Source organism: Eleutherodactylus coqui, chromosome 2, assembly GCF_035609145.1.
Source record: "Eleutherodactylus coqui strain aEleCoq1 chromosome 2, aEleCoq1.hap1, whole genome shotgun sequence".
Taxonomy (NCBI): Eukaryota; Metazoa; Chordata; class Amphibia; order Anura; family Eleutherodactylidae; genus Eleutherodactylus; species Eleutherodactylus coqui.
The window spans coordinates 29,201,470-29,273,558 of record NC_089838.1 but is presented as its reverse complement, the minus strand read 5'-3'; the positions used below and the strand labels follow the sequence as shown (position 1 = coordinate 29,273,558).

Genomic DNA, 72,089 nt, shown 5'->3' with positions numbered 1-72,089 from the left:
TACATCTAGTCTATGACTACATGGCGCCTGTGACTGTAACAATTTGCTTGGCCAATGGTGACGCGTCGCCCTTGACTTATTGTTTATTGTGCCAATAATAATAAATGAATATTGATAAATATACATCTTGTTGTGTTCTATTTCATACATTAGGTGATAGATTTAGACTCAATGTCTATGGGCGGGTTTGATTTGTGGAAGCCTCAGGGTTAAACAGCTAGGACTGGAGATAACTCCAATGCCCGCTATGGCAGCGGGAATCCAGTCATCTATTATAGCCTGCTCCCAGTGCCAATAGTGTGGGCATCTCACCACAATGTAACTGTATGTCTTGGTGGGGGAGGGGGTTGAAGTCTAATGGCCCATTTAGACACAACCTTTATCGCTCAAAATTTGCTGAAAATCCATCTTTTGAGCGATAACCGTTGCGTCTAAAAGCCTGCCCATCGTGCGCTGTTCGTTCATCGCTCATTTCTAGTTTTCTAGAAATGAGCGATGAACTCTTATCAGCGGCGCAGATAAGATTCTCTCAGCTGGTAGCCCGCTGGCAGTTCTGAGCTGGACACCAGCTTAAAGCGCAAAGAGCAATGCAGCTGTTTGCATATACAAAACAGCTGTATTATTCTTGTAGGGTCACGGCGGGACGTTGCTCTGCTTTGTATACCTCTAAGTAGCTACTTAGAGTGATGCAAATATGATTGCTCAAAACTGTCACTCAAACTGTCGATTTTGAGTGATTATCTTTCAGTGTAATAGACCCTAAGTAATAATAACAAGGAGCTGCTACTACATTACTGAGGGCAGTGTCTGAATACGGGCTGCTGCATTCTGCAGCTCCCTACATTTAGCAAGGAAACAATAAAGGCTCCTTCACACAGGCATGCCTCAGCATAACTCATGTGTTTTATGAATTAGTCTTTTTCTCGCTCGTGTCATTGGGGTACACAGCAAGGACCATGGGATATAGCTTCTGCCGCTAGGAGGCGACACTAAGCACAAAAAAGTTAGCTCCGCCCTCTGGCTATATCCCTCCTGCCGACAGCAGGCTAATTAGTTTTTAGCTTAGTGTCTCGTAGGAGGACGGTCGTGCCCGTTAGGGCTAGTTTTAAGGGCCAGGGTTAGACGGAGAGGCAGGACGCTCCCCATCAAACCCGAACAGAGAGGAGGGCGAACAACCTCGGGTTTGTCCAGGTTGCTTCTTGCCCGGCCCGCCTCAGAAAAAAAGGTGGCACATCCGGATCATATATATCTGCATGTGGCCCGCCAGCGAGAGCCCCCCCATGTTTGGTGCAGAGGTCCGCATCCCCTTCCCATGGGCAGGCGATGTTATAGGGGTAGGCTGCTGGAACTGGGGAGCCGCTTTTTCTTCCAGCAGGGACGCAGGATGTGAGTATGCGCTTGCGACCCCCTCCTCCCTCCCCCCTTCCTGGCTCTCCCAATATGTCGCTTTTTGCACGCGTACCTTGTGGGCTGCAGCGAAGCGCGGGGATAGGCGCAGGCGGACAGGCTCCTTTTCGTCGGGAGTAGTATACGCTATGTATGGCTGCGGCAGCGGAGGGCATTATTCGCTGGGGCATTCCTGCATTCTGCTCCCCTTGAGCTCGCAGGCGGGGTGGGGGAGGGCAGGTGAGTTCACCATGGAGGTATGGGCTCACCTGATATTCAGGGCGCTGGTTCCAGGCACAAGCCGGCGGGGGGCGTGGCCTCGTGGGCATGGCACCTCAGGCGGCGGTAGCAACAACTTTCAGTATGCCATGGTCTTCCGGCTCCCGGCAGGGGCTCCCAGCAGGAGTTCCTGTGATGTGGGGGCTCAATGGAGGGGGCTGCACTGCCGGAATCGGAGGGGCGTGGCTTCGCGGCAATACCTCCGTGGATGATGTGGCCACGCCCACTGCCCACATTGACTCCATGCAGGGGGCGTGGCCTCATCGGCAATGCACACCACCCTGCCCCCTCCCCCTTCCTCCCTCAGCACAGGTGAAGGGGGATGACATCAGAGAAGCAGCCTATTGGGGACAGCGCACCAGGACTTAAAAACCGCCCTGCTGCTCCACTCCTTGCTGCCCTTTTCTGCTCAGCTTATCCGCTGTACAGCTCAAGCTCCAGGAAAGAAAGCCATTCAGCACCTGCAGTCTCCCAACCCAGCGGCTCCCCGGACCTCTTCGGACCTCGGCAAGGACCTGGGTAAGCTCTGCCTGGCGGCTAGCCCCCCTCTTTCACTGCGTATCCCTCCTGCCGGCGGTTGGCATAGCAGAGGATAGCTCGCAGTTTTCTTTGCCCAGTGAAATCCCAGCATCATGTCCGACCCCAGAGCCCTTGAGGCTGGACCAGGGACAGCAAGAGTAACTCACTTTGCTTGCTCACGCTGTAACCTAAAGTTCGCATGCGGACAGGCTGAGCCCTTTTGTAGAGATTGTTCCCCTGCGAAACAGGCGGCTGTGCAGGGCACCCATCACCCCCGTTCAGCCCCCAGCTATGGCCGAGCCGGAGTGGGCCCGCTCCTTGTCACTGGGGGTGTCTGACCTCTCTCGGGCATCTGGCGCAATTTTGGAAAAATTAGCGCAGGACACCTCCGGTTCACGTGAGGAGCGCGGCCGTAGACGAAAACTGGTCAGGCCTTCGGACTCCCGGCGGCCCTCGCGGTCACCATCCTCCTCGTCGCTTTTGCGCTCTTCTGGTACTAGGTCGCGGCGCTTGTTGGCACAAGAGGATGGTTCGGACGAGGAATGGTCTGAATCCTCCTCAGACTCTGTCGTGGAGGAGGATCAGGTCCCAAAATTTTCGGCAATGGTGGAGAGCTTAGTGGTTGCGGTGTGTGACACTTTTCAGTTCACTGAACAGGAACCACAGGCATCTGGGATATCGTTTTCTTTCAGGCAGCCTAGACGCTCTCCGAAAAACCTTTCCTCCTCATGAGGACTTTGACAAGGTCCTATCTAAGGAATGGAAGGCACCGAATAAGCGTCTTTCCAAGATGGGTTACTTGGACGGGAAATACCCCTTCCCGCAGGACTTAGTGGAGAAGTGGTCGGTCCCACCGCTAGTGGATCCACCCATTTCGCGCCTGGCTAAGCATACCGTGCTACCCACGGCAGAGTCCTCCTCCCTCAGGGATCCCAAGGATCGAGGAGTCGAGGCCTTGGCAAAGACCATTTTTGAGGCGGCAGGGTCAGCTTTTAGGCCTGTGTTTGCCTCGTCCTGGGTCAGTAAGGCTGTTACTGACTGGGCAAAGCGGTTACGGGAAGGAATCCTCGAAGGGGCGGCGACCGAGGATCTGGTGGGCATTACGCACAAGATTGAACAAGCAGGCATGTTTCTCTGTGAGGCCTGTATGGATACAGCCAGGCTGGCGGCCCGAGCCTCCGCGGCATCGGTGGCGACTCGCCGGACCCTATGGTTAAAATCGTGGGATGCGGATGCTTCCTCCAAGGGGTCGTTAATCAGTATGCCCTTTGTAGGATCTCGTCTTTTCAGCGCCAAGCTAGACGAGCTCATCTCAGAGGCTACGGGTGGAAAGAGATCACTTTTGCCACAGAACCGTCCAAAGCGGTCACCTCCGCAGCACAGACGTTTTCGTTCCTATCGCCGAACGAGTCCTCATAGGGTGGAGAGAGAGGGTCCACAGGAGCGGGAACAAAGGAAGGTTCCTTCCTTTAAACCAAGCTCCTCTTGGCGGGGGCCCCTGCCCACAAAGGGTACCAAAGGCAAGCCCCCCGCATGAGGGACTGCCCCCACCTGTTTCGGACAAGGTGGGGGTATGGCTTCTCCAATTCAGCCAGGTCTGGTCGTCTCAGGTCACAGACACCTGGGTACAGGAGGTCGTGTCCAGGGGCTATGCGATGGAGTTCCACTCACAACCGCACAACCGTTTCTTTCGGTCCAGAACCCCAAAAAAGGACTGCTCCATCCGTCCGGTTCTGGACCTAAAGAAAGCTGAAGAAGTTCGTAGCGGTCCGTCATTTTCGCATGGAGTTGGTACGAGCGGTCATCGCATCCTTGGAGGCAGGGGAGTTCCTGTCCTCGATAGACATCCAGGATGCATATTTACATATCCCCATTTGTCAGGCGCACCAGCACTTCCTCCGGTTTGCGGCACGGGGTCGAGTGACCCTCCCGGAAGCAAAACGTCAGCTGCTTCAGAAGCAGGTGCGGTCCCTTCTATCGCGGTGACCAGTGGCGATCTGCCATGCGATGAAGGTTCTGGGACTGATGGTATCGTCTTTCGAGGCAATTCCTTTTGCCATGTTCCACTCCCGCCTCTTGCAGTGGGCGATACTCTCAAGGTGGGACAGGTTAGGGCGATCCCTCGAGGGGAAGATAAGGTTTCCACCAGGAGTTCAGCTGTCACTCCAGTGGTGGTTGGACTCGTCACGCATCTAGCAGGGCAGGTCGTTCCTGCCCCTGCAGTGGGAGGTGCTGGCTACAGTCGCCAGCATGACGGGCTGGGGGTGCACCAATTCCTCTCTTTCCTCGGATGCTCAGGAGGATCAGGAAGGAAGGGCTACCAATGATTCTCATAGCCCAGATTGGCCGCGAAGAACGTGGAACGCTGAGCTCATGGACATGGTAGCAGACGCGCCCTGGCGATTACCCCTACGAAAGGATCTACTCTCTCAGGGTCCCCTCTACCACCAAAGTTTGGCTGCACTGCGTTTGACAGCGTGGCAGTTGAGACCACGGGCTTCTCAGACCCGGTTATCCAGACAATGATTAGGGCTAGGAAGCCGTCGTCATTGAAAGTATGTCACCGGGTGTAGAGAACATTCTTTCGCTGGTGCGAACAGAAAGGGACGCACCCGATGCTTTTTTAGTTGGCCCGTCTCCTGTCATTTCTCCAAGATGGGTTGGACTTGGGCCTGAGCCTCAGCTCCCTTAAGGGACAGGTCTCGGCTTTGTCAGTTTAGTTTCAGCGACCTTTGGCTTCAAGGTCGGCAGTGCGCACCTTTTTACAGGGAGTTGCTCATACAGCACCCCCTTTCCGGTCTCTGGTGCCACCTTGGGACCTTAACCTGGTTCTGGACGCCTTGCAGGCCCATCCATTTGAACCATTAGCGGAAGTACTGTGGCGCTTGCTGTCCTGGAAGGTCGCTTTCCTGGTGGCGGTTACCTCCCTTCGTAGGGTTTCGGAGATTGCGGCGCTGTCGGCAAAACCACCCTTTACTTTTTTTTCACCAGGATAAGGTGGTGTTGCAACCGGTGCGGTCTTTTCTCCCAAAGGTGGTGTCTACCTTCCACATTAATGAGGACATTGTACTTCCATCATTTTGTCCAAGGGCGGTTCACCCTAGGGAACGGGCTCTGCACACCTTAGACCTAGTCCGTGTCCTGAGGACATATTTGGACCAGACTGCGTCTTTCCGGCGCTCGGATTCCCTATTTGTGATACCGGAGGGTCCGAGACGTGGCCTTGCGGCATCAAAGGTGACAATTGCTCACTGGATCCGTTCGGCAGTGGTGGAGGCCTACCGGGCTAAGGGTGAGACACCGCCGTTCCAGGTTAAGGCACATTCCACTAGAACGGTGGGGGCTTCATGGGCGGTCAATCACGGGGCCTCAGTGTTACAAGTGTGTAGGGCGGCTTCCTGGGCATCCCTGCACACCTTTTCTAAATTTTATCAAATACATACGTTCGCGTCAGCCGACGCTTCGCTGGGTCGAAAGGTTTTACAGATGGCTGTAAACTGACCGCATGCGCTTATGATTTATTTGTACCCACCCTCGGGGACGGCTGTGGGACGTCCCACGGTCTTTGCTGTGTACCCCAATGACACGAGCGAGAAAAGAGGATTTTTTACTCACCGTAAAATCTCTTTCTCGTCTCGTCATTGGGGGACACAGCACCCACCCCTCTTTCTTTCTATGACACGGTTGGTGGTCCTGGTCGGACTCCGGATTCTGTAAGTCGCACATGGTGCTGCGTGTTTTTCATTGCAGTGAAATTTTTTGTTAACGTGTCATATGACTAACTATTGTTGTCTGTCTGCTCCTGCATGGCTATTCCAACTGCTGGCATGACAAACTGATTAGCCTGCTGTCGGCAGGAGGGATATAGACAGAGGGCGGAGCTAACTTTTTTGTGCTTAGTGTCGCCTCCTAGTGGCAGAAGCTATATCCCACGGTCTTTGCTGTGTCCCCCAATGACGAGACGAGAAAGATTTTACGGTGAGTAAAAAATCCTCTTTCTGTGAACGTATCAACACATTTTACTGCACTTTTTGTGCTCGCAGAGCATGCTCATTTGCACTCAACAGGCGAATACGCCCCAATTTAAATGGCTTGGGTTCTAGATGTGTTCTTATTTTCACTGAATTGCGCAGCGTATTGTACTTAACATTGCGTATTGTACAGACATTTGTGCACCCGCAACCCCCACAGACTTCTATGGAGACCTTTCGTGCGCAGGAAAATAGGAATGTTATATTTTTTTGCTCCCATGCGAAAAGCACGTGCAAAATTGAGAACTTTGTACAAACCTATAGACGTCTATGGGCGCTATTCCCTGCATATTGTGAGTAAATTTTGTGCATGCAAATACGCCCATGTGAGGGAGCCTGAGGGCTTATTCAGACTAGCAGATGCATTTATATGTTTGCCCGTACACATATAAAAAAACACGCTGAAGTGATGGCAAGCAACGATCAGAAGAAATGCTCGGAATGACAATTACATGCCTAATTAGGGCGAGCTGTCTTCTCGCAGGGTAGCTCCCTTCCTCTCCCTTTTTTTGAGCTGCCATAGAAGTCTATGGCAGCTTGCTGCGTAACACGGCCAAAGATAGGGCAAGACCTACCTATTCACGCTCCGTATAAAATATATGGCCAGGAAAGAGGGCAGGTCCTACTTTTTCTAACGCAAATGATGGCATTGAAATCCAGAGCCTTGGTCTCGTTATACACGCAACGGTTTACATGCGGAAATGCCTGTGTAAATACGGTCGTCTGAAGGAGGCATTAGTGAAGCGTTTGTACTATCAGGAGATAAGAGTTGTGGGGCTGCTGCTTGGCCACTTATCCCAATTACAATAAATATGTATTATAGGCCCAACTGCGATGGGATTTTCTATATAAACCACTGTTAGAATTCCCATATATTCAGATGAAGAAGCCCTGCGCACTACAGCAACACATATCTTATTACACGGGTTGGAGTGGTTTTACCTGGACGGTAGAGACATGGCCCGGCACCACTGAGAGGTGTGAGGCTACAGTCCCATGCTGCGGTAAGCATATGTCCAACACCGGACCACCAACAGCGGGCAATGACTGCAGGAGTTTTACTGCCTTTTACTGGCAAAATCTTCTGTCTATTTGCCATCGCAGGTGGGCCGGGGTTTGGAAGCAAGTAGTAAACGCAGCATGGGACCCTACTATAAAGGTGAGTTCACACATAGCGGAATGCCTAAGGGATGTGAGCCGAGATCCTGCTGCAAGGTGCAGTCCAATATAAGACAATGGGGTTTCCAGAAGCCCTATTCACTTACAGTGAGATCCCCGTTCTCTTAGGCCGCACGCACACGGACAATATTTCTATCCGGTTTTTGGACTAAAAAAAAAAAGGTCGAAAATGGGACATAAATGGCAACTATTCATTTGAATGCAGCAAGAAGAGGATCCAACATCCATAAAATCACACATTAACATCCCAACAGGAAGGACAAACAATGGAGCAACAATGTGACGCGTTTCAGCAGCTCTTAGTCCTGCCATAATATGGCGCAGCTGCTCAGCTTACAGAGAAACATACAAGCAACAAAGTAATCAAGCAGAATAAAGGGAGATGGAATACTTAGTAATTAACCCTTAGTAGTGCAAAATAAGGTCAGATCTCTTGTTTAAACTAAAGGGGGCGCTAGTTTTAAACAGAAAAATCCACTATGTTTCTCTATTAAGTAATCTGTGATGTTGGTCACCTCCAGTAATGGGGCGACTGACCCGTTTAATACCTACAGCGCGCAGAGAGGAAAAATTGCCAGCATGTATGTTGAAAAAGTGTGCAGAAACTGCAGAACCATTCCTGGATGCCATATTGGAAATATCAGACATATGACTACTGTTGGGGTCACTATTACTACTGAGGTCACTGTGGGGGTCAGCATTACTACTGAGAGCACTGTGGGGGTCACTATTATTACTGAGGCCACTGTGGGGGTCACTATTACTACTGAGGGCTACAGTAGGGGTTACTATTACTACTGAGGGCTACTGTGGGGGGCACTATTACTACTGATGGCTACTGTAGGGGTCACTATTACTACTGAGGGCTACTGTGGGAGTCACTATTACTACTGAGGCTACTGTGCAGGACACTATCACTACTGAGGCTACTGTGCAGGACACTAGTACTACTGAGGGCCAATGTGGGGGTCATGTATTTGCAGCTGATTTCATACTATGCGGCGTCTGCCTCCTTCATAGGCTTCCCGCTGTCAGCACTCCCTGGCTTCCGATTCCCAGTGGCCAGGTCAGTTGCATTCCACCATCCAATGGAAGCCATCCAGATGAAAACCACACACAAAAATGGAGCATGCTGTGATTTTTCTGCCGCGAGCGGAAATCGCAGTTGATTTATGCTCGTGTGCAGGAAGCAGTGGTTATCGGCAGTATTTGCTGCGGAATCCAGGGGGCAGTCGCCGGCCCTGGATTCCGCAAATTTAATCCACCCATGTGCAGGAGCCCTATTTTTGTTTTATTTCTTTAAGAGAAAGTGATTCTGGGTAATGATGTCATTTTGAACACTCATGCTACAATTGTAGAATTGTTTCTGGACCACTTTTAGGAAAGTATATATGTCAGCGCCTCTTACTATAAAGATGGGATAGAAATAGTGAGTATTACTCTGGACCATTTTGCCGCCTGGCTCGCACACTTTCTCTCCAGCGACATCCCAACCCTCATCTTGGAGACTTCAACATCCCCACTAATGACCCTATCTCCCCATCTGCCTCTCAGCTTCTATCTCTCACCTCCTCCCTTGGTCTCTCTCAACTCACAGCCTCTCCCACTCACAAGGATGGCAATATTCTGGATCTGGCCTTCTTCCGTCTCTGCTCTGCTTCCAACTTCACTAACTCCCCTCTCCCACTCTTGGACCATAACCTTCTCTCTTTCTCTGTCAAGCTCCCTAACGTTTCTCCAGATCCTCCTACCTCCCGTATATACAGGAACCTTCAGGCTGTTCACGCCAAAAAGTTTGCTGAGTCGCTAAAGTCTTCTCTGTCCTCTATCTCTCTCCTCTCCTGCCCCAACCTGACTGTCGCACATTACACCACCACTCTCAAACATGCATTGGATGAAGCGGCGAACCCCATAACCCAAGCCATCCGATATAGACCGCGGCAACCCTGGCTCACGCCTCAAACGCGATTTATCCGGCGGTGCTCTAGGTGTGCTGAATGGCTGTGGGGAAAGTCTCAAAAGCCCACAGACTTTCTTCACTTTAAATTCATGCTCAGAACATACAACCTTGCCCACTACGCCAAACAAGTCTACTTCACCTCTCTCGTTTTCTCACTATCCTATAACCCTAAAAGACTCTTTGACACTTTCCACTGCCTTCTTAGCCCAAAACTGCAGCCCCCTGTGACAGATCTCAGTGCAGAAGAGCTGGCTACTTACTTCAAAAAGAAAATTGATGACATCCAGAAGGAAATAACCTCCCAATCCCAGACTAGCCTGGACCCTAGTCTTGTCAGTACGGCATCTAGCTCCTGTTCACTCTCTGTACTTAGACCAACGACAGAGGAAGAAGTCTCCAGACTGCTCTCCTCCGCTCGACCCACTACCTGCGCTAGCGATCCTTTTCCCTCACACCTCCTGCGTTCCCTCTCCCCGGTGGTCATCTCCCACCTCACCACTATATTCAATCTTTCTCTGACCTCTGGAATTTTCCCCTCCTCATTCAAACACGCTATCATTTCCCGGCTGCTAAAGAAACCAACTCTTGACTTGACTGATGCTGCCAACTATCGACCCATCTCAAACCTCCCCTTCATCTCCAAACTACTAGAACGCCTGGTGTACTCTCACCTTATAAGCTATCTCTCAGAAAACTTTCTTCTTGCCCCTCTACAGTCTGGCTTCCGCCCACTACACTCGACAGAAACAGCCCTGACTAAAGTGGCAAACGACCTCCTGACTGACAAATAGAGGGTCGACTACTCCCTACTGATCCTCCTCGACCTCTCTGCAGCATTCGATACTGTTGACCACAAACTTCTCCTCACTATGCTTTGTTCCATTGGACTAAAGGACACTGCCCTCTCCTGGTTCTCCTCCTGCCTATCTGACTGCTCCTTTAGTGTCTGCTTTACTGGCTCTACCTCCCCTCCTCTTCCTCTTGCTGTTGGGGTCCTCCAGGGCTCGGTCCTCAGCCCCCTCCTCTTCTCCATCTACACAGCCCCCATTGGACAGACCATCAAGAGATTTCGCTTCCAGTACCACCTCTATGCTGATGATACCCAGCTGTACACCTCCTGCCGGGATGTCACAGCAAAATTCCTCGAGAATGCCACCAACTGTCTGTCTGCTGTGTCCAATACTATGTCCTCTCTCTACCTTAAACAGATCCTCTCAAAAACTGACCAACTTGTGTTTCCTCCCTCTACTAACCGACCTCATCCTGATATCTCCATCTCCGTGTGTGGCACCACCATAACTCCCAGACAGCATGCCCGCTGCCTTGGGGTCATATTTGACTCAGATTTCTCCTTCACCCCCTACATCCAATCTCTGCCCTGAACATGTCATCTGCACCTTAAGAACATCGTTAGAATACGCCCTTTTCTCACCGTGAACACACTAAAAATGCTCACTGTTGCCCTTATCCACTCCCGGCTCAATTATTGCAACTCTCTGCTAATAAGCCTCCCCTGCTCCAAACTGTACCCTCTCCAATCCATCCTGAATGCGGCAGCCAGGCTCATCTTCCTGTCCTGCCGCTACTCGGACGCCTCTGCCCTGTGCCGGTCACTGCACTGGCTGCCCGTCAAATACAGAATACAATTTAAATGCGCTTCCCTCATCCACAAAGAGCTCCGCCCTACATTGCTTCCCTCATCTCAATCCACCAGCCAGCCCGGGCTCTCCGCTCTGCTAATGAAATCAGACCGAGTGCCCCTTTAATTCGAACCTCTCATTCCCGCCTCCAAGACTTCTCAAGAGCAGCACCAGTCCTCTCGAACGTGCTACCAAAAAATATCCGGGCAATCATTGACAAACTAAACTTCAGGCATGCTCTAAAAACGCACCTCTTCAGGGAGGCATACCATACCCCCTAACCCAAACCCCTCAGTACTCCACCTGATAACATGCTTCCTGACCCACAGACTGCAATCCCTGCTAGCTGTAATCAACCGCCACCTGCAGTCACACAGATTCAGCCACTATACGGCCTGACCATTGTCTGTGTGTATAGCATCCCTCACTCTCCACCTCGCCATACTGTGCACATCTCCAGCCCCTTTACCTTCTGTATCACCCCATTATCTGTAGTATGTAAGCTCATTGGAGCAGGACCCTCACCCCTACTGTTTCCATTAATTGATTACTTCATGTAACCGTTGTCTTGTGTTATTTCCCCCGTATTGTAAGTGCTGTGGAATATGTTGGCGCTATATAAATAAAGATTATTATTATTATATAGCTCTACGAATAAATATATGGATGCCATAAATCTTCAGTGAAAAAAAATCACGTGTTTTTTTTCTTTTGTGTGGAAATAAGATTTCATTTTAGTTTTGTCTTTACATGTTAAATAAACACTTGGCTTCTTTCTCTTCACTGAACACTCTCGCTCTTGAGGTGACCTTGTTAGCTATATTTGTGACTTTATGGAAAGCCACTGGGTAACACTGACCTGGAAAAGGACTTGGGGATTTTAGTTAACAACAAACTTAACTAGAGCAACCAGTGTCAGGTAGCTGCTGCCAAGGCAAATAGGATCATGGGATGTATTAAATGAGGTCTAGCGGCGCATGGCTAGTGTGTAGCAATTACTGAAATATCCAAACCCCATTTAGAAAATAAGAGGTTTGCTACCTGTTGCCTTTCTGTGCTGGGTTCTAGGTTCAAATCCCATCACTGCTAACATCTGCATGTACTTTGTTCAAGGGCAACATCTGGATGGAGCTTCACAGATGTGAACCTACAACTGAAAAGCAGCACTAACTACTGAGCCACAACACTCATCAGTTCAGCTCCAGAAAAGGAGAAGAATAGAACATAAAATCCTATCCAGATGTTGCCCTTGGATAGATCTGAACCTAGAATCACAGCCCTGCAAGGCAACATCTCAATGTTTTTTTTTTCCTCTTTGTGTTTAATCTTCCTGTTCTTCTCCTGATTGGGTCGTGATGACCCAATTCAATATTTCAAATCTGGGCACTCACGACGAGCAACACTAATTATGAGAAGACCAAGCTAAAGACTTAAAGAGGAAAATAATGACCAGAAGAGAAGCCTGAAGAGGTCATGAACAAGTTTGGCCCATCTCAGGGGCAAAGTTGGTGTATTACTATAACCCCCGGGCATCTGAACCTGGCCGGTGTGGGGGGCCCACTGACCCTGCTGGGGACTACTAAGGGGTGGGATTGATTTGGTCTTAATTCTTTGACATCAATTGTATCCATGTCTTTAGGACACATGTACAATTGACTATGACAATTAGGGGCTGGCTAGCAAGTTTTAAGCATACAACAATGACCCACAAGAAGCAGCTCATCTGTAGGCTATTTTCACACGGGTGAGTGTAATTTCCTCATGAATTTGAGGCTTATTTGTGTAAAAAATGCCTCGCCTCCCTTCAGGGAAGTAGTGATCCTCCTGCGAGGTTGTCAGCCGCGCTGCAGGATTAGCAACTGTTTCCCATTGTCTTCAATGGGAAACATTGCATTGCCTGAACCTCACACGCCCTGTGATGCTTTTCGCAGCTTTGTGCAAGCATGTAGTGAAGATGCCGTAGGGCTCCATCAGCCGTTGAAATTGTAGGAGTGGAGGCAGGGTGGCCCTAGACATCTGCAGGGGGCAGCTACACCTTGCCCCCAGCCTGCCCCTACTGACAGCAGTACTGCCTGGCGCCTTTCTTTGTCACACAGTGGACATGATGATATGTCACACAGGGGACATGATGTCACACAGGGGCCAGTAGCATTCTGCACAATCTTGGCAAAAACAGTCCAAGACAGAGGATGCCATAGGACCATGATGGGGGTGAGCAAGTTTATTTCATCTTATTGCCAATGCCCAGCTGGGCCTATAAATGACCTGGTGGGCACAATAGGGCCTTCTTAATGACTGAAGCTTATAAATTACTTAGAGGTCAGAGTGAGGTCTATAGTTGCTAAGGGGGCCCACTTTGACTTTGTTCCCCAGAGGGCCCATGCACATGAGGAGTCAGTCCTGACCAAGGATCTGGTTTACTCCTTCCTTGGGCATTCATGTTGCCAAACCAGTGGAGAGTATGGTGCAAATCCATCCATTTTTTAATGTTTGGGGATGGGAGAGAAGTGGGATTGTGGACTGCAGAGAGTTATGTGGGTGCAGGAGGAAGATTGGGGAGTGGAAAGGTTTTAGCCATGGTCACCCTGTGAAGGCCGGTGGAAAGTACTTTTCTGAAGTATCTAAATAAGCAAGAAACACAAACATGACGCCAAGTGTTGCATGAATGTACAAAAGTTTATTCAGTGTTATGGTCTCTCAAATGTGATTATCTGATGGGTATGGGGTGGGGAAGGGGTTTGAGGAGAGGGCTATGGGAAGGGGAAGAGGGGAAGGGGAAGAGGGGGAGGGGAAGAGGGATTGGGGAGGGAAGGGGAAGGGTATCAGCCATTGTCGTCTGATATTCTGGGGCTGAAGCAGGCGAATAGTCCTCTCAAGGCTCTAAATAAAAAAGAAAACAAGTGTGAGACTTTCTTGAGAGAATACAAGTCTTGTGGGCGATGATGTATATAAGGCTTCAACTCTAGGTATACAATAAACCAATGTGAGGGTTTAGGGTATGCTTGCCCCCATTATCCTTCCCTACTTTTGAAAAGTTCACTCACCCCTTCTGGTCATTATATGTTCATATACCCGCAGAACATATAACTACCGTATACAGTAGTATACACTGAGCACAATACAGCTACCCAATGACTAATGGATCACCATTACCTCTAATCTGTAGACAAATGTAGGGAGAGAACAAAGCTATAAAGCTTTGTTCCCATCAGTGCCAGTTGGTGTTTGGAGCCCCTGGCACAGATCACGCATGAAACCTGGACAAAATAATGCTGCATGCAGGACTTAATGCTGGGTGGGATGACACCAACTGAACAGACCCCATTATAGTCAATGGGATCTGCTCCCCGCCATACGGTTCCATTATAAAAAGGGACTTTTTGGCCGGGGATTCTGCTTTATTGTTCTCATAATAGAGCAGGAAAACAAAATCCCCAATGTAAATGTGAACATAGCCGAAGTCTTTCTTCCCTGCCTCCATGAACCTCACCGAAAAAATACCGTAAGACATAAAGAATGAATGAATCTTGTATTCACCTGGTAAATGTGGCCCATCGTCCGGTCGGTCGGCCACTTCTGCTGCTGGAATAAAATATACATGATCAGAAACCAAATCTCCCAAAACCTAAACAAAAACTTTATATTGTGTGTCCGTCCATGACGTCCCATGAACTGATGATGTAATGCTTGTATGGAGGATTCTGTACTTACTTCTTGATGGACTCTCTTGATGGTTCAGCCATCATCGTGTTGTCATTTTCATCTTTTTCTCTATTAGACAACACATAACATATATATACATTTAGTTAATGGAAGAAGAGGATAATATACCGGTAAGTATAAAAGAATAAACTATAGGTGGTAGGGTTAACCCCTTAAGAATCGGTCTATTTTGGGCTTTAAGGAAGCAGCAGCTTTTGGTATTTCTGCATCTCCCTGTTCTAATAGCTTTTGCCATCAGCAGCTCCATATGGGGGCTTATTATACTAGGATAATTAAATTTTTTGAAGTTCCCCATTTTGGGGTTCATGGGGGTTATTGATGAACTGTCATTCCTTTAATTAGGAGGAGATTGAACAGCAGTTTCAATAACCGGTATATTGGAGAATGTTATGTGCATCAGTGTGAATGGAATCCTACTTCTTTTATAGACTTACGGGATTTTCTCAAGGACAGGAAAAAATCTGGAATAGGTAAATGTTGGCCTGGAAGAGAAAATACAGAACAAGTTATAAAGGAAGCAATGGCACCTACCAGATATATCCTCTATATACTGTGCTGCTCGTAGATAACCAGGGGCTGAAGGTCTATATGTATTTCCATAGGTTATAGGGGATGATTGTCCTTTATGTGGACATACGGTATTAGTGCTCCCCAGGAATACTCCTAAATAACTCTGCAGGGAAGACCCCGAGGTGTAAAACTGCAGAAATAGGGTCATTGTGATAGACGATAATTACAGAAAAAAAGATCACTCTCTCTATAATGTTCTGGAGCCATCTGTGTTACGGCCGCGCTCACATGGGCGTATGTTTACCGCTTATTACGCGGCCTCTGTATACCCGCCCGTGTGATATGCGGTAACTCACAGGCAATGAATTACTTTGTCTTACGCAGTTTTGCTCACGTCAGTCTGTTGGAATTGTGTAATCAACAAGCACAAAATAGAGCGCAGCATATTCTATTTTGCCGCGTATTTCCGTGAGATAGAGCACATTGTTCTCTATGGACGCGTATATACATGGGCCTATACGTGAATGTGGTCTGTGCATGACAGCGTGCACCACAATTTCATTGCCATACGCGACAGTGTGATCCCTAAGAAGGAAAAAAAATCTACATATGACATTTCTAGGCTTTATGATGGTGACTCTTGTGGGGTTCAGCAGTCGGATACTTACGTCTCTTCCGCCAAGGATCTGGCCACGACGCGTTTTACTTCCTCACGGGTCCTATGAGAGCATAAAGAAGATGGTGACAATCTAGAGCATCGTCTCCATACTATAGGATGTATCCTATCCTGTTATCCCGTGAACCGACTCATCTATGTGATATGCAATATGTACCATCATGTTACATATGACTGTCAGTCTGGATAATACAAGTCATTATCAATGACCAATCTGTAATGTTGTACAATAAGCCCATCGTAGAGGATTCTGCACTTACTGAATGATGCTGTTAAAGGCGCCCAGGACCGAGTCAAACAGACACACAATAGTGTCATCTTGTTCTTCCTTGTTTTCTCTATTGAACAATACAAAAATATTATATATATGAATATATATCTAATATTGTGAAATATATGGTGTATTTATACAGTAAGCCTATTGGAGATGATTCTGTACTTACGCAATGATGTTATCACAGAGCTCCAGCATGGCATCAATCACACATGTGAGAGTTTCCGCAGGCTCTTTCTTGTCTTCTTCGCTATTAAACAACACATAACATTATATATATATATACAGTGTTGTGTAATATATGGTGTATATATACAGTAAGTGCATTGGAGATGATCCTGTACTCACACACTGATGGTGTCGGGTTTGTCCGTCTTGAGGCTGGAAGGTTCCTCACCTCCTTCCTCCTCCTCGTCTTCTCTGTTAAACGACAAATAACATATATGTATATATATATATAGTTCTGGCAGCTAATGAGACTAGAGGATAATATAGCCATAAGTATAAAAATACAATATATCGATGATAGGGTCCCTTAAGGAGGCGCCCTTTTTATTTTCCATTTTTGTTTTTTCCTCACCCCTTTTAAAAAGTCATAATTCTGTTAATTATCCATCGGTGTAGATGTCTGAGTTGTTGTTTTTTCCAGGACAAGTGTTTTTTCCCCCCCAATGGTAATATTTAACGTACCATATAATGTACTGAAAAACTCTAAAAAAATTCTAAGAGGAATGAAATGGAAAAAAATGAACGTCCACCATCTTTGAGGGGCCTTATTTCTACGGCGTACACAATGTAACATAGATGACATGATAACTTCATTCTATGGGTCAGTATGATTATTACGGTACCGGCTTTAGTTTTTCTTTTGCTGTACTAATTTTATTTTTTTTCAAAGATATTTCATTCTTTAAAATTATTTTCTGCCCCCCTCTTCTGCAGCCAGAACTTTTTTATTTCTCCGTTAACATAGTTGTGTTGGGGCTCATTCTTTGCGGAAGGTCCTATAGTTTATATTGGTTCCATTTTGAAATACATACAACTTTTTATTACATTTTTTCTTGGTGAACAAAAAGCACAATTCTGGAGAGTTTTTTTTTCTGACGACGTTCACCGGGCAGTATAAATAATGCATTAGTTTGATAAATCAGGTCTTTACAGACACAGCAATACCAAATATGTATTTCTGTTTTATTATTTGGATTATTTTATTATCAATCTGGCAATATTTAAATAATTATTAAAAAATTTTATAAACCATTTTTTTAGTCCTCAGAGGGGACAAGAACTTGCAATAGTTTGATCGCTCCTGCATAATGATATAATGCCAGAGTATCACATCACACTGTGATCTGACAGATAATATTGATGGGGTCATCATTCTAGAAGATACTTACTGGTAGTAGATCACTTTGGTGTTCTTAGTGATATGCAGCCACCTGTGGGAGAAGACAAAGAAAGAATTAGAAATATCTAGAACAGACAAAGCAAGGAACTTTCAGTAGCGACCAATCAGATTGCAGCTGACATTTTCTGTATAAAAGTGTACTTTGTATGATTGGCCGGTTATGGCCAGTCGGTGTTATTAGCTTTTCGCCGCTTGCAAGAGAGCAATAAAGAAGAGTCACATGATAACAGGGGCTCTAGGGGGATAGTTGATATCTGTGTTATATTTCCTTCGACATGCCCGCTGTTATCATTGTGTTATCTATGGCCCCTTGTCCCTGACGTGGGATTTTCTGATGCTTGTGTGGTTATGTAAGCAGGGAATAGCACCAGATATTACGGGAACAGTCATTATCATGGGATCCTACAGTGAAACACTTACATCGGCTCCAAGAAGTCTTTAAGATGCTCTTCTGGCATCTCCTCATCATACTGGTGGTAATAGGCAAGCTCCAGGGAGACCCCCGCTACGTCCTCCTCCTGGGTCCTAACAGAGAGTAAAGAAGATGGTGACAATCTAGGACATCGTCTCCCTACTGCAGGATGTATAATTCCAGATACAAGCGGCGCTTCTGATAATAGTGGATGAATAGATGGATGTTGGCGTGTCAGGTGAGAAACATCCGAGAACAAACACCCTGCAATCACTGCTGGAAGAACTCAAGCCGGTGGCGGCAGCGTTATGGTCTGGGACCGACGTTTTTTTTGGCTAGAAATGTCCGATACTGGTTGAAAGAGTGCGACCAAGACCTCCAACTACTTTCCTAATAGGGATTACCATCATGCTTTATTGGAGTTTCTTACTCTAGATGTCACATGGTTCAGTAATGCCTCGCCTATATTGTCTGCTTGTGTAATAAATGGACATTTAGGCTGCTAGATCTGATTGTGAGGACTTACGTTTTCCTTATTTAGTGGCTTCCACGTGTGGCCACCTTCCTTATGGAATATTGGTCCGAGGTGCGGCGTTATTATGTGGAGGATCAGAGGGATTTTCTTTATCTTTTAAATGTTTTAACATCTGCCATACCCTTTTATGGTGATTTTGTATAACTTTAATAAATGTGTGATATGTTTGAGATATTTGAGTGTGCAATAAGATACTTACATCTCGTCTGGATATGCTTGAACAAAGTTTTTTTCAAAGTTTAGCTTTCTCTCGCTAGGCACCTCTCTCTCCATACTATTAACAAGGAAATACAATAGTGAGAATGTAGACATCAGGCTTAGCCATTATTCTATGACACCCTTCAAGGACTAGACTAACTAAAAGTAACCTTTTATTAATATAATACATAAAAACATATATAGGGTACTAAAGGCTTAAACATAAATAGTACCAATAGAAATTGATACCTTAATGTAAACCTGAGACAGCCACTATTAATGAGGTTAGTGGGAGAAACCTGTCGTGGTTTCAAAAATAGAATATTTAGACAGAATTAGGATTTAGAACCCTTTCTGGGCACTAGATGCACCTTCACAGAAATAGTGTTCTAAATTACTAGAGTGGGATCAATCACTAAGGGGCAATATGATGGAATAGCTCCCCTAGCTAAGTATGGATGAAATCATGCAACTGGTCCAATTAGGATCTGGAGCCCCTTCTGGGCACCGGATGTCCCTCCACTGAAGTGGTGTTTTAGACTTCTAGGGTGGAATCAATACCTGAGGAGCAGTATGATGGAATAGCTCCCCTAGCTTAGTATGGATGAAATCATGCAACTGGTCCAACGCTTTTCTGTAGAGGTCATGGATCATCAGGGACCTCGAAGAAGCCTCAGAAATTAGCTGCCTCTAGAAGTTGGATAGCTGAGAGCTAGGTGATGGCTATACGAGGGTTAAAATTCCACCATTCCTGCAGCTTTGCAGTTATTATCTCTTTTCCCCTATGGGGGTTGCAATTCAGGGTGAGACTTCATCAAAGGATTGGGAATCTATTACTAGATTTACTTTACGGCAGTTATTTAAAATTAAAAAAAAAGTTTAAAAAGTTTAAGGTTCATCTCCCCTGACAGATCATATCCATGAGGGGAGATGAAATTCCATAGTTAAGGCCCCCGGATTTATCCGCGGACCTTACACCGGCTTCTGCGCACTTGCTCATAGCCAAAATGGCAGACGCATGCGCAAAAGCCGTGGATAAATATCCTTTTCCGCAATAAATACCCTTTTTTTTTAGAAATTATTTCTTCTTCTAAATTGCTGCCTTCAAGTCTTACATTTTTATTTTTCTATGGACGGAGCTCTGTGAGGGCTTGTTTTTTGTGTAACGCGCTGTCGTTTTTATGGGTACCATTTGGGGTTTTTTGATCACTTTTATTCCTTATTTTAGGAGGTAAAATGAAAAAAAAAAAGTATTTTTCCTCAGCTTTTTAGGTTTTTTTTTTACACTTTTTGCCGTGTAGGATAAAATGTATGTTCAATTTGTTGTGCGAGTTATTACGGATACTATGATACCAAATAAGTGGGATTTTTTGTATTTTGACACTGTTTTGACCTTTTTGCTTTTAACACTATTTGTTTCCCCATGGGGGACTTGTACCATAGCACCAATGATTGCTATTATAAAGCATTGCAGGACTGCTGTTCTGCAATGCCTTATCGCTTGTTATAGTGTTCACAGGCACTGGCAATGCAGGATGCCTGTATATGGCGTACTTTTGCCATGGTAACCTGATGGCCCTCCGCGATTACATAGCAGAGAGTCCAATGACGTCACAGAGGGAGTGCGCTCCCTCTGTGAACCCTTTACATGCTACGATCTACATAGATCCTCCTAGGATGTACAGTTATGCCCTGTGGCATTAAGAGATTAAAAGGTGCTGCCCAGAAGCACCTTTTAAATGTCCTGCTGTTAACTCCTGTTAGTCTGCGCTGGGACTAACAGGATTTTACAATGGGACATTTGTATCTCTGTTGGACAATTCCCCATCAGCGGGGGGCGGTAGAGGACTCACCCCATCTCTCTCCCCAAGGGAATTCCCTATAGAGAATGTGTGAGGAGGGGGCATGGCTCGATGGACCTGCTCCCCTGGTCCTGCCTTTAGCCACACCCCCTCAATGATTTGCTATGGGGATTCTCTGTGAGAATCTCCATAGCAAACCATAGAGGGGTGTGGCTAGGAGCGGGACCAGGGGGAGATCCGTCTAGCCTGCCCCCTCCTACCACGCTCTTAGGGGAAGCCCTCTGGCCCTCTGTATTTTCCCATAGCAGAAAGCGACTGATGTCAGAATCACTTGGATTAGCAAAACCTTTACATTGTTATTCTATGTTAAAGTAACACATCAGATTTTCTAAGTTTGGCTTTGTCATTAAGGTGCAAACAGGCTTGGTCACTAAGGGGTTAATAATTGTAATATAGAACCTGTTGCTTCCATTGAGGTCTGATTCAGTTCTATCAGCTGAAATAAATCCATTTTTTTGCCTTAGACAATGAGGTTTAGCATAAAATCCACACCAAAATCTGTGCTATTGGCAGCTGATGTCAGCCATTCAGTTCAATTTAATTGAAGTAATTGAAGTAGGTGAAATCTGCTGCAGATCTGCTGTAAAATCTGCACCAAACCGGATGGATTTTCTGCTGTAGAAAATTCGCACTAAATCCGCCAAGTGTGAAAGCAACCTGATAGAATGTGAATCAGCCAGACCATACTAATGTAGTAGAGGGTGTGATAATTAGGCAATAGGGGATGTAAAAATAAGCAAACTGCTGCAATTCTGTATTGTAGACATATTGTATTACTGAATACTGTATATGATACAAAGTAACAAAAGACACAAAATAGATACACAAAACAACAGGTGTCAGCAGCACAAGCAGAAAGTCCAATAATGGGGAGCTGTAATAATGTAGCGCACGCTTCCTCACATCCTCCAATGCAGGCAGTAAAACAACCCCAAGAAGCAGCACAGAGGATCTTCAGACAACTCCTTGTGTCACAGACACATCTTTATTGTAGTTCCACAGGTTTAAAAAGACGGGACAAGCGACGTTTCGACCGACGTTAGCATGACCAAGGCTGCAGCATCGGTTGTAACACCACTTGTCCTGTCTGTTTAAACCCGTGGAATTACAATAAAGATGTTGGATATCAATGAGAATAATTATAAGTATAAATATTAACCCATTCATGTCTATGAGAGCGCGCTCACAACCTCCTAAAAAGAGGTAAGCTTGCTGTGCGCTGACTTTGCACCGCAGGAACGTGGAACCGTGTGAGAATTAAAAGAGGCTCCCGAACTCCACGTCACCTAAACTAGAAGCCCCAGAACTTAGATGATGCTTATAGGGGATAAAAGGTACCCTTCAAGCGTTCTGGTGCTGGATGGCATGCTAACTAATACTTAATGCACTCCATTGCACCCCATAATGCTACATTGTACATTTACAACACAGATGGATTTACTGGAAAAGGAAGGAAAAGAAAGAAGTGATGACAACTGAAGAAGACAGAAGATAGAAGAAGAGGACAGAAGATAGAAGAAGAGGACAGAAGATAGAGGATGATGAAGGACACAACAGGAGCTGTACATATAGTGGACTTACCACAACGTCAACTACAACCCTCAACGGAATGTTGGCGCTGCAGCTCCTTATATAACCTGTGAGATGTCATAATGTAATAGTGAGTGGGGGAGGGGCCAACAGCCAGTACATTCCGTGACATCACATGCTGCAGCCAAGCAGCCAATCATATTCTGTATAGATAAAATAGTCTCTAAATCCCCCTTTCCCAGCCCCCCAAACCATATATAACACTGATAGTTCCACGGCAATCACTCATATATGCCGATAATACAGAAGCCGCATAGAGCAGAACACTGGCTTGGGAAGAGGTAATAGATGATATATGGAGGGGACTGATAATGGATATATGACCAGTATACATTATATATATATATATATATATATATATATATATATATAGGAAGGGGAATGCCCTCACTGACTGATTCGCCACTAATTCTCTAACTTTCCGGTGTGGTACAAACATAAAATTTGGCACAACCATTCTTATGTCCTAAATAGGAAAAGCAAAAGGGTCACAACTTGATTATTCAAAACTAAGTGCAAAAGTTTTGGCATCCCTATTTAATCTACCTGATCTAATACCCCATTTAGACACAACGATTATCGCTCAGAAGACATCTATTGAGCGATAATCGGTGTGCATTTACAGGGCCAGGTGATCACTCAAAATTCGCTCTAACGGCAGTGTGATTGACAGTTTGTCATATCTCAGTCAGATATTGCACTTGCTGATGTGCGATTTTTACAGCTATGCGTTTTTGATTAAAAATCTCATCACTTCTGTGAAATTGCAATCTTCACGCATGTGAAAGGATCGCACGTGTTTCCAATAGACTTCAATGGAAATTTTTTTTTCTGGCTTTGCATCGCGGTGTGGAGAAAAATCGCGGCATGTCCTATTGGAATGCCTCGCCTGTTGTTTCCCATGGGGCCGGTAAATACATTCTACATGAGTTTGATGCAAAGTTTCCCGTTGAAAACAATCGCTACTTCCCTGAAGTGATGCAAGGTATTTTTGTCAGAAGAACGCCTCGCATCCACAGTGCGATAGCGGGATGAGTTTCACAGCCCAATATCGCGCTCGCCCGTGTGACATTAGTCTTAGCCCAGAGGCACATGAATAAAGGTTGTCTTAGCCTCCGGATGTAATAAGTTGTGAGGCTGCGGAGGAGAGACTGGCAACCACCGCGGTGGGTCATTCTTGCTTCGTTGCATCTGGCTCTCTGTCCTGCGGTAGGCGCTGGTGTTCTCTTCTTCAAGCTCTACTGACTCTCTGACATCATGCGCTGATCGTAGGAGCCAAATCGTTGATAACATCTGGGGGAACAAACACAAACAACATTACTATTAGAGATGAGCGAACCTACTCGGCCACGCCCCTTTTTCACCCGAGCGCCGCGATTTTCGAGTACTTCCGTACTCGGGCGAAAAGATTCAGGGGGCGCGGTGGGTGAGTGGGGGGTTGCAGTGGGGAGTGGGGGGGAGAGGGAGAGAGAGAGGGCTCCCCCCTGTTCCCCGCTGCTACCCCCTGCTCCGCCACGCCTCCCCCGAATCTTTTCACCCGAGTACGGAAAGACTCGAAAATCATGGTGCTCGATCGAGTAATTACTCGAAACGAGTATATTCGCTCATCTGTAATTACTATACATTCTATCAGACTTGTAAGTAGAAAACCCCAAAGTGGACTCAAGTCACTCCTCTAAATAAATACAGAGGGTGGCGAGGTTACAGGGCTTCTGCCTATTTAGTCCCCTCTCTATTTGCTATGGGGAATCCCTGTAAGAAGCCCTATAGCTCTGCACCCTTTTTCTAGCCCCACCCACTCTTTGCGCTATGGGGATATTTCTCAGGGATCCCCAGAGCAGGGAGAGAGAGGGCAGGGCCCGATATCGCCCTCGCCACCCTGCTAAAAACTGCTGTTTTGGGGGTGTTTGCCCTTCATCAGTCTGTAGTAGCTTTCTGGCTTAGCTAGTGAGAGGCCTGTAATGTGGGTCAGAAACGCTATCTTTTCTCCTTAGGGAGAGCACCTAGAAGGTGAATGAGTGAGGAGACTTATAAGGCCATTCATGCGCCTCTGTGTAATATGCAAATAAGGGAGATGGAACAATTATATGTGAAATCTACGTCTGGTTCTCACTAGAGTAGATTTCTGTGTAGGTGCATGGAGGAGCTGAGATGCGCTGAATATATGACAGGGCGAATGCCTCCTCATAATATATTAGGCGCGTTGTGTGTCGGCATAGATCATATTAAAGGGAACCTGTCTTGTCCCCACAGCACCATAAACTAAGTCATGGTGCTCTTAGGGAACGTGACCGGTAGCCCTGTGATGTATTTGTAACACTCGCCCACTCCTGCCAGGTTCCCCTCTGAAGTTGGCATGCACCACGACAATCTGACTCTCTTCAGAGTCCCCTGCGCACGCTCTCCCATAGACTTGTACAGGACTCTGAAAAGAGGCAGATTTTTCCTGCCTCGCACCGACTTCAGAGGGCACTATTAAAAAATAAACTTGTTTAAACAATAATTGTTTACTGTTGCCATAACTTTTTATTTCTTTGTTGTTTGGGCTATGTGAGGCTGTATTTTTGGATGGTGAGCTGTGGTTTTATTAGCAGCATTTTGGGGTACATTCATCTTTTTGATCACTTTTTATTACATTTTTTGGGAGCTAACAAAATACTGCAATTTTGATATTCTGTCCTTTTTTTTTTTACAGTGTTCACAAGCAGGGCTTCATAGACATCCATGCATATGAGCCCTGGGAGCCTTGACTGAGCTCTGGGCTACCATAATCTACCATAACCAGAGCTATGATTGAAGCAGTTGACTGCGTTTATCAGCTGTGTAAAGCAGCCGAGTAGGGAGTGATTCACATCAGAACTCATCAGAATACCCGAAGGGTAGATTAATCTGCTATCCTACTCTATCCATTTATTTAAAGGGGTTCTCCAGTTGTAAACTATTGATGATTTATCCTTAGAATAGGCCATCAATAGTAGATCAACAGGGTCATCCACTGTTTGCTGCATCAATGCGTTCCTACACACAGTTAATTTTTGCAGGAAGCAAACAGCTCTGTCCCCACTGCTGTGTCCATGCTTGGAATTACAGGTCATTCACTTCAATGGAAACCTTGCCTGTAATACCAAGCCTTGCCACTGCAGTAGGAATGAAATTGTCTGCTTTCTGCAAAAATTAGCTCAATGCAAAGCATACTAAGGCCTCATTTACACAAGCGTTTTCTCGTAGCTATGTAGCCGTAAGAAAATATTGCTGCAAAATCGCGACCATGTAAAGCATTGGATTCCAATTCATTTTCATGGGCAATTTTAGCTGTGAAAAAAAAATCGTGTCTAAAAATTTCCAGATTTTTAGCTGCGTTTTTTTTCTTGCAGAATCAACAAATCTTTTGACAAAAATCACAGGGAGCTCCCACAGATTCCAATGGAAGCTGAAAAAAAAAGGGGGGGGGGGGGTTACCTGCTCTGGCGCTCGTTGAAGAAGACAGCTGGCTCTATTTAGCAACTTAGGCTAAATAGAGCCATTGTGCCAACTTCCGCTGCAGCATCCTTTACATGCAATACGGCCGTGTAAATGGACAAAAAACGCTCATTTCAGTGTCTGAAGAAATGGTGGTGCAGTGGGACTGTGGTTGGGCTTTGATTCATGAACCTCACCGCCAGCAAGCGATGGCTATGATTGGTTTTTCGAGCGCTACATTGATTGGCCGAGCTGCGGCACTCAAGAACCAATCAGAACCATCGCTGGCTGGCGGAAGGGTTTCCGAACCTCGTTATCAGCAAACAATCTTCTGTCAACGGCTTAGGACTGCAAGCAAGCGCTCCGGAGACCAGCAGGAGGGACCCGGATGACGCCTGCTAGGTAAGTGTAATAAGACATTCCCTGAAAATAAGACCTACTGCCTCTTTTATGGCAAAAATTAATTTCAGACAGGGTCTTATTTTCAGGGAAACACGGTAGCTATTCAAATCTAGGTTGCTAGAGTCAGTAATACATCACCAATAGTGCTGCTATCCAGGGAAGGTGTAGCAGGTATGGAATATGATGCCATATACGGAGAGTAGAGATGCTCGTTCGAGTATTAGGGTACTCGAGATGCTCGTTACTCGAGGCGAGCACCACGTGATGTTCAAGTCAATTGCATTTCCTTCCCTGAAAGTTTTGCGCCATTTTCTGGCCAATAGAAACGCAGGGAAGGCATTACAACTTCCTCCTCTGACGTTCCAGCCCTATCCCACCCCCCTGCAGTGAGTGGCTGGTGAGATCAAGTGACCCCCGAGTATTTAAAGTGGGGCCGCCCACGGCTCGCCACAGTCACATACTGGGTGAGATCAGGGACAGTGCTGCTGCTGGTATAGGGAAAGTGTTAGTGTAGGATCCTGTGTACAAGAACGCCAATGGTCCTTCTTAGGGCCACATCTGACCGTCTGCATTACTGTTGTGGCTGCTGGTAGCAGTTTTGCTTTTTTTTTTTTTTTTTTAATGTATATCGGGCGTGCAGCCCCATTACAGCTATAGCGTTCTCAGGCTGCAGTCTGTACTACATAGTATAGGGACAGCGTTGCTGAAATAGGGAAGGTGGTAGTGTACGATCCTGTGTACAAGAAACCCAACGGTCCTTCTTAGGGCTACCTGTGACCGTGTGCATTGTTGTCTGATGGGAGTCGTAGTCCATCACTATTGCACAGCTAGGCCTGTTTGCAGCCTTCCGTATACATTTTTCTGGCTGCAGTTAGCGTTACATAACCGTTGTCAGCCTCCAACTGTACGCCAATAATTCCAAAATTTTTACACCGCTCTGTGTCTGCCATCAAGTTCACGCACAGCATACGGCAACAGCGACTGATAGAGGGAAAGTGATATGCACAGTATATAGCCTGTATTCTTTTACAAAAAAAAACAAAAAGCTCCTCAGTTGGGCTACCTAAGCTGTTTAAATTTACCTGGGTGTCTGGTGGGAGTTGTAGTCCATCACTATTGCACAGTTAGGCCTGTTTGCAGCCTTCCTGACTATTTTTTTCTGCCTGGAGTTTGCCTTACTATACTGCTCTCAGCGACAAAGACTACGCACATAATTCCAAGATTATTTACACCGGCTTGTGTCTGCAGTGAATTAGAGACGCACAGCATACGGCCAACACAGGTACTTATAGAGGAAAGTGACATACACAGTATATAGCCTGTCTTCTTTTTCAAAAAAACCCCAAAAAGCTCCTTCGTTGAGCTACCTCTGATCGTCTGCATTTTACTGGGTGCCTGGTGGGGGTTTTGGTGTATCACTATTGCATTGCTAGGCCTGTTTGCGGCCTTCCTTCCATTTTTTTCTGCCTGGAGTTAGCTTTACGATTCCGCTCTCTGCGTGAAAGTGTACGCATATAATTCCATAATTATTTACAGCGGTCTGTGTCTGCTCTATTCGTAATCCACCATGCTGAGGGGTAGGAGTCAAGGATGTGGACGCGGGCGAGGATGCGGAGTTCCAAGTGAGGGTGTCGGCACAGGCCGAGTTCCTGGTCCAGGTGTATCCCAGCCAGCTGCTGCGGGATTAGGAGAGAGGCAAGTTTCTGGGGTCCCCAGCTTCATATTACAATTTATGGGTCCACGTGGTAGACCTTTATTGCAAACAGAGCAGTGTGAGCAAGTCCTGTTGTGGATGGCAGAAAATGCATCCAGCAATGTATCGGGCACCCAGTCTTCCATGCAGTCCACTGCTGAAACTCTGAATCCTCTGGCTGCTGCTCTTCCTTCCTCACAGCCTATACTGCTGCTGCAAAAATGGGGCCTGCTGATACTGCTGCTACAGAAATGTTACAGTGGTCTGCGTATACTGCTGCTAGAGAAATGTTACTGGGGTCTGCCTATACTTCCACTACAGAAATGTTACTGGGGTCTGCCTATACTTCCACTACAGAAATGTTACTGGGGTCTGCCTATGCTGCAGCTATAAAAATGTTACAGGGGTCTGCCTATACAGCTGCTACAGAAATGTTCCTGGGGTGTGTTTATACCTTTGCTACAGGAATGTTACAGCGGTCTGTCTATACTATGGGTGCACTAAGTCTTCTTGGTGTTTTACCTATGTGGCACAAATAATACAGTGACTGACTAGGCCAGAATTGCTGGCCGAGGCCAAGTTGCTTGGCGGGGCAAAACTCTCCCATGGTTGGGCACTCCGATTTCTTCCTGCGTAATACCATCTTTGTGCACTTACAGCATAGGCTAGGCCAAGGAACTCAAAGACTACCCCTTCCAGTGTTAAGCTATCTATGTTGCGACACATGGATTTTCCATTGCTATGTAACTCAGGGCACCTTGGGTCACAAAGGTGCAGGCTTAGAACCGAGCCTAACCCTAGGCCCGCTAACTTGCTTCCCACACAGACTATTGCGGGTCCTGGTCATGGTGTCTTGGGCTTGTAATGCACCTCCTCCTCCTGCTTGGGGTCAGGGGATCGGCACTGGGCATCATGTATTTTCTCCCATGTTACCACAGTTATCTGAGACACTGGTTTGGGCCAAAGAAGAGGAGCGTTACTGCATTGATGAGACCTTCACAGCTGTACTAGTATCGGAGTCTGCTCTATGCCCACGATTGCTGAAGGTGTGTGCAGAGGCCTATGTACTCGGCACAGTGAAAGTCTGGCATGTTTGGGCACTATCATTTCTTCATGTTTATTACTGTCTTTGGGTTCCTTCGGCTCGCCTACGCTGTGGGTGCACAAAGACTTCCCATAGCGGTGATTTACCTGTCCGGCATAAAGTCACTGACTGACTTGGGTAGGGTGCATAGTACAGATGGCTTTCCCCTTGCAGTGTCAATAGAGCTATCCAACACCTAGGCAGAATGAATACTGTGTGGGCACATGGACTGCCCATTGCTATGTCAGTCGCAGCACCTTGGGTCTCACAAGGTATTTGCTGGGACCGAGCCTGGCCAACGGCCCGCTCATATCCTTTCAACACAGGCTACAGCGGGTCCTGGTCATGGTTTCTTGGCCTTGTAAGGCCACCTGCTTCTCCTGCTCGGGGTCAGGTGATCAGTAATGCGCATCATGTATTTTCTCTCGTGTTACCACAGTTATCTGAGAAACTTGTTTGGGCAAAAGGAGAGGAGCATAACTGCATTAATGTTACAGGGGTCTGCCTATACTTCAATTGCAGAAATGTTACAGGGGTCTGCCTATACTGCTGCTACACAAATGTTACTGGGGTCTGCCTATACTGTTACTACAGAAATGTTACTGGGGTCTCCCTAGACTTCTGCAATATAACTGTTACTGGGGTCAGCTTGTACCTTTGCTACAGGAATATTACAGGGGTCTGTGCATACTATGGGTGCACTAAGTTTTCCCATCGCGGTGTTCTACCTATCTGGCCAAAAAAAAAACACTGACTGACTAGGGCATGGAGTGTGGGCCGAAGCCAACATGTATTTTCTCTCACGTTACCACAGCTATCCGGGGCACTGCAATGGGATTTCTTTATATAACTTCTCTGGGTTCCTTGGGACCCACCCATGCTGTGGGTGCACACAGACTTCCCATAGCGGAGTTGTACCTGCCTGGCACTTTAAAAAAAAAAACCCCAGACTGACTAGGGCATGGAGTGTGGGCCGAAGCCAACATGCATTTTCTCTCATGTTACCACAGCTATCCGGGGCACTGCATTGGGACAAACAGGAGGAGCGATACAGCGCTAATGAGATATTCACAGCTACGCTAGCATTGGAGTCCGCTCTATGCCCGCGATTGCTGAGGGTTTGTGCAGAGGCCTATGTCCTGGGCGCAGTGAAAATCTGTCATGTTTGGGCACTCTGATTTCTTTATGTGCACTGTCTTTAAGTACCTTGGTCCCACCCATGCTGTGGGTGCACACAGACTTCCCATAGAGGTGTTTTACCTGTCTGTCCTAACAAGGCTGACAGACTCGGGTAGGGTGCAGAGTGCAGATGGTTTACCCCTAGCGTTGTCGATGAGGTATCCAACACCCAAACAGGATAAGTAGTGTGTGGACACATAGATTCCCCATTGCTATGTCACTCGCAGCACCTTGGACCACACAAGGTGTTTGCTGGGACCGAGCCTGGCCAAGGGCCCGCTCACATCCTTTCAGCACAGGCTACAGCGGGTCCTGGTCATGGTTTCAGGGCCATGTGAGGCCACCTCCTCCTCCTGCTTGGGGTCAGGGGGTCAGCATTGCGCATCATGTATTTTCTCTCGTGTTACCACAGTTATCTGAGAAACTCGTTTGGGCCACAGGAGAGGAGCGTTACTGCATTAATGAGACCTTCACAGGTGTACTAGAATCGAAGTCCGCTTCCTGCCTATGATTGCTGCAGCTGTTGGCTGAGGCCTATGTCCCAGGGGAACTGCAACGGCGCCGGGTTGGGCCTGTGGAACTTTTTCCTAGCTAATCCAGTCTTTGAAGCAGGGAAAGGAAATGTAATTGATTTTCTGAGACCTTCACAGGTGTACTAGCATCGAAGTCCGCTTCCTGCCTACGATTGCTGAAGCTGTTGGCCGAGGCCTATGTCCCGGGGGAACTGCAACGGCACCAGGTTGGGCCTGTGGAACTTTTTCCTGGCTAATGCAGTCTTTGGAGCAGCGAAAGAAAACGTAACGGATTTACTGAGACTTTCACAGGTGTACTAGCATCGAAGTCCGCTTTATGCCTACGATTGCTGAAGCTGTGGCCCGAGGCCTATGTCGTCGGCGCAGTGTAAGTCTGCCATGTTTGGCCACTCTGATTTCTTTATTGTTCATGTCTTGGACCCACCTATACTGTTGATGCACACAGACTTCCCATCGCGGTGTTTGACCTGTCTGGCACAAAGACACTGACTGACTTGGGTAGGGGGCAGAGTGCAGATGATTTTCCCCTTGCGGTGTGGATTGAGCTATCTGACACCTAGACAGAATGAATACTGTGTGGGCACATGGATTCCCCATAGCTATGTAACTCATGCCCACATTTGCAGCTCCTGACAGAGCTTGGCACTTTATTGGAATGAAGATCGAACGTCAATTTCTCATCGATTCTCTACAGCATTGTGGGCTATCGCCCCACCCCTTTTAAAGAGGGTCGCTACCTGGCCCTGCCAACCCTCTGCAGTGTGTGCCTCCGGTTCCTCCTCATGGCAGACGCACTTATAAATAGACATGAGGGTGGTATGGCTATGAGGCCAGCGTGTGGCATGAGGGCAGCTGAAGGCTGCGCAGGGACAATTTTGTGTGCGCTGCGGATGCAGGGTCGTGCGGGGAGGTTGGGCAGCATGTAACCCAGGAGAAGAGGCAGCGGTGTGTCCCGCAGGCAGTGCTTGTGCCAGAGATGCAGCCCAGCATGTTGCCCCTCGTCTGCCCTATCTGTATCTGTGTCGTTTCCATCACTTTCATACGTTTTGAAGATTTGCACAAATGAAAACCTTAGCGAGCATCGGCGATATACAAAAATGCTCGAGTCGCCCATTGACTTCAATGTCGTTCGTTACTCGAAGCGAACCCTCGAACATCGCGGAAAGTTCGACTCGAGCAACGAGCACCCGAGCATTTTGGTGCTCGCTCATCTCTAATGGAGAGGCTGTACACAGTTTCAGTTGATCCAACTATTTTTTACTGAGTGCCTAATAACGGAAGGGAACGAGCAATTTTTCACTTAAAAAGTTTATAAACAGTGTGTACAACCAGGGGCGGATTGGGAACCGCAAAGTGGAGATAGAAAAAAAATTATAATGTGGCTTCATGTTGTAGGTGGGCCGAAACTGGTAGTAAGTGTGGCAAACACAAGTAGGTGGGGGTCAGCAAACCACCAGCCACAGCTATGTGGATGGTTGAAGGACAGAAGCCTATGAAGTGTGCATAGCTCACTGCAGTAGATTTTCTGCGAAGAACAGAACATGTTAGGACTGGAGGTATATAGGATCATAAAATCTTTGAGTCGGAAGTCTGTAATAGAATATTGAAATATATTCTAGTGCCACTTATTTCTAACTTGTTAAGCCTCCATGACATAAATGAATATCATAGACTGGCTTTTCTTAAGTCTCTCGATTTAAATGGCAATTTAGCTTAATGAGTTCCAGCGTATTGCGCTTTGCGCAAATATGCAGGAAAATAGAGCGGGTTATATTCCTTTGCATGCGTGCAAAACACTCGCGCTAAATTGTGAATTAGCATCAATGGGTTCTATTCTCTGTGTATTGTGAACATGACTTTTACGCGCCCCAAAACACGTGCCTCTGTAAAGGAGCCTTAGGGAGACATTTTTTACGTATGTAATATGCAGTGCTAAAGCCCATTGGTTTACATTGGGCCGCTCACACCTGCGCCATGTCCTATTTTAGCGCATATTCTGCTCGTAATATGCCCCTTTTAGGCTATGGGAGCCTAAAATACACCGAAGATACGCATGTTACATGTGCATTTGCTGCGTCTTGCGTATTACATGCATGAAAAACCCACATGTGATCCGCAGTGAGAATACACGCATGCGAGGCAGCCCTTGTACACAGCCCGACTGTCGGGGGAATGAACGACAGGAGGAACGGTCATTCTTGGTGATCTGTAAAAGAGCCTTAAAACTAAAAGTTATGCAGCAAGTAACGGCGCGGAGGAACCATATTTGTTGTGGAGCTCCATCTGCTGCGTCATCTCATCAATTATTAGTAGTAGTGAGTCCTAATGAATGGAGGTTCAATGTAAAGCTGCACATTTTTCATGCATGTTTTCTTTATACTTTTGGTCTGCAATTATCGGCCGAACTACAGCAGCTCCTCTATGTAGACGGACATGAGATCCCTGAGTGATAGGAAATGTCCCCCACGGCTGCTAGAGGGAATCTGGGCTACTGATTGGACCAAGAAAGAATGGAGCTGAAGGTTTGGTGAAGCTCAGGTTTGGGGGGGTGATATTTGTGGCGGCCTGTAATCCGCATACTGAGCCCTTTTAGAAGGTGCCGGCAGACAAATGTAAACTATAGGGCCTTTACTGTGTGGACCGTAAAGCTAATAATATTAAAATATAACTTTTATTAAGAATAACTAAAATAGAAAGAAGAAAAACAAAACAAACAATTAATAAGTCGTATAAAACGATGATGAGAACATTTGCCACATGTATATAAAGACCAAATTAGGTTAGAGTCGATCAGTATGGCTCAACCCGCAGAGTCAAAGGTAAGGCACTAAGACTCGATCTGTGGAGGTTATTGGTCATCGAGCATAACTAAAATAGTTAATCCTATTAGTCATGTATTATATATAATAATTAGAATTGAATTGACACGCGTTAAGCGTTATCCAGCGTTACCCTACGCGTTTCACCCACTTAGTGGGTTCCTCAGGGGTATTACCTTTCACCAAACTGATTCCTATAATCTTAATTCTATTTTTTAGATAACTGGGCTCCATAAATGAGACAAAACAATAATTTACCCACAAAATAAATGGTTTAATAAAGACTCTGGTTCAGAAGCTTGACTAGACAGTAGCTTATAGATTGTATTCTGCCCAGAAGCCCCGAGGAACCCGATGTACTCAAAAAACAATACAAGGGCTAAAGAAAATTCAATATTGTGGTTTAGAATAACCGTTACAGTAAAACAGCGATAACTGGAGAATAAGCACAGAAGGACATCCCCAGGTGTTACTTCCCCTATGCCAGTGGTTCCCAAACTTTTTCTGCCATGGAGCCCTTTGTGAAGCAAAAGTTTCTCGTGGAGCCCCAAAGTGGGACATAGGGTGTGGTCAAGGGGAGGGGTTAGGAGCGGGGCTTATCATAATATTATTTTTACCTCCACCATTATAAAAACGACAGGACAGTTTAAAAAATAGAGGAATGCTGGAGCGCTGGATGAGCTATTGATATACATTATATTTAAAATTAACATGCTGCGGAATTACGTCCCACACCACATGTCAGTGTCCACACGGGTTTTGTGCAGATTTTTTCCACATCATATGGATGAGGTTTTCACTTTGCTGCTATAGCTGCTGAAAATTCCACAGCAAATCCACCCTGTGTGACCCCCTATTGCAGCCCCAGTAGTAATAGGTGACCCCCTATTGCAGCCCCAGTAATAATAGGTGACCCCCTATTGCAGCCCCAGTAATAATAGGTGACCCCCTATTGCAGCCCCAGTAATAATAGGTGACCCCCTATTGCAGCCCCAGTAGTAAAAGGTGACCCCCCTATTGCAGCCCCAGTAGTAAAAGGTGACCCCCTATTGCAGCCCAAGTAGTAATAGGTGACCCCCTATTGCAGCCCCAGTAGTAAAAGGTTACCCCCTATTGCAGCCCCAGTAGTAAAAGGTGACCCCCTAGTGACCCAGTAGTATTAGGTGACTGCCTATTGCGGCCCCAGTAGTATTAGGCGACTCCCTATTCCGGCCCCAATAGTATTAGGTGACTCCCTATCAGGGCTTCAGATGTGATCAAAAAAGCCATATGTACCCCAAAATGGTAGCAATAAAAACTACAGCTTGTCACACTAAAAACAAGCCCTCACCGAGCTCCGTCCATGCAAAAATTAAAGTGTTATAGGACTTTGAATGCAGCAATGTAAAAAAAAATTATTTCCAAAACAAGGGTTTTTATTATGGAAAAGTGGAAAAAAACCCAAAAAATCATAAGAATTTTGGCATCGCCATAATCATACTGACCAACAGAAAAAAATGTATTGTGTGATTTATGCTGCATGAATAAAGGGGTTCTGTCATTATAAAAAAAAACCTCAATACTCGCCTATTCCTCCCCTGTCAGCCTTCTTGCCTCATCTCCTCCTCCCCGATCTTCTCCTGGCTCCTCCAGTCTACCAGGTCACGTCACCTCCAGCCCGCCGGATCCTTCTGCTTCCTTCTGACATAGCATACATTGCCTGCCGGAAAATGCCAAATCCTGTGCCAGGCTATTGCCGCGACTGCGCATGTGCGGTGTCTCGCAACAATAGTATGGGAACCCTCGTGGCGAGACACTGCGCATGCACAGCCTCGGCAATATGCTGATTTAGTACTCGGCATTTCCCGCTGGGCAGTGAATGCTACGTCTCTAGTGACATAGCAGGAAGTAGAATGCCGCGAATGTACATAACATCACAGGAAGTAGAGGATCTGGCTGGCTGGAGATGACATGACCCGGGGGACTGGAGGAGCCAGGAGAAGATCAGGGAGGAGAAGATATGGTAAGAAGACTGACAGGGGAGGAATAGGCGAGTATTGATTTTTGTTTATGAATTCCAACTCCAATCCCGGGGACATAGATTTGTTCAAAAACTTCTTCAGCCTGTGGCAGTAAAATCCTAGAATCCCCCGCAGCTGCTGCATTGACGGCTCTCCAGTCTTCACTTCCTGATGCAGGGAGCCAGCGATCACATCCCCAACAAAAGGGCCACATGACCGATGCAGCCAATCACCGAATTCCTTTAGACGGTGAATAACTGCGCCACTTATGTTACCCAGTGTCAGGAAGTGAAGTTCAGCAGGTACTGGAGGGCCGGTGGGACAGTAACTGCGGGGGAGAGTGGAAGGGGGAGCATGAATTCTGTGATTTCACTGTCACAAGCTAAAGAGGTTTTTGAACAAACTATGTCCCAGGATAGCCCTTATGGCCCCTAGGTGCCATGGCAAACCATTTGCTGGCCACAATTGCATTGTGGAAGGTCAATATGGTGGCAGGGGTCCTATGTCTGTTAACCACTTAGATGTTACGATCAGCATTGACTGAGGTATCTAAGAGGTTAAATGACTGGGATCAGAGTTATCTCTGAATCCACCTGCTAGCACAGGTTGTAAGCTATATAATACAGCTAGCCCCCACAAGTGATGGGGGGGGGGGTACAGCTCTTGTGCCCGCACCATTACTGCATTACAACAGTACAATGGCTCATGCTAAATACATAGTGACTGGGACATACCATTATGGAGTTGGATGGGAAGGGGTTAAAAATCCTGCAGTTGTTTCTTAGGATAAGAATGTGCAGTATCCCCTCCGTGTGAACAGTGTCTGGTAAACGCAGCCTTATTGTAATACATTCCATTTCTCCTCTAGGATCCAGCGGTGTTCGACCAACCGGCTCCGGCACAATCTCAGATTCCATCAAGGAGAGATTAATATTCCAGCAGGTGCTCGGCCAGGGCAGTTATGGAACCGTCATGAAGGCCGAAGACACTTTGACCCACCAGACATTTGCCGTGAAGATGATCCGCAAGACGGCCGTGCGAGGAAAAGAGAAGTACGTCATCGCGGAGAGGAGAGTTCTACAGCTGGCATCCGGAACGCCCTTCCTTGTACATGCCGCCTTTGCCATCCAGACCGAGGTATGACTGGGACTACCTGGTATTACATGTCATACACTACAGGTGTCACTGCTCTATGCAGAACACAGGCCGGCACATATAGGACAATCCTAGGGTCACATGACAAAAGGAAGAAATTGCCCCCTGTTTTTTTTGTTTGATTGCACCTGCAGTATAATTGCTTGATAGGCAATCTGCAATGGCGGCCCTGGGATCTTATCGTAGGGGCAGTGCGGGGTCACTGAACATTGATTGGGGCATTTAAATGCCGTTGTCAGAATTGATGGCTTATGTTCTCCCCTATAAGCGTTGTTCAGTACTTCTAGGGAACAAATCTCGGTCCAAACAACAGAACTCTTATTTAAAAAGGTTTTCTGACCTTCCAAAAAAAACTTGTCACTGAGCCTTCCACTGCGCCTCCGGTCTGGTGCCACCAACCCGCTTCCCTTTGTTCTGTGCCCCAGAGAAACAAGAAGCAATGACGTCACATTCATCAGTCACATGACCGCTGAGGCCAGCGATTGGCTGTTAGTGGTCATGTGAGGGATGAATGTTACATCATTGCTTCATGTTTCAGCGGGGAATCACAGCAGAGAGGAATTGGTCAGCGGTGGCAGATCAGAGGGATAGTGGAAGGGTGGACGATGGCTATTTTATGCCATTCCCAACCCTGGGGCAGGTTTATTACAGGCTTTAATGTGTAATATAGTTATGATTTACACAGTGTGCCACGGGCCATCATGAGCACGAAAACACAGCATTTCATATTTCCATATCACTGTAGGGTAAGCCCTCAGAATCAGTTATACCAATGGGCTCTAGGTACCCAAGTCCGACACTGATGCCCAACAATCAACAGGAAAACGGGCTCATGCCCCATTAGAATTTTCTCTGCACATTGGTGCTTTTAATTAAAAAGGTTAAAAAGCGGTGCAGAGTATTATAATGGCGCAGCGCATGGAGAGGAACGGTGCTAAGAAGGAAAACATGCAGAAGGTGCCATAGTGCTCCACAGGTGAGACCCCTTCAATCATTCTAGTAACTGGCAGGGATTACAACAGGGAGATAACTAATGATTGGAGAGTAATAACATATCATCTAAATTTGCTGTCACTTGCTTAAGTAGCTCGTTTAATAACTGTACCTGTCTATACTATGTAATAAATCTATGTATAAATACATCAGGGGTCAATACAAGAATCTCTCCCATCATCTATTTATACCCAGGACTGTGACTGTAACAAGGGGGCGCCCTCTATGTCTAAAGGAAAGAAGATTTCTACACCGACATAGAAGGGGGTTCTTTACTGTAAGAGCAGTGAGACTATGGAACTCTCTGCCTGAGGACGTGGTGATGGTGAACTCACTAAAAGAGTATAAGAGGGGCCTGGACGCCTTTCTTGAGTGTAACTACGTATATTTCAGTTTATAGTCGATGTTATAGTCATTGATTATTCCAGAAGGGTCGGTGATCCAGGAATTATTCTGATTGCCAGACTTGGAATAAGAAAGGACTTTTTTCACTAAACTAAGGAAAATTGGCTTCTACCTCATTTAGGTTTTTTTTGCCTTCCTCTAGATGACATTGGGGGTAATAGGCTGAACTAGTTGGACACAAGTCTTTTTTCAGCCTAAAGTACTATGTTACCTGTAAATGTGCACGGGGCGATTGGGTGATGTGACCATATCGGTCCTATGTTACAGATGAATATCCTATTTGGCTTGAAGTACGTGAGCTGCGGGGACCTTTTCGACCTTCTAGATAAGAAGGGGAGACTTGATGTCACCAGTTCCAGGTGAAACTCTACTACATTGTACATATATGAGATGTTGAATAATAAAGAATAACATTTCTGTGACTCCTCGTCTTATTTTTGGGATATAATACTCATTAATTTTCCTTTTCAAGATTTTATGCCGCCGAACTTGTGTGTGGGATCCAGTTCCTTCATCTTAAAGGAGTCATCCACAGGTAATGACTTTCTAATGACTCTCTTCTTGAAGGGGTGTCTCAGGAATACAACCTTTAGCCAAACACCCTGTTAAGGCATTTGGTGTCTGTCTGAGAAGGACCCAACCTGCCCTGGAATTAAATGGTCGTCATCCAAAGCCAGATTTTCCCTCAAAAGTCCAAAACATCAGGCTAGACTTGTCTTCTCATGGTGATAACCAGTGGTTAGAGAAGATGGGCTTGTGGTGGGGATCAGCTGCCATTCAATAGGGATTCACTTCATGAGACAACCTCTTAATTCCACTGTAAATCACTGTTTTACCATATATTGTTATAAGATGAACACTGACTTTATATCCACATTTTTTATCTCATAGAGACCTCAAACCTGAGAACATCTTGATAACTGATACCGGCCATATCAAGATCACGGATTTCGATCTTGCCCTTGTCAACATGCACGGAGGTCGAACATCCACAAGTATAGCCGGTACAGCAGGTTATATCGCCCCGGAGGTAAGAAGAGAACTTTACTACTTTTTAAAATTGTACTAATAATTTGCATGGAGGGCTATGGGAGAGGGTGTAATGTAGTGGTAGACTACTATATGATATGGAGAGCGATATATCAGTATGGTCACGTATAAGATGCCGCTCTACTGAAAATACTTCTCTTCTTTACTGCAGATGGAAGCCGGGAAGAAGTTCAATACCGCTGTTGACTGGTATTCGTTTGGAGTCACCAAGGACATGCTGACCTGCGAGTGTACCTACAATCCAACACTCCTCCGTGGGATTTCATGCAGTGCCAGAGACATCATTGAAAAGGTGAGTATGTTATAAGGTTCTACTGGTAGTACTAGGGCTTATACACAGGGAATAGTAGCTGACAATGCAGTAATAGATGGACTGACAACAGTTCTACACATTCAACAGCCTGATGAAGGGGGCGAGATATCGCCGAAAGCTTGTTTGCTATAACATCATGTATTTTGTTAGCCATTAAAGGTATCATATCTACAAGATTACTTAATTTCTCTCACTGAGAACAATCACACTTTACACACACACATTTTATCCCAATCGCCAACCTCCTAACCTGAGAGCAGTAGACGTCATTCATCGCACATTACGTCAGATGACACAATATGGAGAGCAGTAGTCTGGTAATAATCACTTTTGCCCATACGGCGCCCAGATCCCAGGCTTCAGTTACTAAATTCTAGATCCATGTCTCATTTTCAGCTCCTCCAGAAGGATCCTGCCCGGCGTCTAGGACTACACGGGGACATCAGAGGACATCGCTTCTTCCGGAGTATTGACTGGGACTCCGTGGAAACACTGAAGATGGCGCCACCATACATCCCTGAAGTAAGTGACCTAACAGAAATGTCACCATATCCTGAATAAACTCCACTCCCTCAATCTTCTACTTCTGCTATACATCATGAGTAATGTCAGGAGTAGAAGGCTGTATTGGTGGACATTAGTTTTTCATTTTAGATCTATCTGTGATCCACTGAGCGAGTACGATATCGGGCTGTGAAACTCTGTCAGATATCTTGCACTCGCCAATATACAATGTCCCTGCAGATACAAGGCGTTTGTGTTAAGACCGCATCACATCGTGTCAGGGAAGTAGTGATCCTCCACCGCAGCTTTTAGCCGTGGCAAAGGATCGCGGAGCGTTTCCTATTGTTTTCAATGGATAAAGCTTGCATGCATCTCCCACACCATGTGATGCCGTGACGGACCCATTGAAAACAATGAGCAATGAGAGGCTTTCCAAGGGAATGCCCAAAGATGGAATATGTCGCGATTTTTTCCCATGCCACTATGCATTGCAGGGGAAGGCAGGGGGGGGGGGGGGGGTGAATCGCTCTTGTGCATGACAATTTTTTTTTTTTTATCATGCTTGTATTCTCGGTGCAGAATAAAACAGAAGCTTGGGTTTATTTTGTGTAACATGACTGTGCTCTGGAGGTGGGAAGGTTATCATGTTATAAGATGGACGGTGTCTTCGCTACATTATGTTAGAACATTCTTCCACTTCTTTCTTTTGTAGCCACCTAACTCTCATCCTGCCTTCCAAGCAGCCAAGCTGGATGAGATTGAGGCAAAGGAGGCTAGTGTATCTCCACCATCAGATACTCGGACCAAGTTCCCAGGGTTTTCGTTTGTCAACTGGAAAACCTGCTGAACAACATCATCAGCACGAGCCGCGTACCTCAGTCTCTACAAAACCATCTGGAGAAGATCAGAAGACCCAATGGTCAGCAGTCATCCTCGACCCCTGTATGGAGAAGACCAGGAGACCCGATGGCCAGCAGTCACCCTGGATCCCTGCATAGAGGAGCCAGCAGATCCATCTATCAGCTGGAGGTAAGTAAGCGCTATAACATCTGCGCTACATGTCATAGGCATGTGTAACACTTCCATCTTACCGGTAAATGAGTTTCCCCATGCTCAGGATAGCAGTAGCTTCTAGTGCTGTCTTGGGCAGATGGGAAATACCCAGGTGTGTGATGGCCGGCTATGAAGGGGTGAAGAGGAGGCCGGATATTTTTCACCTTAACATCTAATCACATGCCTATGATTATTGTACATTTACCAGTAATTACATTTCCTCATCCTTATGACAGCGCTGTCATGGGTGATAAGGAAAAAGGCGTGAGATGGCCGGCTATTAAGGGGTAAGGAGGAGGCCGGATTTTTTTTTTCACTACAGATACCAGCTCCATAATGTCATCAGAGCAAGCTGAGCCATGTATCTGAGCCTCCTGAGGACCAACCACTGAGGACCAGAAGATCTGATGGCCAGCATTTAACATGGACCCCTGTATGGAAGAAGACCCCATTACTCTGAAGACACCAGACTGGCCTTGAAGATTCCTGGAGGAGAAGACCCTAGGAGAAGCCAGGAGATCAATCTAGCAGCTGGCGGTAGGTAAGCGCTCTAACATCTGCGCTACACGTCATAGGCATATGTAACATATTGAATTTCCCCATGCTCAGGATAGCAGTAGCTTCTAGTGCTGTCTTGGGTAGAGGGGAGATACCCGGGTGTGTGATGGCCGGCTATAAAGGGGTGAAGAGGAGGCTGGATATTTTGCACCTTAACATCTAATCACATGCCTATGACTATTGTACATTTCCTCATCCTTATGACAGTGCTGTCATGGGTGATGAGGAAGGTGTGAGATGGCCAGCTATTAAGGGGTAAGGAGGAGGCCGGATTTTTTTTTTCACAGATACCATGGCCACAATGTCATCAGAGTAAGCTGAGCCATGTATCTGAGCCTCCTGAGGATCAACCACAGAGGACCAGAGGATCTGATAGCCAGAATTTACCCCTGTATGGAAGAAGACCCCATTACTCTGAAGACACCAGACTGGGGTTAAAGATTCCTGCTGAAGGGGGGGCGTGGCCTAACCTGCGGAGTGGATGGTCGCATGGAACCAGGGCTCCTCATCCAGAAGGAATAATATACATCTTTAAGACCTTCCTGGCACCTCAAGATCTTCAGGGACCCGTGCGAACCACATCTGCTTTCCCTGTATGCTGAGACAACTCTGAGCGAAACCCGATACTGGACTAAACAGCGTCCAAGCAGCGGGTCCGTGCCCCGGAGACAAGCCGCGGCCATCTTGAAACACTGAAGGGCAGCGCGCTGTCTGAGAAGTGAAGAGACCAGCGGAGGCTCATAGGAACGGAGCGGGCGGCGGTTCCGCTCTCCGGGGAGGGCAGAGGGGAAGGAGAGTAAGACGAGCGGCACTCACCGGAGCAGCAGGTTTTCGGCTCCACCGGAGCTACAGAAGCAGACGACCGGACGGGTGAGCAGGACAAAAGAGGAGGGAGACAGTCTGGTGCGGGGTTACCAGCGAGAGGAGCCAGCTTCGAAACTGCCCTCCACTAAAGGGAGAAGCTGTAGTCTGCATTGGAGGTGTCTTCTACCTCCTCGCCATTTCCCCCCCCAGCTCCCCCCCCTCTTCTTCTCCCTCCTCGGCGGGAAGTTTCCCGCCCAAACCTCACCACCATCCCATCCCCCTGGTGGAAGATAGAGGAACTACCTCCAAAGGGAGAATCTATTAACCCCTGATCAGCCACTGCCTACACCTCTAAGTGGCACAGAGGCTTATACATAAGAGCACAGCTCTAATTTTTGCGGAACCTGCGGCGCAGGTTCTAAACTACAACAATTTTTAAGCTATAGACTCTCACACAGATAGTCAATTTTTTCGGGGGCGGAGCTTGGACGCCAAGCGAAATGGCTGACTGAAAGCCGCGTTCCTCAGACAGACACCCACAGAGCCTTACAGCAACGGCAGAACAAAAAGAAAATGGGAAAGACAGTTAAGGAAAAGAACACAGACTTGCAGAGCACCCCTCGACCGGCCAAAACACAGGTGGATGTAGAGCGTTTCTTCAAAGAACGGACTGCTCGTTCCCCGCGGCCCCAGTCCATCACCGAAGGGACAACAGGTTCCGACAAAGACTTATGGAACCCCCTGCGACCCCTCCTTTTGCGATTTCCAGAGGACCGGTACTCCTTCTGTCCCACCCTGTACGGCTCAGATACCGACAGACTCTCCCCACTACGCAACTGCATACGAGACCCCACCACTTTCTTCCATCCCCCCTGCAGTGCATCGGTGGTGACATCAGCCGCAGGACAGGCGGACGGGGTGTGAAGGGAAGTGAGACCTCGGGGACTGAGTGCGGTATCGACTGAGCAGGGAGGAAGGGGAGCACGATGGCTATGGCAGGACGGCCCCCACTGGGTTAGCTCCCCAGTGGTCCAATCGAATTGGGGGTTGTGCAACGCCAGCCACGGCATCCCTAGTACCATGTCTACCGACATTTTCTCCATCACCAGGAATGATAGACCTTCCGAGTGGCAACCCCCCACCGTGAGTTGTAACACTGGGGTCCTCCATCGTACTAAGCCCGAAGCAAGAGAGGTAGCATCAATGCTAGCAAAACGAATTGGCGTCTTCAGCGCCACAAATTCAGCCCTCAGGGGCTCAACGAGATGCATGCTTATCAGGTTAGTGGCTGCTCCGGAATCAATAAACGCCTGCCCTAGGCGGGAGAAGTTCCGGAATCTAACCTGGCAGGGTACCAGAAGTCTAGGACGTACCTGTGGTCCTAGGCGATCCTCCCTGCAATCGCCTAGGACTTGGAGTCTTTCTGCCGATTCAGACTGTGGACGCTGAGGCCTCAGGGGGCAGGTTATCACCCGATGTCCGGCTTTCCCGCAGTAGAGGCAGAGATGATGCAATAACCGAATCCGGCGTCGCTCCTTGGGGTCCAGCGGGTCCAGTTCCATAGGTTCGGGAACAGAGACTGGTACGGAAGAGGAGGGAACAGGACAAACGACCTCCCTGACTCTACGGGTCGGTCTATCTTGCTTCCCAGCCCTGAGCTTCCTATCTGCCTTCACCGCTAGCTCCATAGCCTCCTTTAAGGACCCGGGAATGGGATGGGAGATCAACAGTTCTTTGACTGCGTCCGAGAGACCTTGCAGAAAAACGTCTTTCAGGGCACTATCGTTCCATGCAGTATCACCCGCATAGCGTCTGAAATTGGAGCAATAAGCCTCCACACAAAGCGACCCCTGATGCAGCACCAGCAACCGTGAAACCGCCAACCCCACTCGGTCCGGTTCATCGAAGATACCCCCGAGTTCCTGAAAAAAGGAGTCCACCGACTGCAGGGAGGGGGAACCCTCGGGAATGGAAAAGGCCCAAGTCTGGGCAGAGCCCAGCAGCAGGGACATTATAAGCCCGACCCTCTGGGCCTCCGAGCCGGAAGAATGGGGACGCATCCGAAAAAACAGGCGACACGCCTGTTGAAAAACGAAAAACTTGTTCCTCTCCCCAGAGAACACCTCGGGAAGAGGGCACTTGGGTTTGAGACTGGTAAAGGCGTTCTGCCCCTGCGACAACGCCCACTGCTCCTGGGCCACCATGCGAGCTGACAAATCCCAGATCACCGGCACTAGGTCTTGCAGCTGGTTTGCAAGGGCGCTGATCGCCGCCATGAAAAGAAAAACAGTATTTTAAGGGCCAGTTATTATGTTGCGGCACTCTGCCCCCCGAGCGCCAGGTGGGGTGCCCTGATCTTCCGCACCCCACTGTCCCTGCCTACTTGCCTCGGCCCTGGCTAACCCCAGGCGGACAACTGGACGGCGGTCCCTGCCCTGGCTAGGGACCTGGCGACTGACAAGAAGAAAGCTACCTAATGGGGGGAACCGAGTGCCAACAGGGGAGGCAGATGGAACAGACCAACAAAACTTACAAGGCTGGAGATGGAGCTCACAGGCAAAACTGGAAGGGTACTGGATAGCAACTAGTGCTGACTGGGCCAGACAAGATTAGAGGCTAACAGAATCAACAAGAATAGACAGAGCAATAGGGAACCAGAGGGAGCTGACCGGCAACTAGGGACTGGCTGAGGATAACCGCAGACAGACTGGCTAGGTGCAAGCAGAACCAATAACTGGCAGTGAGCTCAATTCACTGCCAGTCTTTTAACCACAAGGCTCCACCCAGGGGCGGAGAGTGGGAGGAGGCCACTCCACCCACTGCTGTATAAGAAGAACGGAGGAGTGCGGGCGGCACCCTATGGGCGGACACGCCCACGCCACCGCCCACCCCAAGCCGCTGGGATAACCCCGACACAGGGCTCCAGGCCGCCGGAGCCGATGCCGGAGCGACGCGCGCCGACCGCGGGACCCCGTGCCGCGCTGTATGGTAACACGAACAGACCCTAGGGGCAGCCTTAATTCCACCCAGGCTGCCCGCCTACCGTAGGGATTATGTTCCTCTGTTCGTTTCTTTGTTTATCTCCCTTTTTCCAGCTTAACCTTTTACCTCCACAGTCCAGAGAGGTCCGAAGGAGCAGATCTGGTTCCCCCGCCTCCACAGGGTATTCCAGAAGGATGATTTGCTCTCTCTACAACCGTCCGGCACATTGTCCCGGAACTGGTGACTGCTAATTAACAAGTTATTGACATTAATGTCCCTCCTCACACGTTTTTCAATATATTTTGCCGTTGCATATCACCTTTCTCCTCTGGCGCTTAGCCCGCTAGTCCCCCTCTGAAGGGACTGGATGGGTGTCTGTACTGAACTGTCCAGGCAGTAAGCTTTGCTCTGATCTCCCGAAAGAGTCTACAACTCCTCGGGTTATCAGTAGACCGTCCTCGGTTATTAAGCTGTAGATCTTATAGTTACAGTTATAAAAGGTATTCCTTTTAGTGGACAGAGACTCTCCTCTGTAGGAAATCTCTGCCCTTTCTGTTGAAAGCAAGACTTGTGTTTACACTTCCCCACCTCCTTACCATCCCCCTCCTTTCTAACTCTCCCGCACCCTGTAATACTCACCCTCCCACTGCTTAGGTGCTGTGACTTCACGAAGGAGCTCCATAGCGGACGCTCCGATCCTTAATTTTGTGCTATTCTGATTTAAATTGCATTTTTGTCTGTTCCTTCCTTAGCTCAGGTACACTTTCATGAGTGGTTTATGTCTCACGTCCTTTAACGTCAGGGGCCTCAACTCTCCGTCAAAACGTCATGACCTTGAACTACTACTGAGAAGGTATGATACCAAAATTCTTTTTCTCCAAGAAACCCACTTCAAGGGAAGCAAATCCTTCTCCCTTCCGGGGAAGTGTTTTCCCAGAGCCTTCCATAGCATTCACCCCTCGTCGGCCTCGAAAGGGGTCTCCATATTTTTACACAAAACAATGAATTTCGTGGAGGAGGCCCAGTTTAGGGACGACGAGGGCAGAGTTCTTTTCCTGAGAGGTACACTGAATAATACCAAAATGACCCTAGCGAACATATATGCTCCCAATTCGGAGCAGGTACCCTGGCTGTTAAAACAGCTGGAAATCCTGAAACAATTTAGCGCAGGTCAGATTATTCTAGCAGGTGATTTAAATGTCACCTTCAATCCCGCATTAGATTCCTCTTCTGGCCGGTCGCAGATCTCGCAGGGCAAACTGAGAAGATGGGGCAAACAGATTCAGGAGCTCGGCTTGGTGGACTCTTGGCGTTCTCTAAACCCCACCACGAAGGACTTCTCTTATCTCTCCACAGTACACTCAACATACCAGAGGTTAGATTACATCTTGGTCTCCTCCGCCCTCCTCACAACACTGATTACTGCCGATATAGAAACTATGACGATATCGGATCATGCCCCCGTGCATGTGACGATCTGTCCACCACAATTATGCGCTAGAGAGTGGAGATGGTCACTCAATTCCTCTCTTCTTGATCAGATAGAGGACAGAGAATACCTGACCAAACACTTAGAGGAGTACTTTCTCCTTAACTCAACAGAGGGGTCTAAGTCCCCGATAGTCTGGGAGGCCCATAAGGCCTATATGCGCGGCCTGTTGATTGACCTGGGTTCTCGGGTCAAGAAACGCACACAGAAGGCTATCGACGATAAGCTCTCACAAATTGCCAAGCTAGAGTTAACAGCGAAACTGTCGCAAACTAAACAAAACCTAGACAAATTGTCTGAGGTAAGAGCTGACCTGAAACTACTATTGAACTCTAAATTCAATAAAAAACAGCTATTTTTCAGGCATAAGGTTTATGCATAAGGTTTATGCCCAAAGTCGACAGCACTGAATATTTCCATACCATCCAAGCAGTATGACCAGTTGAGAGCCAACTCACCCTGGGCTTGGTCATCCTCCTACCTAGAATATCTGGGTATCAGACTGACCAAAAAAGCCGAAGATCTATATAACGCGAATTTCGCCCCTCTTATCGACCGGGTCAAGCGCCTTCTCAAAAATTATGACATCCCATTTGTGTCATGGTTTGGGAGAAAAAACATTATAAAAACCTATATTCTCCCTATTATTCTGTACAAGATTAGGATGCTTCCTATCCACCTCCCTGCCAGTTTCTTTAAAGAGCTACATTCGTCCTTCTCGGGTTTTGTGTGGAGGCGGAGGAGACCAAGACTAGCGCATAGCCTGATGATCAGGAGCGGCAGGGAGGGGGGCATAGACCTCCCCAACCTATGCGATTACTATAGAGCGTCCCAACTTCGCTATTGGTGGGACCTGACGCAGATGGAGGGGGATAAGCTACTCACAAAACTGGTGGAGGGGTACAGCAGAACTCCACTATCAGAGGACCTATGGTTCCCAGTCAGCTCGCGCTACCAGTCCAGGACCTACAACCCGCTTCTCAGGGGGCCTTGTGAGGTCTGGGACAAGCTCAGAGTGGAGCTAGCCCCACCTCCCTCACCCATTCTACCGCTGTCCTCCATCTCAAAAATTTTGAACCCCCATTCGAGCCAAGACGTTGCCCCGGTGTGGGGGAAATTTAAGTCACTTCATATTGCAAAACTACAATCTCTTGCCCATCTGGACCCTATCAGCATTCTTCAAAAGCTGCAGCCGGAGCAGAACTTCTCCTTCTTAGAGAAAGCTCAGGTGACTGGCATATTTAGTTCATATCTCAGCACATATAAATCCACTAGACCTTCTACACCCTTTGAAAAGGCCTGGCTAGAAAATAAACCCTCCCAGAGGAGAATTTCCTCTCTTCGTAAGAACTTTATCTCCCCAGATCAGTCCTATAAACCAGCCTTCCTCACCTCTTGGGAGAGGGAGCTGGGTATTCACTTTAGTGCAGAAGAAACTAAATCAATCCTAAATACCTCATTTGGTCTGTCCCCTTGCGTCATGGCCCAAGAGGCACACTATAAACTGCTGGTAAGGTGGTATCGGACCCCTCAGTGGTTATATGACCACAAACTCTCCACCCAGAAAGCTTGCTGGAGATGTAAGAAAGATGAGGGGACGTACCTTCACATCTGGTGGTCATGCCCGGTTCTGACACCCTTTTGGAGGGGTGTGGACAAAATCATACAGAAGATTAACCCAAAGATCTCCATCTCCCCTGACTTAGTTCTGATATGGAGACCACATGAGCATTTCCACCCCACAAGAAATAAATTGATTGCATTGCTCCTGGATACTGCTAAATCCCTAATCCCCCATCTATGGCTACAAAACACTCCCCCTACGTTGGGTCAATGGAGAGATAGAGTTGACAATTTATACTCGTTGAAAGAATTACATAGCTGGTCCAACAACTCTTATGACAAGTTTATCGTAACCTGGGCGCCATGGCGTGAGATACGGCCCCTGGCGTTGTGGGACTAATGAGATGAGGGTGCCTTTCCCTCTCCCCCCTGTGCTATAGGTCCACTACAGCATATCCATCTCCCTTTCCCCTTTGCCCCTACCCCTCTTCTTCCTCCCCCCCCCTTCTTGCCTCCCCCCTCCCCTCACAATCCACAGATGTTGATATTGAGTTATATTGCCATCTGTCGGGTAAGAGAGCAAAAACTGGAGGAGAAGCGTTTGATGTTTGATGTTTGGCCTTAGTCTTAAACTCCTCTAGAAGGGTTACAAGTATTGTACCACAATGCCAACTGCAGAATGAACAGTCGAGTATGAAATTATTAACATTGGCATATTTATACTCTCCTTCCCTATGTATGCTTGTTATATGTTGTATCTTTTGATATTTCTGTTTAATCATCAAAAAATTTAATTAAAAAAAAAAATTGATTTAAAGATTCCTGCTGAACACTGGAGGAGAAGCCAGCAGATCCACCTAGCAGCTGGCGGTAAGTAAGCACTTTAACATCCATGCTACACGTCATAGGCATGTGTAACACTTCCATCTTACCGGTAAATGACTTTCCCCATGCTCAGGATAGCAGTAGCTTCTAGTGCTGTCTTGGGCAGATGGGAAATATCCAGGTGTGTGATGGCCGGCTATGAAGGGGTGAAGAGGAGGCCGAATATTTTTCACTTTACCATCTAATCACATGCCTATGATTATTGTACATTTACAGTTAATTACCTTTCCTCATCCTTATGACAGCGCTGTCATGGGTGATAAGGAAGAAGGTGTGAGATAGCCGGCTATTAAGGGGTAAGGAGGAGGCCGGACTTTTTTTCCCTACAGATACCAGCTCCACAATGTCATCGGAGCAAGCTGAGCCGTGTATCTGAGCCTCCTGAGGACCAACCACAGAGGACCAGAGGATCTGATAGCCAGGATTTACCATGGACCCCTGTATGGAAGAAGACCCCATTACTCTGAAGACACCAGATTGAGGTTGAAGATTCCTGCTGAAGACCTGAGGAGAAGCCAGCAGATCCATCTAGCAGCTGGCGGTAAGTAAGCACTTTAACATCCATGCTACACGTCATAGGCATGTGTAACACTTCCATCTTACCGGTAAATGACTTTCCCTATGCTCAAGATAGCAGTAGCTTCGAGTGCTGTCTTGGGCAGAGGGGAGATACCCAGGTGTGTGATGGTCGGCTATGAAGGGGTGAAGAGGAGGCTATTAAGGGGTAAGCAGGGGAGGCTCAAGTGAGTACTGCCTTATTCGAGTACCTGCCCGCTCATCTCTAAAGATTCGGCTGCTTGTGCGGGTGACAGGTGAGTTGCGGCGGTGAGCAGGGGGGAGCAGGGGGGAGAGAGGGAGAGAGATCTCCCCTCCGTTCCTCCCCACTCTCCCCTGCCGCTCCCCGCCCCCTGCCGCCACCCGAATCTTTAGAGACGAGCGGACAGGTACTCGAATAAGGCACTACTCGCTCGAGTAGTGTGCCCTATCGAGTATGCTCGCTCATCTCTAATAGTGACCCCTATATTGGCCCCAGTAGTAATAGTGTCCCCTTTATCAATTTCAGTAGTAATAGTGACCCCCACAGTGGCTTTAGTAGTAATAGTACCCCCTATATCGCCCCCAGTATTAATAGTAACTCCCACAGTGGCCTCAGTAGTTATACTGACTCCCACAGTAGCTCCAGTAGTAATAGTGACCTCCACAGTAGCTCCAGTAGTAATAATGACCTACATAGTTGCTCCAGCAGTAATAGTGACCCCTACAGTAGCCTTAGTAATAATAGTGAACCCCACAGTAGACTCAAAAGTAATATGGGACACTATTACTACTATTGTCATGTATATCGGCCCAAGTATAATGCAAAGTAGTCCCCCTGAGACCGATTTACTTACCTCCTCCTACTCGTTTTCAAAAATCACCGCTGCAGGGGATCAGTATATATCTATTCTATTCACAGACTGAAATCCTAAAATAAAATATAACCTTTATTTAATTTTATTATAAAATCCTACAAGGAAAAGTGAAGGCTTCATAAAAGAAAACTGAATATGTGTTCAGATGATGTATTTACCTATACGTTTCTTCTCAAGCAGTCACACAGGTATAGTAGTGGTGACCTGCTATAGTTGTCACAATAGTGATATTCTGGTAATTATGATCCTTGTCCCATTTAGTATCAGACAATATAGAAGGAATCCATATCGATTCCGTTATACATCAAGCTCTCGTCTGTCAGGCTCAACGCGTTTCCTCGCTTACGCGATTCATCAGGAGCAAAAGTATCTTACAGATAGAAACCAATAATTGTCAAGGATCGTACACTCAATTATTTATGCCCAATTGCAGCATAAATTTAAATTAAGCGTATTGAGTGTATAGAAATAAATTACAAGCGTTTCGTACTTCCTCAATAAAATTTGAGTGAATAGCGCTATGTAATGTAGAAATCATCTGATCATCTATACAATTGATGAAATGCAAATGGGATACACATCCGCAGGCAATCTTTCATCAGTTGGATATGATCTGCCAGTGCCGAGATCACGGCTATGAAGGGTCCCAGAACAAAATGTGTCTGAACTAGAAGAAAGTTGACAGCTTCCCAAGCTCACTTTCTGACCCTAATATCTGAAGGTTTACGTTCCCTCTTAAACCCAGGGGTAACAGCAAATAAACCTAGCCTATTATCCCTATCTATGCTCAGGGAAACAGCACTAATCGCTGGAAGCCTGTCTACAGAGAGTGGTAAGTAAACCAAAACAAAAAATGTCAGATAAATCTGGCAGCAGCTCCAGCCTTGGTGGTAGGATGGAGGCATCATCAGATGATTTCTACATTACATAGCGCTATTCACTCAAATTTTATTGAGGAAGTACGAAACGCTTGTAATTTATTTCTATACACTCAATACGCTTAATTTAAATTGATGCTGCAATTGGGCATAAATAATTGAGTGTACGATCCTTGTGTACGTCTGGACGCCTCCTCTCTTCTCTCCTCCTGCGGAACCAAGGAGGAGAGATAAGGAAGGGAGGATCCTGCATGCACATATGTCAGTTTATGCATCCAGTGAGTGATTACCAGCTGCGGACCCTCACCCCTACTGTTTCCATCAATTGATTACTTCATGTAACCGTTGTCTTGTGTTATCTCCCCCGTATTGTAAGCGCTGTGGAATATGTTGGCGCTATATAAATAAAGATTATTATTATTATATAGCTCTACGAATAAATATATGGATGCCATAAATATTCAGTGAAAAAAAAATCACGTGTTTTTTTCTTTTGTGTGGAAATGAGTTTTTATTTTAGTTTTGTCTTTACATGTTAAATAAACACTTGGTTTCTTTCTCTTCACTGAACAAATAAGGGAGATGGAATAAATCCTCCACAGTGCCACCTATTGAAAGGCAGCATTCCTTCGAGTCAAAGTAGGACTTTTTATACAAGTCTTGTTACAATGACTGGGAATCAAAAGCAAAGCCAGACTCCATGTACATACAGCTGTTTCCGGGTTATTGCCCATCATCAGTGTACAGTAGGAGTCTGGCTTTTGCTAGTGAGAGGCCTGGGACAGGGGTCAGAAACGCTCTTTTCTCCTTAGGGAGAGCAACTATATAATATAACTGAACACTCTCGCTCTTGAGGTGACCTTGTTAGCTATATTTGTGACTATATGGGAAGCCACTGGGTAACACTGACCTGGAAAAGGACTTGAAGATTGTAGTTAACAACAAACTTAAAGGGGTTGTCCCGCGAAACAAAGTGGGTCTATACACTTCTGTATGGCCATATTAATGCACATTGTGCATTAATTATGAGCCATACAGAAGTTATAAGAAGTTTTTCACTTACCTGCTCCGTTGCTGGCGTCCTCGTTTCCATGGAGCCACCTAATTTTCAGCGTCTAATGGCCAAATTAGACGCGCTTGCGCAGTCCGGGTCTTCTTATTTTCTCAATGGGGCTCCGTGTAGCTCCGCCCCGTCACGTGCCGATTCCAGACAATCAGGAGGCTGGAATCGGCAATGGGCCGCACAGAAGCCCTGTGGTCCACTGAGGGAGAAGATCCCGGCAGCCATCTTCAGCAGGTAAGTAAGAAGTCACCGGAGTGCGGGGATTCAGGTAAGCGCTGTCCGGTGTTCTTGTTTAACCCCTGCATCGGGGTTGTCTCGCGCCGAACGGGGGGGCTGTTGAAAAAAAAAAAAACCCCGTTTCGGCGCGGGACAACCCCTTTAACTAGGGCAACCAGTGTCAGGTAGCTGCTGCCAAGGCAAATAGGATCATGGGATGTATTAAATGAGGTCTAGCGGCGCATGGCTAGTGTTGAGCAATTACTGAAATATTCAAACTCGATTTAGAAAATACCTGTTGCCTTTCTGTGCTGGGTTCTAGGTTCAAATCCCATCACTGTTAACATCTGCATGTACTTTGTTCAAGGGCAACATCTGGATGGAGCTTCACAGATGTGAACCTACAACTGAAAAGCAGCACTAACTACTGAGCCACAACACTCATCAGTTCAGCTCCAGAAAAGGAGAAGAATAGAACATAAATCCCATCCAGATGTTGCCCTTGGATAGATCTGAACCTAGAATCACAGCCCTGCAAGGCAACATCTCAATGCTTTTTTTTCTCTTTGTGTTTAATCTTCCTGTTCTTCTCCTGATTGGGTCGTGATGACCCAATTCAATATTTCAAATCTGGGCACTCACGACGAGCAACACTAATTATGAGAAGACCAAGCTAAAGACTTGAAGAGGAAAATAATGACCAGAAGAGAAGCCTGAAGAGGTCATGAACAAGTTTGGCCCATCTTAGACAAAGTTGGTGTATTACTATAACCCACGGGCGTCCGAACCTGGCCAGTGCAGGGCCCCACTGACCCTGCTGGGGGACTAGTAAGGGTTGGGATTGATTTGGTCTTCATTCTTTGACATCAATTGTATCCATGTCTTTAGGACACATGTACAATTGACTATGACAATTAGGGTCTGGCTAGCAAATTTTAAGCACACAGCAATGACCCATGAGAGGCAGCTCATCTGTAGGCTATTTTCACATGAATTTGAGGCTTATTTGTGTAAAAAATGCCTCGCCTCACTTCAGGGAAGTAGTGATCCTCCAGCGAGGTTGTTAGCCGCGCTGCAGGATTAGCAACTGTTTCCCATTGTCTTCAATGGGAAACATTGCATTGCCTGAACCTCACAAGGCCTGTGATGCTTTTCGCGGCCTTATTGTGCAAGCATGTAGTGAAGATGCCGTAGGGCTCCATCAGCCGTTGAAATTGTAGGAGCGGAGGCAGGGCGGCCCCAGGCATCTGCAGGGGGCAGCTACACCTTGCCCCCACCCTGCCCCTACAGACAACAGTACTGCCTGGTGCCTTTCTTTGTCACACAGGGGACATGATGATATGTCACACAGGGGCCAGTAGCATTCTGCACAATCTTGGCAAAAACAGTCCAAGACAGAGGATGCCGTAGGACCATGATGGGGGTGAGCAAGTTTATTTTATCTTATTGCCGATGCCCAGCTGGGCCTATAAATGACCTGGTGGGCACAATAGGGCCTTCTTAATGACTGTGGCTTATAAATTACTAAGAGGTCAGAGTGAGGTCTATAGTTGCTAAGGGGGCCCACTTTGACTTTGTTCCCCTTAGGGAGCCCATGCACATGAGGAGTCAGTCCTGCCCAAGGCTCTGGTTCACTCCTTCCTTGGGCATTCATGTTGCCAAACCAGTGGAGAGTATGGTGCAAATCCATCCATTTTTTAATGTTTGGGGATGGGAGAGAAGTGGGATTGTGGACTGCAGAGAGTTATGTGGGTGCGGGAGGAAGATTGAGGAGTGGAAAGGTTTTAGCCATGGTCATCCTGTGGAAGCCGGTGGAAAGTACTTTTCTGAAGTATCTAAATAAGCAAGAAACACAAACATGACGCCAAGTGTTGCATGAATGTACAAAAGTTTATTCAGTGTTATGGTCTCTCAAATGTGATTATCTGATGGGTATGGGGTGGGGAAGGGGTTTGAGGAGAGGGCTATGGAAAGGGGAAGAGGGATTGGGGAGGGAAGGGGAAGGGTATCAGCCATTGTCGTCTGATATTCTGGGGCTGAAGCAGGCGAATAGTCCTCTCAAGGCTCTAAATAAAAAAGAAAACAAGTGTGAGACTTTCTTGAGAGAATACAAGTCTTGTGGGCGATGATGTATATAAGGCTTCAACTCTAGGTATACAATAAACCAATGTGAGGGTTTAGGGTATGCTTGCCCCCATTATCCTTCCCTACTTTTGAAAAGTTCACTCACCCCTTCTGGTCATTATATGTTCATATATCCGCAGAACATATAACTACCGTATACAGTAGTATACACTGAGCACAATACAGCAACCCAATAACTAATGGATCACCATTACCTCTAATCTGTAGACAAATGTAGGGAGAGAACAAAGCTATAAAGCTTTGTTCCCATCAGTGCCAGTTGGTGTTCGGAGCCCCTGGCACAGATCACGCATGAAACCTGGACAAAGTAATGCTGCATGCAGGACTAAATGCTGGATGGGATGACACCAACTGAACAGAACCCATTATAGTCAATGGGATCTGCTCACCGCCATACGGTTCCATTATACAAAGGGACTTTTTGGCCGGGGATTCTGCTTTCTTGTTCTCATAATAGAGCAGGAAAACAAAATCCCCAATGTAAATGTGAACATAGCCGAAGTCTTTCTTCCCTGCCTCCATGAACCTCACCGAAAAAATACCGTAAGACATAAAGAAGGAATGAATCTTGTAATCACCTGGTAAATGTGGCCCATCGTCCGGTTGGTCGGCCACTTCTGCTGCTGGAATAAAATATACATGATCAGAAACCAAATGTCCCAAAACTAAACAAAAACTTCATATTGTGTGTCCGTGCATGACGTCCCATGAACTGATGATGTAATGCTTGTATGGAGGATTCTGTACTTACTTCTTGATGGACTCTCTTGATGGTTCAGCCATCATCGTGTTGTCATTTTCATCTTTTTCTCTATTAGACAACACATAACATATATATACATTTAGTTAATGGGAGAAGAGGATAATATACCGGTAAGTATAAAAGAATAAACTATAGGCGGTAGGGTTAACCCCTTAAGAATCGGTCTATTTTGGGCTTTAAGGAAGCAGCAACTTTTGGTATTTCTGCATCTCCCAGTTCTAATAGCTTTTGCCATCAGCGGCTCCATATGGGGGCTTATTATACTAGGATAATTTAATTTTTTGAAGTTCCCCATTTTGGGGTTCATGGGGGTTATTGATGAACTGTCATTCCTTTAATGAGGAGGAGAATGAACAGCAGTTTCAATAACCGGTATATTGGAGAATGTTATGTGCATCAGTGTGAATGGAATCCTACTTCTTTTATAGACTTACGGGATTTTCTCAAGGACAGGAAAAAATTTGGTGGAATAGGTACATCTTGGCCTGGAAGAGAAAATACAGAACAAGTTATAAAGGAAGCAATGACACCTACCAGATATATCCTCTATATACTGTGCTGCTCGTAGATAACTAGGGCCTGAAGGTCTATATGTATTCCCATAGGCTATAGGGGATGATTGTCCTTTATGTGGACATACGGTATTAGTGCTCCCCCAGGAATACTCCTAAATAACTCTGCAGGGAAGACCCCGAGGTGTAAAACTGCAGAAATAGGGTCATTGTGATAGACGATAATTACAGAAAAAAAGATCACTCTCTCTATAATGTTCTGGAGCCATCTGTGTTACGGCCGCGCTCACATGGGCGTATGTTTACAGCTTATTACGCGGCCTCTGTATACCCGCCCGTGTTATATGCGGTAACTCACAGGCAATGAATTACTTTGTCTTACGCAGTTCTGCTCACGTCAGTCTGTTGGAATTGTGTAATCAACAAGCACAAAATAGAGCGCAGCATGTTCTATTTTGCCGCGTATTTCCGTGAGATAGAGCACATTGTTCTCTATGGACGCGTATATACATGGGCCTATACGTGAATGTGGTCTGTGCATGACAGCGTGCACCACAATTTCATTGCCATACACGACAGTGTGATCCCTAAGAAGGAAAAAAAATCTACATATGACATTTCTAGGCTTTATGATGGTGACTCTTGTGGGGTTCAGCAGTCAGATACTTACGTCTCTTCTGCCAAGGATCTGGCCACGACGCTTTTTACTTCCTCACGGGTCCTATGAGAGAGTAAAGAAGATGGTGACAATCTAGAGCATCGTCTCCCTACTGAAGGATGTATCCTATCCAGTTATCCCGTGAACCGACTCATCTAAGTGATATGCAATATGTACCACCATGTTACATATGACTGTCAGTCTGGATAATACAAGTCATTAGCAATGACCAATCTGTAATGTTGTACAATAAGCCCATCGTAGAGGATTCTGCACTTACTGAACGATGCTGTTAAAGGCGCCCAGGACCGAGTCAAAGAGACATACAATAGTGTCATCTTGTTCTTCCTTGTTTTCTCTATTGAACAATACAAAAATATTATATATATGAATATATATCTAATATTGTGAAATATATGGTGTATTTATACAGTAAGCCTATTGGAGATGATTCTGTACTTACGCAATGATGTTATCACAGAGCTCCAGCATGGCATCAATCACACACGTGAGATTTTCTGCAGGTTCTTTCTTGTCTTCTTCGCTATTAAACAACACATAACATTATATATATATATACAGTGTTGTGTAATATATGGTGTATTTATACAGTAAGTGCATTGGAGATGATCCTGTACTCACACACTGATGGTGTCGGATTTGTCCGTCTTGAGGCTGGAAGGTTCCTCACCTCCTTCCTCCTCCTCGTCTTCTCTGTTAAACGACACATAACATATATGTATACATATATATAGTTCTGGCAGCTAATGAGACTACAGGATAATATAGCCATAAGTATAAAAAGAAAATCTATAGATGATAGGGTCCCTTAAGGAGGCGCCCTTTTATATTTTCCCTTTTTGTTTTTTCCTCACCCCTTTTAAAAAGTCATAATTCTGTTAATTATCCATCGGTGTAGATGTCTCAGTTGTTGTTTTTTCCAGCACAAGTGTTTTTTTTCCCCCCAATTGTAATATTTAACGTACCATATAATGTACTGAAAAACTCTAAAAAAAATTCTAAGAGGAATGAAATGGAAAAAAATGAACGTCCACCATCTTTGAGGGGTCTTTTTCCTACGGCGTACACAATGTAACACAAATGACATGATAACTTCATTCTATGGGTCAGTATGATTATTACGGTACCGGCTTTAGTTTTTCTTTTGCTGTACTACTTTTATTTTTTTTCAAAGATATTTAATTTTTTAAAATTATTTTCTGCCCCCCTCTTCTGCAGCCAGAACTTTTTTATTCCTCCATTAACATAGTTGTGTTGGGGCTCATTCTTTGCGGGCGATCCTATAGTTTATATTGGTTCTATTTTGAAATACATATGACTTTTTATTACATTTTTTCTTGGTGAACAAAAAGCACAATTCTGGAGAGTTTTTTTTCTGACGACGTTCACCGGGCAGTATAAATAATGCATTAGTTTGATAAATCAGGTTTTTACAGTCACAGCAATACCAAATATGTATTTCTGTTTTATTATTTGGATTATTTTATCATCAATCTGGCAATTTTTAAATAATTATTAAAAATTTTTATAAACCATTTTTTTAGTCCTCAGAGGGGACAAGAACTTGTGATAGTTTGATCGCTCCTGCATAATGATGTAATGCCAGAGTATCACATCACACCGCGATCTGACAGATAATATATATGGGGTCATCATTCTAGAAGATACTTACTGGTAATAGATCACTTTGGTGTTCTTAGTGATGTGCAGCCACCTGTGGGAGAAGACAAAGAAAGAATTAGAAATATCTAGAACAGACAAAGCAAGGAACTTTCAGTAGCGACCAATCAGATTGCAGCTGACATTTTCTGGTGACTGTATTAAGGTGTACTTTGTATGATTGGCCTGTCATGGCCAGTCGGTGTTATTAGCTTTTCGCCGCTTGCAAGAGAGCAATAAAGAAGAGTCACATGATAACAGGGGCTCTAGGGGGATAGTTGATATCTGTGTTATATTTCCTTCGACATGCCCGCTGTTATCATTGTGTTATCTATGGCCCCTTGTCCCTGACGTGGGATTTTCTGATGCTTGTGTGGTTATGTAAGCAGGGAATAGCACCAGATATTACAGGAACAGTCACTATCATGGGATCCTACAGTGAAATACTTACATCGGCTCCAAGAAGTCTTTAAGATGCTCTTGTGGCATCTCCTCATCATATTGGTGGTAATATGCAAGTTCCAGGGAGACCCCCGCTACGTCCTCCTCCTGGGTCCTAACAGAGAGTAAAGAAGATGGTGACAATCTAGGACATCGCCTCCCAACTGCAGGATGTATAATTCCAGATATAAGCGGCGCTTCTGATAATGGTGGATGAATAGATGGATGTTGGCGTGTCAGGTGAGAAATATCCGAGAACACAAACCCTGCAATCACTGCTGGAAGAACTCAAGCCGGTGGCGGCAGCGTTATGGTCTGGGACCGATGCTTTTTTGGCTAGAAATGTCCGATACTGGTTGAAAGAGTGCGACCAAGACCTCCAACTACTTTCCTAATAGGGATTACCATCATGCTTTATTGGAGTTTCTTACTCTAGATGTCAGATGGTTCAGTAATGCCTCGCCTATATTGTCTGCTTGTGTAATAAATGGACATTTAGGCTGCTAGATCTGATTGTGAGGACGTCTGATTTCCTTATTTAGTGGCTTCCACGTGTGGCTACCTTCCTTATGGAATATTGGTCCGAGGTGCGGCGTTATTATGTGGAGGATCAGAGGGATTTTCTTTATCTTTTAAATGTTTTTAACATCTGCCATACCCTTTTATGTTAATTTTGTATAACTTTAATAAATGTGTTATATGTTTGAGATATCTGGGTGCGCAATAAGATACTTACATCTCGTCTGGATTTGCTTGATCAAAGTTTTTTTCAAAGTTTAGCTTTCTCTCGCTAGGCACCTCTCTCTCCATACTATTAAAGAGGAAATACAATAGTGAGAATGCAGACATCAGGCTTAGCCATTATTCTATGACACCCTTTACAGACTAGACTAACTAAAAATAACCTTTTATTAATATAATACATAAAAACATATATAGGGCACTAAAGACTTAAACATAAATAGTACCAATAGAAATTGATACCTTAATGTAAACCTGAGACAGCCACTATTAATGAGGTTAGTGGGAGAAACCTATTGTGGTTTCAAAAATAGAATATTTAGACAGAATTAGGATTTAGAACCCTTTCTGGGCACTAGATGCACCTTCACTGAAATAGTGTTCTAAATTACTAGAGTGGGATCAATCACTAAGGGGCAATATGATGGAATAGCTCCCCTAGCTAAGTATGGATGAAATCATGCAACTGGTCCAATTAGGATCTGGAGCCCCTTCTGGGCACCGGATGTCCCTTCACTGAAGTGGTGTTTTAGACTTCTAGGGTGGAATCAATACATGAGGAGCAGTATGATGGAATAGCTCCCCTAGCTTAGTATGGATGAAATCATGCAACTGGTCCAACGCTTTTCTGTAGAGGCATGGATCATCAGGGACCTCGAAGGAGCCTCAGAAATTAGCTGCCTCTGGAAGTTGGATAGCTGAGAGCTGGGTGAGGGCTATACGAGGGTTAAAATTCCACCATTCCTGCAGCTTTGCAGGTATTATCTCTTTTCCCCTATGGGGGTTGCAGTTTAGGGTGAGACTTCATCAAAGGATTGGGAATCTATTACTAGATTTACTTTACGGCAGTTATTTAATATAAAAATAAAAAGTTTAAGGTTCATCTCCCCTCACAGATCATATCCATGAGGGGAGACGAAATTCCATAGTTAAGGCCCCGGATTTATCCGCAGACCTTACACCGGCTTCTGCGCACTTGCTCATAGCCAAAATGGCAGACGCATGCGCAAAAGCCGTGGATAAATATCCTTTTTCGCAATAAATACCCTTTTTTTTGGAAATTATTTCTTTTTCTAAATCGCTGCCTTCAAGTCTTACATTTTTATTTTTCTATGGACGGAGCTCTGTGAGGGCTTGTTTTTTGTGTAACGCGCTGTCGTTTTTATGGGTACCATTTGGGGTTTTTTGATCACTTTTATTCCTTATTTTAGGAGGTAAAATGAAAAAAAAAAAGTATTTTTCCTCAGCTTTTTAGGTTTCTTTTTTTTACACTTTTTGCCGTGTAGGATAAAATGTATGTTCAATTTGTTGTGCGAGTTATTGCGGATACTATGATACCAAATAAGTGGGATTTTTTGTATTTTGACACTGTTTTGACCTTTTTGCTTTTAACACTATTTGTTTCCCCATGGGGGACTTGTACCATAGCACCAATGATTGCTATTATAAAGCATTGCAGGACTGCTGTTCTGCAATGCCTTATCGCTTGTTATAGTGTTCACAGGCACTGGCAATGCAGGATGCCTGTATATGGCGTACTTTTGCCATGGTAACCTGATGGCCCTCCGCGATTACATAGCAGAGAGTCCAATGACGTCACAGAGGGATTGCGCTCCCTCTGTGAACCCTTTACATGCTACGATCTACATAGATCCTGCTAGGATGTACAGTTATGCCCTGTGGCATTAAGAGATTAAAAGGTGCTGCCCAGAAGCACCTTTTAAATGTCCTGCTGTTAACTCCTGTTAGTCTGCGCTGGGACTAACAGGATTTTACAATGGGACATTTGTATCTCTGCTGGACAATTCCCCAGCAGCGGGGGGCGGTAGAGGACTCACCCCATCTCTCTCCCCAAGGGAATTCCCTATAGAGGGGAGAGAGAGCTTCCCAAGAGAATGTGGGAGGAGGGGGCATGGCTCGATGGACCTGCTCCCCTAGTCCTGCCTTTAGCCACACCCCCCTCAATGATTTGCTATGGGGATTCTCTGTGAGAATCACTTGGATAAGCAAAACCTTTACATTGTTATTCTATGTTAAAGTAACACATCAGATTTTCTAAGTTTGGCTTTGTCATTAAGGTGCAAACAGGCTTGGTCACTAAGGGGTTAATAATTGTGATATAAAACCTGTTGCTTCCATTGAGGTCTGATTCCGTTCTATCAGCTGAAATAAATCCATTATTTTGTCATAGACAATGAGGTTTAGCATAAAATCCACACCCAAATCTGTGCTATTGGCAGCTGATGTCAGCCATTCAGTTCAATTTAATTGAAGTAATTGAGTAGCTGAAATCTGCTGCAGATCTGCTGTAAAATCTGCACCAAACCGGATGGATTTTCTGCTGTGGAAAATTTGCACTAAATCCGCCAAGTGTGAAAGCAACCTGATAGAATGTGAATCAGCCAGACCATACTGATATAGTGAGGGATGTGATCAAACTGCTGCAATTCTGTATTCTGGACATATTGTATTACTGAATACTGTATATGATACAAAGTAACAAAAGACACAAAATAGATACACAAAACAACAGGTGTCAGCAGCACAAGCAGAAAGTCCAATAATGGGGAGCTGTAATAATGTAGCGCACGCTTCCTCACATCCTCCAATGCAGGCAGTAAAACAACCCCAAGAAGCAGCACAGAGGATCTTCAGACAACTCCTTGTGCCACAGACACATCTTTATTGTAGTTCCACAGGTTTAAAAAGACGGGACAAGCGACGTTTCGACCGACGTTAGCATGACCAAGACTGCAGCATCGGTTGAAGCACCACTTGTCCTGTCTGTTTAAACCCGTGGAACTACAATAAAGATGTTGGATATCAATGAGAATAATTATAGGTATAAATATTAACCCATTCATGTCTATGAGAGCGTGCTCACAGCCTCCTAAAAAGAGGTAAGCTTGCTGTGCGCTGACTTTGCACCGCAGGAACGTGGAACCGTGTGAGAATTAAAAGTGGCTCCCGGACTCCACGTCACCTAAACTAGAAGCCCCAGAACTTAGATGATGCTTATAGGGGATAAAAGGTACCCTTCAAGCGTTCTGGTGCTGGATGGCATGCTAACTAATACTTAATGCACTCCATTGCACCCCATAATGCTACATTGTACATTTACAACACAGATGGATTTACTGGAAAAGGAGGGAAAGGAAAGACATGAAGAACTGACAACTGAAGAAGACAGAAGATAGAAGAAGAGGACAGAAGATAGAAGATAATAAAGGACACAACAGGAGTTGCACATATAGTGGACTTACCACAACGTCAACTACAACCCTCAACGGAATGTTGGCGCTGCAGCTCCTTATATAACCTGTGAGATGTCATAATGTAATAATGAGTGGGGGAGGGGCCAACAGCCAGTACATTCCGTGACATCACATGCTGCAGCCAAGCAGCCAATCATATTCTGTATAGATAAAATAGTCTCTAAATCCCCCTTTCCCTGCCCCCCAAACCATATATAACACTGATAGTTCCACGACAATCACTCATATATGCCGATAATACAGAAGCCGCATAGAGCAGAATACTGGCTTGGGAAGAGGTAATAGATGATATATGGAGGGGACTGATAATGGATATATGACCAGTATACATTATATATATAGGAAGGGGAATGCCCTCACTGACTGATTCGCCACTAATTCTCTAACTTTCCAGTGTAGTACAAACATAAAATTTGGCACAACCATTCTTATGTCCTAAATAGGAAAAGCAAAAGGGTAACAACTTGATTATTCAAAACTAAGTTCAAAAGTTTTGGCATCCCTATTTAATCTACCTCATCTAATACCCCATTTAGACACAACGATTATCGCTCAGAAGACATCTTTTGAGCGATAATCGATGTGCATTTATATGTCAAGGTGATCACTCAAAATTCGCTCAAACGGCAGTGTGATTGACAGTTTGTCATATCTCAGTCAGATATCGCACTTGCTAATGTGTGATTTTTACAGCTATGCGTTTTTGATTAAAAAAAAAAAAAAAAAAAAATCGCATCCCTTCTGTGAAATTGCAATCTTCACGCATGTGAAAGGATCGCACGTGTTTCCAATAGACTTCAATGGAAATTTTTTTTTCTGGCTTTGCATCGCGGTGTGGAGAAAAATCGCGGCATGTCCTATCGGAATGCCTCGCCCGTTGCTTCCCATGGGGCCGGTAAATACATTCTACATGAGTTTGATGCAAAGCTTCCCATTGAAAACAATCGCTGCTTCCCTGAAGTGATGCAAGGTATTTTTGTCAGAAGAACGCCTCGCATCCACAGTGCGATAGCGGGATGAGTTTCACAGCCCAATATCGCGCTCGCCCGTGTAATATTAGTCTTAGCCCAGAGGCACATGACTAAAGGTTGTCTTAGCCTCCAGATGTAATACGTTGTGAGGCTGCGGAGGAGAGACTGGCAACCACCGCGGTGGGTCATTCTTGCTTCGTTGCATCTGGCTCTCTGTCCTGCGGTTGGCGCTGGTGTTCTCTTCTTCAAGCTCTACTGATTCTCTGATATCATGCGCTGATCGTAGGAGCCAAATCGTCGATAACATCTGGGGGAACAAACACAAACAACATTACTATTAGAGATGAGCGAACCTACTTGGCCACGCCCCTTTTTCACCCGAGCGCCGCGATTTTCGAGTACTTCCGTACTCGGGCGAAAAGATTCAGAGGGCGGGGTGGGTGAGTGGGGGGTTGCAGTGGGGAGTGGGGGGGAGAGGGAGAGAGAGAGGGCTCCCCCCTGTTCCCCGCTGCTACCCCCTGCTCCGCCACGCCTCCCCCGAATCTTTTCACCCGAGTACGGAAGTACTCGAAAATCATGGTGCGCGATCGAGTAATTACTCGAAACGAGTATATTCGCTCATCTCTAATTACTATACATTCTATCAGACTTGTAAGTAGAAAACCCCAAAGTGGACTCAAGTCACTCCTCTAAATAAATACAGAGGGTGGCGAGGTTACAGGGCTTCTGCCTATTTAGTCCCCTCTCTATTTGCTATGGGGAATCCCTGTAAGAAGCCCTATAGCTCTGCACCCTTTTTCTAGCCCCACCCACTCTTTGCGCTATAGGGATATTTCTCAGGGATCCCCAGAGCAGGGAGAGAGAGGGCAGGGCCCGATATCGCCCTCGCCACCCTGCTAAAAACTGCTGTTTTGGGGGTGTTTGCCCTTCATCAGTCTGTAGTAGCTTTCTGGCTTAGCTAGTGAGAGGCCTGTAATGTGGGTCAGAAACGCTATCTTTTCTCCTTAGGGAGAGCACCTAGAAGGTGAATGAGTGAAGAGACTTATAAGGCCATTCATGCGCCTCTGGGTAATATGGAAATAAGGGAGATGGAACAATTATATGTGAAATCTACGTCTGGTTCTCACTAGAGTAGATTTCTGTGTAGGTGCATGGAGGAGCCGAGATGCGCTGAATATATGACAGGGCGAATGCCTCCTCATAATATATTAGGCGCGTTGTGTGTCGGCATAGATCATATTAAAGGGAACCTGTCTTGTCCCCACAGCACCATAAACTAAGTCATGGTGCTCTTAGGGAACGTGACAGGTAGCCATGTGATGTATTTGTAACACTCGCCCACTCCTGCCAGGTTCCCCTCTGAAGTTGGCATGCACCACAACAATCTGACTCTCTTCAGAGTCCCCTGCGCACGCTCTCCCATAGACTTGTACAGGACTCTGAAAAGAGGCAGATTTTTCCTGCCTCGCACCGACTTCAGGGGGCACTATTAAAAAATAAACTTGTTTAAACAATAATTGTTTACTGTTGCCATAACTTTTTATTTCTTTGTTGTTTGGGCTATGTGAGGCTGTTCACTTCAATGGAAACCTTGCCTGTAATACCAAGCCTTGCCACTGCAGTAGGAATGAAATTGTCTGTTTTCTGCAAAAATTAGCTCAATGCAAAACATACTAAGACCTCATTCACACAAGTGTTTTCTCGTAGCTATGTAGCCGTAAGAAAATATTGCCGCAAAATTGCGCCCATGTAAAGCATTGGATTCCAATTCATTTTCATGGGCAATTTTAGCTGTGAAAAAAAAATTGTGTCTAAAAATTTCCAGATTTTTAGCTGCGTTTTTTTTCTTGCAGAATCAACAAATCTTTTGACAAAAATCACGGGGAGCTCCCACAGATTCCAATGGAAGCTGAAAAAAAAGAAGGGGGGGGGGGTTTACCTGCTCTGGCGCTCGTTGAAGAAGACAGCTGGCTCTATTTAGCAACTTAGGCTAAATAGAGCCATTGTGCCAGCTTCCGCTGCAGCATCCTTTACACGCAATGCGGCCGTGTAAATGGACAAAAAACGCTCATTTCAGTGTCTGAAGAAATGGTGGTGCAGTGGGACTGTGGTTGGGCTTTGATTCATGAACCTCACCGCCAGCAAGCGATGGCTCTGATTGGCTTAGCTACAGCGCTCGAGAACCAATCAATGCAGCGCTTGATGAACCAATGCGATGGCTATGATTGGTTTTTCGAGCGCTACATTGATTGGCCGAGCTGGGGCACTCAAGAACCAATCAGAACCATCGCTTGCTGGAGGAAGGGTTTCCGAACCTCGTTATCAGCAAACAATCTTCTGTCAACGGCTTAGGACTGCAAGCAAGCGCTCCGGAGACCAGCAGGAGGGACCCGGATAACGCCTGCTAGGTAAAATAGGGAAAGTGGTAGTGTACGATCCTGTGTACAAGAAACCCAACGGTCCTTCTTAGAGCTACCTGTGACCGTGTGCATTGTTGTCTGATGGGAGTTGTAGTCCATCACTATTGCATAGCTTGGCCTGTTTGCAGCCTTCCGCATAAATTTTTCTGGCTGCAGTTAGCGTTACATAACCGCTGTCAGCCTCCAACTGTACGCCAATAATTCCAAAATTTTTACACCGCTCTGTGTCTGCCATCAACTTCACGCACAGCATATGGCAACAGCGACTGATAGAGGGAAAGTGATATGCACAGTATATAGCCTGTATTCTTTTACCAAAAAAAAAAACAAAAAGCTCCTCAGTTGGGCTACCTAAGCTGTTTAAATTTACCTGGGTGTCTGGTGGGAGTTGTAGTCCATCACTATTGCACAGTTAGGCCTGTTTGCAGCCTTCCTATTTTTTTCTGCCTGGAGTTTGCCTTACTATACTGCTCTCAGCGACAAAGACTACGCACATAATTCCAAGATTATTTACACCGTCTTGTGTCTGCAGTGAATTAGAAACGCACAGCATACGGCCAACACAGGTACTTATAGAGGGAAAGTGACATACACAGTATATAGCCTGTCTTCTTTTTAAAAAAAAACCCAAAAAGCTCCTTCGTTGAGCTACCTCTGATCGTCTGCATTTTACTGGGTGCCTGGTGGGAGTTTTGGTGTATCACTATTGCATTGCTAGGCCTGTTTGCGGCCTTCCTTCCATTTTTTTCTGCCTGGAGTTAGCTTTACGATTCCGCTCTCTGCGTGAAAGTGTACGCATATAATTCCATAATTATTTACAGCGGTCTGTGTCTGCTCTATTCGTAATCCACCATGCTGAGGGGTAGGAGTCAAGGATGTGGACGCGGGCGAGGATGCGGACTTCCAAGTGAGGGTGTCGGCACAGGCCGAGTTCCTGGTCCATGTGTATCCCAGCCGGCTGCTGCGGGATTAGGAGAGAGGCAAGTTTCTGGGGTCCCCAGCTTCATATTACAATTTATGGGTCCACGTGGTAGACCTTTATTGCAAACAGAGCAGTGTGAGCAGGTCCTGTTGTGGATGGCAGAAAATGCATCCAGCAATGTATCGGGCACCCAGTCTTCTACGCAGTCCACTGCTGAAACTCTGAATCCTCTGGCTGCTGCTCTTCCTTCCTCACAGCCTATACTGCTGCTGCAAAAATGGGGTCTGCTGATACTGCTGCTACAGAAATGTTACAGTGGTCTGCGTATACTGCTGCTAGAGAAATGTTACTGGGGTCTGCCTATACTTCCACTACAGAAATGTTACTGGGGTCTGCCTATACTTCCACTACAGATATGTTACTGGGGTCTGCCTATACTGCAGCTACAAAAATGTTACAGGGGTCTGCCTATACTGCTGCTACAGAAATGTTCCTGGGGTGTGTTTATACCTTTGCTACAGGAATGTTACAGCGGTCTGTCTATACTATGGGTGCACTAAGTCTTCCCATCGTGGTGTTTTACCTATGTGGCACAAATAATACAGTGACTGACTAGGCCAGAATTGCTGGCCGAGGCCAAGTTGCTTGGCGGGGCAAAACTCTCCCATGGTTGGGCACTCCGATTTCTTCCTGTGTAATACCATCTTTGTGCACTTACAGCATAGGCTAGGCCAAGGAACTCAAAGACTGCCCCTTCCAGTGTTGAGCTATCTATGTTGCGACACATGGATTTTCCATTGCTATGTAACTCAGGGCACCTTGGGTCACAAAGGTGCAGGCTTAGAACCGAGCCTGACCCTGGGCCCGCTAACTTGCTTCCCACACAGACTATTGCGGGTTCTGGTCATGGTGTCTTGGGCTTGTAATGCACCTCCTCCTCCTGCTTGGGGTCAGGGGATCGGCACTGGGCATCATGTATTTTCTCCCATGTTACCACAGTTATCTGAGACACTGGTTTGGGCCAAAGAAGAGGAGCGTTACTGCATTGATGAGACCTTCACAGCTGTACTAGTATCGGAGTCTGCTCTATGCCCACGATTGCTGAAGGTGTGTGCAGAGGCCTATGTACTCGGCACAGTGAAAGTCTGGCATGTTTGGGCACTATCATTTCTTCATGTTTATTACTGTCTTTGGGTTCCTTCGGCTCGCCTACGCTGTGGGTGCACAAAGACTTCCCATAGCGGTGATTTACCTGTCCGGCATAAAGTCACTGACTGACTTGGTTAGGGTGCATAGTACAGATGGCTTTCCCCTTGCAGTGTCGATAGAGCTATCCAACACCTAGACAGAATGAATACTGTGTGGGCACATGGACTGCCCATTGCTATGTCAGTCGCAGCACCTTGGGTCTCACAAGGTATTTGCTGGGACCGAGCCTGGCCAACGGCCCGCTCATATCTTTTCAACACAGGCTACAGCGGGTCCTGGTCATGGTTTCTTGGCCTTGTAAGGCCACCTCCTCCTCCTGCTCGGGGTCAGGTGATCAGCAATGCGCATCATGTATTTTCTCTCGTGTTACCACAGTTATCTGAGAAACTTGTTTGGGCAAAAGGAGAGGAGCATAACTGCATTAATGTTACAGGGGTCTGCCTATACTTCAACTGCAGAAAAGTTACAGGGGTCTGCCTATACTTCAGCTGCAGAAATGTTACAGGGGTCTGCCTATACTGCTGCTACACAAATGTTACAGGGGTCTGCCTATACTGCTGCTACACAAATGTTACAGGGGTCTGCCTATACTGCTGCTACACAAATGTTACAGGGGTCTGCCTATACTGCTGCTACACAAATGTTACAGGGGTCTGCCTATACTGCTGCTACACAAATGTTACAGGGGTCTGCCTATACTGCTGCTACACAAATGTTACAGGGGTCTGCCTATACTGCTGCTACACAAATGTTACAGGGGTCTGCCTATACTGCTGCTACACAAATGTTACTGGGGTCTGCCTATACTGCTACTACAGAAATGTTACTGGGGTCTCCCTAGACTTCTGCAATATAACTGTTACTGGGGTCAGCTTGTACCTTTGCTACAGGAATATAACAGGGGTCTGTGCATACTATGGGTGCACTAAGTTTTCCCATCGCGGTGTTCTACCTATCTGGCCAAAAAAAAACAAAACACTGACTGACTAGGGCATGGAGTGTGGGCCGAAGCCAACATGTATTTTCTCTCATGTTACCACAGCTATCCAGGGGAACTGCAATGGGATTTCTTTATATACCTTCTCTGGGTTCCTGGGACCCACCCATGCTGTGGGTGCACACAGACTTCCCATAGCGGAGTTGTACCTGCCTGGCACTTTAAAAAAAAAAACCCAGACTGACTAGGGCATGGAGTGTGGGCCGAAGCCAACATGCATTTTCTCTCACGATACCACAGCTATCCGGGGCACTGCATTGGGACAAACAAGAGGAGCGATACAGCGCTAATGAGATATTCACAGCTACGCTAGCATTGGAGTCTGCTCTATGCCCGCGATTGCTGAGGGTTTGTGCAGAGGCCTATGTCCTGGGCGCAGTGAAAATCTGTCATGTTTGGGCACTCTGATTTCTTTTTGTGTACTGTCTTTAAGTTCCTTGGCCCCACCCATGCTGTGGGTGCACACAGACTTCCCATACGCACTCAATGCGTAGCCAAATGCACTATATGCTGTACAATTTCATGAAAAAAAGAACACAATTGGCCCTTACTGGGTGAATAGCCATCGGGGAGCGGTTATGTCCCGTGCGCAAACAAACATGCCCTCTGTGTGCAAAAAGTGCATTAAAAAGGGGCGATATGTGCACAAATCTACCTCGTTCATAGTGTAAATCTGTTCAACTGAAGTGCGTGCATTTGTGTATACGCACGTGTGAAGCCGCCCTAATGGGGTTTTTTATGTGGATCTGCACCAAAATCCATCATATCTGAATACTCTCTTTCACGTGGCAGAATTCGCTATTTCATTTTCCGCTGCGAATTCCAACTCAAGAACCACGTCAGAATCTGCGGCTTTTTGCCACGGTTTTTGGCACAGAACCGCGCACAGTATATCATTGGTCAAAATCCAGGTGCAGACCTGTTACTTCATGGCGCAGAAACGCAATTCTGCGCGTTGTAATTCTGCATTTGGATTTTGCTCATTGTCAGGGCAAATTCTTGCTGCCGATCCACACCAAGAACCGTGGCCAAACCCGCAGATTTTGACGTGGTGTCTTTAGGCGGTATTCACACCGAAAATGCCACGGTGAATTCCGCAGTATAACAATACACAAAGGGCGGTTTCACAGGATGTATTTGCGCACGCAATGCGCAGACACGTTGTTTTCAATGAGTTCATTCTCACTTTCGCAAAGAAGAAAATACGCAGCACGCTCTATTTTAGTGCGCATTTGTGCACCAGTGGCCCCGTAGGCGTCTATGGGGGGTGCACAAATGTATGGCTGAGACCCGCGCCGTTGCGCAATATGCTGTATAATTTTGCTGTAAAAGAACACATAGGGGACTGTTTCGGCTAAATAGCCCTTTAACTCGGGCCGCCCGGAGGGGTTGGAGGCATGCAGCTGATTTTCTGAGGACTTTGCTGCAGATTTCACCCCGGTGTGAACACATCCTTATGACTGATCTGTGCTGCACAGAGGCGGCAGTGAGGGACCAATCACTGTACAAAACATGATGGGGATTGGTGAAATGGTCCACAGCTCATGCTGCTTGCCACAATACAAGTGAACTGTAACAGAAGGTAACAAGTTGTCATGTGACAGGGGTAGTAATGCCACATAAATGCCATCATCCCTTATATGGAACTACAGAAAGCCGGCGCTGTCCCATTTTCCGATGCTGGCCAGTCAAGCTTTATATGCAGTTAAATAACAATATGCACAATATGGTCCCACATTAAGGTGACCAGATGTCCAGCTTTCGGGATGTGGGGTCACCATTAAAGTAATCACTCAGCAGCGCTGCAGCGAATGCCTCCTCCTGCGGAACCTCTCCTCCTTGGTTCCGCAGGACAAGGAGAAGGGAGGAGGCGCTGTTACAGGCACACACACTTTCACCCACTGCAGCACTGAGAAAAGAAGCAGCGGTGCTCTGAGGACCAGGAGGAGGGTAAGAATGGGTTTCAGGGGGGCTCTATTCGTACTGGAGGTACTGTGGGAGTCACTGTTACTACTGGGATCGATATAGGGGACACTATTAGTAATTTTGTCCCCTATATCAGCCGCAGTAATAATAGTCTACTACCATGGCTAATATAACGGTCACTATTACTACTGAGGCCATTGTGGTAGTCACTATTAGTACTGGGGCTGATATAGGGGTCACTATTACTACTGAGGCCACTGTGGGGGTCACTATTACTACTGAGGCCACTGTGGGGGTCACTATTACTACTGAGGCCGATACAGGGGTCAATATTACTTCTGGGGCCACTGTGGGCGTCACTATTAGTTTTGGGGCTGATTTAGGTTCACTATTACTACTGAGGCTAATATAGGGGTCACTATTACTACTGAGGCCAATATGGGGGGCACTATTAGCACTGCAGCCAATATAAGGGTCACTATTACTTCTTGGGCCACTGTGGGTGTCACTGTTAGTACTGGGGCTGATATAGGGGTCCCTATTACTACTATGACCACTGTGGGAGTCACTATTAGTACTGAGGCTGATATAGGGGGTCACTATTACTACTGGGGCCGATATAAGGGTCACTATTACTACTGAGGCCACTGTGGGGGTCACTATTACTACTGGGGTTAATATAGGGGTCACTAATACTACTGAGGCTACTGTGGGGGGCACTATTATTACTGGGGCTAATATAGGGGTCACTATTA

The 72,089-nt window shown here is 46.3% G+C and overlaps 1 protein-coding gene across 1 annotated transcript; it reads left to right on the top strand.

Annotated features, from left to right (window-relative positions):
* Positions 1–23,049: 23,049 nt before the first annotated feature.
* Positions 23,050–40,618, top strand: LOC136609920 (protein kinase C delta type-like). Its single transcript, XM_066589205.1, has 8 exons — positions 23,050–23,167; positions 36,220–36,488; positions 38,172–38,263; positions 38,377–38,439; positions 38,796–38,934; positions 39,106–39,246; positions 39,664–39,789; positions 40,484–40,618. The coding sequence occupies exons 1-8, from the start codon at positions 23,050–23,052 to the stop codon at positions 40,616–40,618; spliced, it is 1,083 nt and encodes a 360-aa protein (XP_066445302.1).
* The last annotated feature ends 31,471 nt before the right edge of the window (positions 40,619–72,089 follow it).

Coding starts and splice junctions, on each gene's coding strand:
- LOC136609920 (XM_066589205.1), top strand. CDS start 23,050: ATGTCCTATTGGAATGCCTCGCCTGTTGTTTCCCATGGGGCCGGTAAA. Junction 38,440..38,795: donor CTTAAAGGAGTCATCCACAG/GTAATGACTTTC, acceptor TTTATCTCATAG/AGACCTCAAACCTGAGAACA. Junction 39,247..39,663: donor CCAGAGACATCATTGAAAAG/GTGAGTATGTTA, acceptor TCTCATTTTCAG/CTCCTCCAGAAGGATCCTGC.